At 35.3% G+C, this 72,089-nt stretch overlaps 3 protein-coding genes across 3 annotated transcripts; 2 read left to right on the top strand and 1 right to left on the bottom strand.

The window, feature by feature from the left end:
- The first annotated feature begins 43,722 nt into the window (after nucleotides 1-43,722).
- On the top strand, nucleotides 43,723-48,651 carry LOC112765380 (protein NUCLEOLAR COMPLEX ASSOCIATED 4). The gene is made up of 14 exons (XM_025811280.2): nucleotides 43,723-44,293; nucleotides 44,503-44,576; nucleotides 44,726-44,787; nucleotides 44,924-44,975; nucleotides 45,249-45,349; nucleotides 45,550-45,626; nucleotides 45,847-45,948; nucleotides 46,094-46,152; nucleotides 46,232-46,406; nucleotides 46,942-47,115; nucleotides 47,346-47,496; nucleotides 47,732-47,789; nucleotides 47,926-48,031; nucleotides 48,144-48,651. The coding sequence occupies exons 1-14, from the start codon at nucleotides 43,823-43,825 to the stop codon at nucleotides 48,327-48,329; spliced, it is 1,848 nt and encodes a 615-aa protein (XP_025667065.1). The 5' UTR covers nucleotides 43,723-43,822; the 3' UTR covers nucleotides 48,330-48,651.
- A 16,289-nt stretch (nucleotides 48,652-64,940) lies between these two features.
- On the top strand, nucleotides 64,941-67,561 carry LOC112762874 (uncharacterized). The gene is made up of 3 exons (XM_025808694.1): nucleotides 64,941-65,295; nucleotides 65,850-66,145; nucleotides 66,953-67,561. Exons 1-3 carry the CDS (start codon nucleotides 64,941-64,943, stop codon nucleotides 67,559-67,561), a joined length of 1,260 nt encoding a protein of 419 aa, XP_025664479.1.
- A 794-nt stretch (nucleotides 67,562-68,355) lies between these two features.
- On the bottom strand, nucleotides 68,356-70,369 carry LOC112762873 (uncharacterized). Its single transcript, XM_029294391.2, has 2 exons — nucleotides 69,147-70,369; nucleotides 68,356-69,075 (listed from the first exon to the last, which is right to left on the bottom strand). The coding sequence occupies exons 1-2, from the start codon at nucleotides 69,234-69,236 to the stop codon at nucleotides 68,734-68,736; spliced, it is 432 nt and encodes a 143-aa protein (XP_029150224.1). The 5' UTR covers nucleotides 69,237-70,369; the 3' UTR covers nucleotides 68,356-68,733.
- Nucleotides 70,370-72,089: the final 1,720 nt, after the last annotated feature.

The raw sequence follows: 72,089 nt of genomic DNA, 5'->3' as shown, positions 1-72,089 counted from the left end.
TGAAAAATTCTTTATAAACCTCCTGTAGAATCCTGCATGTCCTAGAAAGCTTCTAATTGCTTTTACATTGGCATGTGGTGGTAATTTTTCAATTACCTCTACCTTAGCTTGATCCACCTCTATCCCTTTGTTCGAAATTTTATGCCCAAGGACGATTCCTTCAATCACCATAAAGTGACATTTTTCTCAGTTTAAAACCAGGTTAGTCTCTTGGCACCTTTTCAGAACAAGTGCTAGATGATCAAGACAGGAGCTGAATGAGTCTCCAAATACTGAGAAGTCATCCATGAAGACTTCCATAAATTTTTTCACCATATCAAAGCAAATAGAGAGCATGCATCTCTGAAAGGTTGCAGGTGCATTGCACAGACCAAAAGGCATCCTTCTGTATACAAATACTCCAGATGGACATGTGAATGCTGTTTTCTCTTGATCCTGAGGATCTACTGCAATTTGGTTGTAGCCTGAATAGCCATCCAAAAAGCAGTAATAGTCATGACCTGCTAGTCTCTCTAGCATTTGGTCTATGAATGGTAAAGGAAAATGATTCTTTCCGGTGGCTGTATTGAGCCTTCTGTAGTCAATACACATACGCCACCCTGTAACTGTTCTTGTAGGAACCAGTTCATTCTTTTCATTGTGAACCACTGTCATGCCTCCCTTTTTGGGTACAACTTGGACAGGGCTTACCCAGGAGCTATCATAAATAGGATAAATAATCCCAGCCTCTAGTAACTTAGTGACCTCTTTCTGCACCACCTCCTTCATGGCTGGATTTAGCCGCCTCTGTGGTTGAACCATTGGCTTAGCATCATCCTCCAATAGGATTTTGTGCATGCATCTTACTGGGCTAATGCCTTTAAGATCACTTATGAACCACCCAAGAGCTGTCTTATGTGTCTTTAGCACTTGAATTAGTGCTTTCTCTTCTTGTGGATTTAAAGCAGAGCTTATGATCACTGGAAAAGTGTCACCTTCTCCCAGAAATGTATATTTCAGGGATGGTGGTAGTGGTTTGAGCTCGGGTTTAGGAGGCTTATCCTCTTCCTGAGGAATTTTCAAAGGTTCTTTTATTTCATCTGATTCCTCCAGATCAGGCTGAACATCTTTAAAGATGTCCTCTAGCTCTGATTCAAGACTTTCAGTCATATTAATCTCTTCCACCAAAGAGTCAATAATATCAGCACTCATGCAGTCATTTGATGTGTCTGGATGCTGCATAGCTTTGACAGCATTTAACTTGAACTCATCCTCATTGACTCTCAAGGTCACTTCCCCTTTTTGTACATCAATGAGGGTTCGTCCAGTTGCTAGGAAGGGTCTTCCTAGGATGAGAGTTGCACTCTTGTGCTCCTCCATTTCCAACACTACAAAGTCAGTGGGAAAGGCAAATGGCCCAACCTTGACAATCATGTCCTCAATTATTCCTGATGGGTATTTAATGGAGCCATCAGCAAGTTGAAGACATATCTGGGTTGGTTTGACCTCTTCAGTCAAGCCAAGCTTTCTGATGGTGGATGCAGGTATTAGGTTGATACTTGCTCCAAGGTCACATAGAGCTGTCTTGGTACAAGTACACTCTAATATGCACGGTATCATAAAGCTTCCTGGATCTTGAAGCTTCTCTAGTAAGCTTTTCAGAATGACTGCACTGCATTCTTCAGTGAGAAACACCTTTTCAGTTTCTCTCCAATCCTTCTTATGACTTAAGATCTCTTTCATGAACTTAGCATAAGAGGGTATTTGCTCAAGTGCCTCTGCAAACAGGATCTTTATCTCAAGAGTCCTGAGATAGTCTGCAAAACGGGCAAATTGTTTATCCTGCTCCGCTTGGCGAAGTTTCTGAGGATAAGGCATCTTGGCTTTATATTCTTCAACCTTAGTTGCTGCAGGTTTATTCCCTACAGAGGTGGTTAGAGAAGCCTTCTTAGAGGGGTTACTATCAGCACTTGCAGGTGTCTGATCCCTCATTGGCGTTTGAACGCCAGGATTGGGTGCTGGATGGGCGTTTAACGCCAGCTTCCCACCCTTTTCTGGCGTTTGAACGCCAGAACTGGGCAAGGAATGGGCGTTCAACGCCAGCTTTCCTCCCTTTTCTGGCGTTTGAACGCCAGAATTATTCCTCTCTGAGCTCTTACTGTCCTCAGAGGGATTTTGGGCAGTGGTTTGGTCATCCTCTTTCATTTGTTCCTTTCTTGGCTTTTTGCTACTTTGAGCTGAATTATTCAATGTCTTCCCGCTCCTTAGTTGGACAGCTTGGCATTCTTCTGTTATCTGTTTAGATAGCTACTGTCTTGTCTGATTCAATTGTGCTTCCATATTCTTGTTAGCATTTTTAGTGTCTTGGAGCATCTCTTTAAATTCTGCTAATTGTTTTGTCATAAGGAGTAATTGCTGATTAAGTTCAACAATATGTTCTTGAGGATTAGGATCAGTAGTTACTGTCCTAGCCTCTTTTTTTTATAAAGGACTCACTGCTTGAGTACAGATGTTGATTTCTAGCAACCGTATCTATGAGTTCTTGAGATTCTTCAATCGTCTTTCTCATGTGTATAGATCAACCAGCTGAGTGGTCTAGAGACATTTGAGCTCTTTCTGTAAGCCCATAGTAGAAGATGTCTAACTGTACCCACTCTGAAAATATTTCAGAGGGGCATTTCCTTAGCATCCCTCTGTACCTCTCCCAGGCATTATAAAGGGATTCATAATCCTCTTGTTTAAAGCCTTGGATGTCCAGCTTCAGCCGTGTCATCCTTTTTGGAGGGTAGAATTGATTCAGGAATTTGTCTGATAACTGTCTCCATGTTTTTATGCTTGCTGTGGGTTGGTTATTTAACCACCTCTTAGCTTGATCTTTTACAGCAAATGGAAACAGTAATAATCTGTAGACATCCTGATCCACTTCTTTATCACGTACTGTGTCAGCAATTTGTAAGAACTGTGCCAGAAACTCAGTAGGTTCTTCTTGTGAAAGACCGGAATACTGGCAATTTTGTTGTACCATGATAATGAGCTGAGGATTTAGCTCAAAACTGCTTGCTTTGATGGGAGGTATACATATGCTACTCCCATATACAGCTGTAATGGGTTTAGCATATGACCCCAGAGTCCTTCTGGACTATTCATTTCCACTTATGTCCATGATGGAGAAAGGGAGATGATGTGGATTGCAAATAAATTATATTTAAAAAAAATTATTTTGATTTAATTAAAAGTAACCGAAAAAAAATAAAACAAAATAAATGGAAGATAAAATAGAACTTTCGAAAATTAGAAGAAAATAAAAGCAAATTGAAAACTAAATTAATTAATTGATTAAAAAGATTTTGGAATTAGCAATTAGAAAGATATGATTGAAAATTATTTTGAAAAAGATATGATTGAGAAGATATGATTGAAAAGATATGATTGAAGAAATTAAAAAGATTTGATTTTTGAAAAAGATTTGAAAGGATCAATTTTTGAAATTAGAATTTTGACTTGACTAAAAAAAAAAGATATGATTTTGAAAATCTTTGACTAATTTAATGCAAAATTTCGAAATTTATGAGTAAAATAAGGAAAAGATATTTTTTTATTTTTGAATTTTAATGAGGAAAGAGAAAAACAACAAAATGACACTGAACTTAGAAATTTTAGATCAAAACAAAGAGAACAAACAAGAAAACTTTGAATGTCAAGATGAACACCAAGAACACTTTGAAGATCAAGATGAACACCAAGAACAAATTTTTGAAAAATTCTTAAGTAAATAAAAGCACAAAATTCACCAAACTTAAAATTTTTAGAAAATCAAGCACACATTTTCGAAAATTTAAAGGAAAACACAAAGAAGACACCAAACTTAGAATTTTTAAAGATCAAGAAAGAACTAAGAACATGCAAATTCGAAAAATTAAAAGAAAATAAAAGCATGCAATTGAAAGATTTATATAGAACAAAAGTCATAGAGGACATCCTTGAATCATATATGAATCGTGAACCATTATAGTTAGCACTTAGTAGAAAGATTTTTTTTTTGTTCTGAAATTTTAGAAATGCCCAACCTTTCAGCTCTCTTGAAGATTATAGAACATGGAAACCAAAAAGAAGAAAATATTACCTACACTTTGATAAACTCTAATTTTGTGGTTTATCTTGTGCTTATTTTGGGGGGATTTTATCAACTTTTCTCACATTTATTCAATGAAATAGCATGGTTTTGTAATCCTCCCTAAATTTGTGTTTAAGTGTGAAAACGTGCTTTTTAGGCCTTAAAATAGCTAAATTTAATTCACTTTAATTCCATTTGATGCCTTGATATGTTTGTTAAGTGATTTCAGGTTTAGAGAGCAAATATTGGATTGAAGGAATAAAGGAAAATCATGCAAAGTGGGAGAACTCATGAAGAAATGAAGGAACTGCAAAGTTGTCAACCCGGACCTCTTCGCACTCAATCGATCATAACTTGAGCTACAGAGGTCCAAATGAGGCGGTTCTAGTTGTGTTGGAAAGATAACATCTGGGGCTTCAAAATGATATAAAATTTGCCATAGTTGCTTGGCGTTTAAGGATGCGTACGTGTGCATCACACGTATACGTGGGTTGCTGCACGTGACTCATTAAAAGCAACTCGTGGCCAGCGATTTCTAGAGCATTTTGGGCCTAATCCAACTCATTTCTGATGCTATTTCATGCAGAATTCAAGTTTGGGCAAGGGGAGAGCACTTAGTTAGTCATGATGAGCCTTTAGTTAGTTTTCTAGAGAGAGAAGCTCCCCCTTCTCTCTAGAATTAGGTTAGGATTAGGTTAATTTCTCTTGAATCTAAATTTGATTACTTGATTTCATCTTATTTCCTTTATAATTTCTTGTTTCTACACTCTAATCCTCTTAGTTTGTGATGTTAATTTTACTTTTATGCCTCTTTTATGTTCATGCACTCATGTTGGATTTGGATTTCTTTTAATGAAATTTGATATTTGATGTTCTTTTATTGTTAATTTGAGTTGTGATTTTACTTTCCTTGCAATTAGTAGTTGGTAGATTTATATTTCTTGCACTTTTACTATGCTTTCCTTTTATGCCTTCCAAGTGTTTGATAAAATGCTTGGTTGGATGTTAGAGTAGATTTTGAGCATTCTTGGTTTGGAAAGAAAAATTAGGTGAACTTGAGTCACTAAGACCCAACTCATGTTGATGATCTAGAGTTGTTAGTTAATATGATTTTCATTGACTCTAATCTCTTGCTAATTCCATTAGTGAGTTGATTGGGATTTTTAGATTGAGATTAACTAGTCTTGTTTGACTTTCTTTCATGGAAGATAACTTACACCTTCTTCCAACATTGGAGATGACGTAATGAGATAAATTCTTGTTAATTATTGTTATTAGTGACTAGGATGGAAAGTCTATGATCTCAATCCTTGCCATGAATGTCTCTCTTTATTAATTGTTTTCTTTAATTGCTCTCTTTACTTTTCTTGTCATTTATTTTTCTTGCCCTTTTTATCAATCAAACCCCCTTGCATCTTCATAGCCAATAATTGACCACTTCATTACAATTCCTTGTGAGACGACCCGAGGTTTAAATACTTCGGTTAATTCTTATTGGGATTTGTACTTGTGACAACCAATATTTTTTCATGTGAGGATTCTTTGTTGTTTTAGAACTATACTTGCAACGAGATTTCATTTGTGAAATTCTAAACTATACAAGAAACCGAGCATCTAACTTCCAATTTTTTTATTGACGATATACAGATCAAAGTTAAATATAAAGGAAATAAAGGAATAAGAGAAAATACAAGGAAAGAAAATTGTGGACAACATTGATATTGGAAGAATCAAGTACAAGAAGATAACTACAGTATATTTTTCCTTTTATTATTTGTTTGCAAATGAAGATTATACATTTTAAATTCCAATTAATATGTCATGAGAAAAAGAAAATCATATCAATGAATATCATAATCTAAGAACCAACCAAAGTTCAGCTCAACTGAGTACAGAAAAGAGAAAAAAAACTATCCCAAAAAACATAGGTTCCATTGATAATGATGTTAATGCAAGTTAAATGAGGCACCCTAACTGCCACCAATGAAAAATCACAAGATAGAGCCATTTCTATAATATGAGTTAGTATCACACCCTTCCCCTGTGGTGCATGAAATTACAATCACACTTTTACAATTCCGCACAACTAACCAGTAAGTGCACTGGGTCGTCCAAGTAATACCTTACATGAGTAAGGGTCGATCCCACAGAGATTGTCGGCTTGAAGCAAGCTATGGTTATCTTGTAACTCTTAGTCAGGATATCAATAATTCTCAGATTTAATTGTAAAAAGTAGAAGAACATGAAATAATTACTTGTTATGCAGTAATGGAGAATAGGTTGAGGTTTTGGAGATGCTCTGTCCCCTGAATCTCTGCTTTCCTACTATCTTCTTCTTCACACACGCAAGGCTCCTTCCATGGAAAGCTTTATGTTGGGCATCACCGTTGTCAATGGCTACTTCCCGTCCTCTCAGTAAAAATGTTCCAAATGTGCTGTCACCACACGACTAATCATCTGTCGGTTCTCGATCATGTTGGAATAGGATCCGTTGATCCTTTTGCGTCTATCACACGCCCAACACTCGCGAGTTTGAAACTCGTCACAGTTATCCCTTCCCAGATTCTACTCAGAATACCATAGACAAGGTTTAGACTTTCTGGACCTCAGAAATGGCCGCCAATAATTCTAGCCTATACCACGAAGGTTCTAATCTTAGATTAGAAACCCAAGAGATACACATTCAAGCTTGATTGCATGTAGAATGGAAGTGGTTGTCAGGCACGCGTTCATAGGTGAGAATGATGGTGAGTGTCACGGATCATCACATTCATCAGGTTGAAGTGCGAATGAATATCTTAGAATAGAAGCAAACGTGATAAAATGGAAAACAGTAGTAATTGCATTAATTCATCAAAACACAGCAGAGCTCCTCACCCCCAACAATGGGGTTCAGAGACTCATGCCATAGAAGATACAATATGAAATGTGTAGAGTGTCATGAGGTACAAGATGAATCACTAAAAGTAGTTTTATAGTAAACTAGTGACCTAGGGTTACAGAAAATGAGTAAGCTAGAATAGTTAGTGTAGAAATCCACTTCTGGGGCCCACTTGGTGTGTGCTTGGACTGAGCATTGAAGCTTTTACGTGTAGAGACCTTTCTTGGAGTTAAACGCCAACTTTTGTGCCAGTTTGGGCATTTAACTCCAGCTTTCATGCTAGTTCTGGCGTTTTGACGCCATAATTTCTATGCTGACTTGGAACACCGGTTTGGGCCATCAAATTTAGTGGAAAGTATGGACTATTATATATTGCTGGAAAGCCCAGGATGTCTACTTTCCAAGGCAATTAAGAGCGCTCCAATTGGGCTTCTGTAGCTCCAGAAAATCCACTTCGAGTGCAGGGAGGTCAGAATCCAATAGCATCTGCAGTCCTTTTTCAGCCTCTGAATCAGATTTTTGCTCAGGTCCCTCAATTTCAGCCAGAAAATATCTGAAATCACAGAAAAACATATAAACTCATAGTAAAGTCCAGAAATGTGATTTTTGAATAAAAACTAATAAAAATATAATAAAAACTAACTAAAACATACTAAAAACATACTAAAAACAATGCCAAAAAGCGTATAAATTATCCGCTCATCACTCTGCATGCAACCTCCTATCATAATTATGTGTGATTTGTTTAGTCGAGACTTACAATAATTTTAGTGAAAAATTAAGCAAAGATATAGATAATGAGGCACCATAGATTTGTTTAAAAATGTTAGTTTTATCTGAAATATTACCATTGTAATTTTTAAGAATGAACAATATATGAAATATTATTAAGTACATATAAGACTCTAGTTTAAATTCAATGAAAATATGACAACGTGCAATGGGAAAGGAATATACATTTTGTATAAAAAAAATAAAGTTTGTTGTATATACTAGCATTTGTAATTGGAAATTGATCTAATGGAACTAATTTTTCTTTAGCATTCTGACAAGTTTCCTTGTAAAATGGAGAAGCGACATCGCAGTTTTGTTGTCTGCTTCTAAAAGTGGAGAATCTATGACAACGGTTGTTACCCTGAATCAAGTGTGGCTTTCGGAAAAATCCCGGCATAGCAAGTAGGGGAGGGATTTGCACAGGTAACTGCATTGCATTTTGGGACTGGCATTGAAGTAGTGAATGGTGGATTGAAAGTCTCGCATATCGGGTAAAAATTCCGGTCATGGAATTCGACTTTGTTTTTGGTCAATCTGAGACAAAGGAAATTGAACATTTAAAATAAAGAATTTAAAAAATCAAATTATCACAAAATAAAGCTCTATGGCAAAGGTGTAGATGAAAAATGGGAGTCTTACATAAGTGTTTTGGTAGCAAGAGTTTCGCTTTTGTTCCGTTTATTTACAGAATGGTGAAAATTTATCTTGAGCCATTTCTAAAAATATATTTTTAAAATTGCTTTAAAATGAAAAAAATGGTTTTCCTTCTAAAATTCTTTTAATTGTACGTTTTCTTTAACCATTTTTGTCATTAATTCTTACAGGTCACATATTCTAGCATTTGCAACTTTTGAACTCCCACCAAAAGGGGTTATTGGAACAAAATATCTGGAATTATCTTTTTCATTCAAGACCAAATGTGGTCAAATTTTTTGTCTTAAAATTACATGTTTCATTCTTTTTTATATGGTGATCCTTCCCTATACAGGTCTTACGTGATAAGTTTCAGGGGTTAATATTTAACACTTTATTTCTATTATTATGAATTGATAATTGTAGGTGAATATTAGAAGTATTGATGAAGCTATGAGTTATGTTTATTGATAAATCACTATTTTATGGTTTATCTTATGCTCAATTGAGTGGATTTTATCAATCTTTCATACACTTATCCATACAAAATGCATGGCTTTACATTTTCCTTCCTAATTTTGTGCTACGATTGAAAACATGCTTCTTTGGTCTTAAATTTACTAATTATTAATCCTCTCGTATTACCATTCGATGCCATGATATGTGTGTTAAGTGTTTTCAGGGATTACAGGGCAAGAATGACTTAGAGGATGAAAAGGAAGCAAGCAAAAGTGGAAAGAATACAAGAAACTGAAGGAACTGCTAAAGCTGTCCAGCCTGACCTCTTGATACTAAATCAACCATAACTTGAGCTACAGAGATCCAAATGACGCAGTTCCAGTTGCGTTGAAAAGCTAACATCCGGGGCTTTGCAACGATATATAATTTTTTATAGCTGTCTCGAAGCCAGGTGATGCGAACGCGTGGATTACGTTGATGCGTGACCTGGCAAAAACGCAATCCACGCTAACGCGTGGATGACGCTTCCGCGTGACTCTGCAGCGACCTGTACGTACCAGAAATCACTAAGGACGATTTCTGGGCTGTTTTTGACCTAGTTTTCGGCCCAGAAAACACAGATTAGAGGCTATAAAGTGGGGAAATCAATCCATTCATTGAACAATAGATACAACATTCATAATACATAATTTTAGGTTTTAGATGTAGTTTTTAGAGAGAGAGGCTCTCTCCTCTCTCTTAGGTTTTAGAATTAGGATTTCTTTTATTTTATGGTTATTACTTCAATTACAGGTTCAATATTCCTTTAATTTATTTTCTAGTTTTATTTATTCTATTACTTTAATTGTTATTTATCTTTTCAATTTGGCTTATGAACTTTTTCATGTTAAGATTTGAATGTTCTATTTAATATATTTTGAGGTATTTCAGATTAATGATTGTTTTCTTCTATTTATGATATAAATAATTTAGATTTTTCTCCTTTGCTTTGGTTGAGTAATTGGTGACACTTGAGTTATCAAACTCAGCTGTTGATTAGAAATTGGGATTGCTGATTGATTTGAATCCCTCTAAAGCTAGTCTTTCCATAGGAGTTGACTAGGACTTGAGGATCAAATTAATTAGTCCACTTGAATTTCCTTTATTTAGTAAGGGTTAACTAAGTGGGAGCAATAACAATTCTCATCACACCTGATAAGGATAACTAGGATAGAATTTCCAATGCTCGTACCTTGCAAGAGATTTTTATAATTATTAATTTATCTTTCTTGCCATGTAAATTACTTGTTTCTTATTTCAAAAACCCAAAAATATATAATTTCCATAACCAACAATAAATCATACTTTCCTGTAATTCCTTGAGAGACGACCCGAGGTTTCAATACTTCGGTTATCAATTTTATTGGGTTTTGTTACTTGTGACAACCAAAGTTTTTGTACGAAAGGATTCTCTGTTGGTTTAGAAACTATACTTACACCGCGATTATTTTTATAAAAATTCTTAACCGACATAAAATCCGCCTCGTCAAAATGGCGCCGTTGCCGGGGACTTGCAAACGTGTGCCTTATTATTGGTTATTGTAAATATTTACTTTTAAATTGATTTTTTTGAAAAAAAAATTAGATTTTTATTTTAAAATTTTTTTTATCTTAGTTTTAAATTTCAAAATTCAAATCTTTTTCAAAATCTTATCTTATCTTATTTCAAATTTCAATTATATTCCAAAATTCAGAATTTAAATCTTTTTCAAATCTTTATCTTATATTGTTGACTTTTTCTAAATTCAAATTTCAAAATTTAAAATTCAAAATTTAATTTTCAAATTCAAAAATTTAAATTTCAAAACCTTTTAATTTAAAAACTTATCTTCTCTTACTTATCTTATCTTTTCTAATCTTAAAATCAAATCTTTTTCAAACCTTTTTTCTTATTTATTTTATTTTATTTTATTTTTCTTTTCTTGTTTATTTGTTTTTGTTTTTAATTTTTATTAATTACTATGAGTTCTCACCCCCGTCGCTTTGAGTTTGGTTCTAATGTTGTTGTAAGGAATAAAAACTATAATGAAAATAGGCATCAAGGTTGGAAGAATCAAAGATGGGAGGAGCCACAAGGATTTGATCAACCCTCTTGGCAACAACCCCCTCCAATGCGCTATAACCAACAACCATTCTACAATGCATGCCAAGACAATAGTTATGGTGGACCCCTTCATGACAAACCACCTCCACCAAATTACTATGGTCAAGAACCATTCTGAGGTGCGTACCAAGATGATAAATATGGTGGACTCCCTTGTAGTTACCAACAAGCTCCATCATATGCCAATGAACCACCTCCTCAACATAGTTTTGAACCACTATACTCACAAGCCCCTTTACACCATTCACCTCCATATGACCCCAACCCCTATCCACCCCAATTCCAACCCAATTACCCCCAAGGACCACCACTTTCATATACACCATGTCCATATCCATCAATCCAAGAGCACTATGATCCTACTTATGATAGCCAAGCGCAACAAGAATCAAAGGATCGTCTCAAGGAAACAGTGGAAAAATTTCATGCAACCCTTCACCAACTGGAGCAAGCGATCAATCGATTACCTTCCCGACGTTCGAACACTCAAGGAACCCCCATGGCTTCATGTGGAAAATCTAATGAAGAACGTAGCATGAAGGAGATACTAGAAACTCCACTGGACAGTAAGGAGCATGCTTTTGTATTGGAACAAGTGGAGGTAGCTGTAATTATCGAAGAAGAAGAATTGGTTGAAGACTTAGGAGATGCTGAACCTCCATGGGAAAGTCAAGTTATAGAGCCTCCTTCAAAGACGTTTGAAATTGATGTTGAGGAGGGTGTACAACCTCCGAGGCATATCATGGTTGAAGACTTTGAAGGGGATGATCAAGAGATGGATTCAATCATTGATGAATTCTTGTCTACAATTGAATCCTCTCCCATTGGACTTGACATGGAGATTAAAGAAGAAGAAGTACAACCTCACATGCCCTTGGTGGACAATGAAGAGGAGATCGAATTGGAAGAAAGCTACCAAGAGGAAGAGGTTGATATTGAAGAAGCTTATAAAGAGGTGGAAGTTGTCAAAGAAGAGCCCAAGGGAATGGAGCTGGAAATCACCTTGCCAAAGCTGTTGGAGACATCTCTCCCAAAGCCATCACCATCCATTCCTTCATTCAAATGGGTAAATCTCTCATCTCTAAGCTTAATTAGCTTACTTGAATATGCTTTGCTTGAGACGGATGGGCAACTTAGAGCTCTTTGTGGCTTTAAGAGTAAAAAAGAGATGGTTAGTGGTAAGAATTGTCATGTAAGGTTCAATATGGTTGCATGCTCCAAATTGAAGTACAAAGGTTAGTACAATTCTCAATTGAATGGGTCTAGGAAGCTGTTTGGATGTCTCAGTGAGAATTTAAATTGTGTGTCACCCGGATGGAATCATGATGATCAACAAGAAGACGGGTGCAAAAGCAAGGTTTGGGACCTCGGAATTCAGTCCAGCAATCAACACTCTTGGGGCCTTGTCACTTGCTTTAACATGCTTGAAGGCTTTATGCAACTATTGTGGGATCCCGGAGGCCATTGGAATCATAAACATTGGTGGGGATTCCTGTATGAGTTCAAGCACAAGCCACCATGACAAGGAGCTCACCAAATGTCCAACTTAAAGACTTTAACTAAAAGTGCTAGGTGGGAGACAACCAACCATGGTATAATCGTTCCTTTTCAATCTTAGTTTTATTTTATTTTATTTTACTTTATGTTTATTAGTGTCATTCATAACATCTGCATAGTCATCTGCATTCTGCATACTGCATAAAAAAAATGCACGCGACGCGTAAGCGTCGTAGGTGCGTTCTAAAGAAAAGAGAATTGAACAGAAAGTCACATGAAAGCGTGGCTGGAGGCGTGCCTTAGGCACAAATATGCCCACGCAACCGCGTCGCTGACGCGCTCGCGTCGCTGACGCGCTCGCGTCGTTTGCGAAATAGCCTCCCCACGCATCCGCGTCACCCACGCGAACGCGTGGCCCTGTAAAATCGATGTAAAAGAGGTGTATGGCAGAGAGTTATAATGGAGCTGGGCTGGAATAATGCTAGAAGCACAAGCCCTATCACGTGAACGCGTGCCCCACGCGTCCGCGTCATTTTCAAAATATGGCCATTCACGCGATCGCGTCAATCACGCGAACACATCACCCATATTTTTGGCAAAATGCATTATAAACAGAGAGTTGCGCGAACGCATGGCTGCCCTCGCGCCATTCGCATAAATCAAGTCATGCGACCGCGTGACCCATGCGTCCGTGTCACTTGACAAATATCACACACCACGCGATCGCGTGCCCCACGCGTCCGCGTTGCCTGCGCCGCACAGTTTACCAAGATCAGCGCCAGATATCTTATCTTTTCTTCCCCAATCCTAATTTTTCCTTTTCCTTCTTATTTCTTTCTTCCTTCTTTCTTACTTTCTTCTTTTTCATCTCTTTAACTTCTCATCCTTCTTTTCTTTCATTCTATTTTACTTAATTTATCTGCATACTTTCATTCATTGCATTTTAATTTTGTGCATATTTTTATTTTTTTTTTCTAAATTTATTATTTTTTCATTGGTTTTAAAATTTTCTTATTCAAACTATTGCATCTTTTCTTGAATTATTCTGGTGCTTCATGACTTGTTTTCCACTGTTGGGTACTATTATTTAAGTCAATGTTGATCTTTTCTGATACTTGTATTCCTTTTGCATTGACATGAGCTTATACTATCTTGCATTACCCACACTCTCTTCCCCTTTGTTGCAATTCTTGCACTATTGATATGCCGTATGCTTCTACTGTTTTCTCACTGTATGTTGTAGCTACCATGTAATTGAGACTCTTATTATTTGGCATTACCCACTCATATTTTATTTGTTTTCTATCATTATTTTGGGTTCCTGTTCTTCTTTTTCTCTTCTTTCAGGCTGGCCACCGAAGAAGGAAAAAGGGAGAAACTTCTATATGGGGCGACAAACAAGTTCCTACACATATTCCTTGGAGAGAAAAGCGTCAGTTAGAACAACCCGTCCACTTATACATCTCTGCATGCACCGAGAACGGTGCAATCTTTAAGTGTGGGGAGGTCGATACCGATCTCCATGGGTTAGTTATTTTCTTCTCAATACCAATGTTTTATTTTCCTTATTAGTTGTTGCATTTGCATGTTTAATTACATGTTTGTTTGATTTTGTGCATATTTTACCACTTGGTTAAAGTAATAATTTCTTTTTCAAGAAACTTTTTATAGCATTTCACTAATTTGAATTAAACTTTTTGAAAAACTTGTTTGAAGAAATTTTAATTTGGAACATGGTTTTAGAACTCGAACACACAAAACCAGTGAGATTTTGAGCCTACTTGATTGGTTGCATTTTATCAACCAATATTTTATTTTTTGGTGTGTGTTTTTCTCTCTAAAATTGTGATCTTTATCTTGATTAATTATATATTTCCATGGTTTGATGTATGCATGCACTTATATGGTTGAGGCCTTGTTTCACTAAGCTTACATACCCATATGGCCTTACCTTTCATTATCCTTTGCAAACCAATTTGAGCCTATTTTACCCCTTTTATTCTTTACTTTAGCACATCATTAACTCTAAGCAAAAAACAATAATGTCCTTAATTTGAATCCTTGGTTAGCGTAGACTAGTGAGAGTGCTTATGATTTAAGTGTGGGAAAAATGGGTTTGGAAACATTTGGTTTGAAAATTGAGTATGTTAGAATTTTCTGAAAATGTGAAAGAATGTTGAGAATATGTTCATGCATTCAATAATTTAATCATATGCATTGAAAAAGAAAAGAAAAAAAAAATTATTAAGAAAAGAAAAAAAAAGAGCAAATAATAAAAGGGGACAAAATTTCCCAAAGTAAATGGTGAAAGCAATGCATATGTACTATACTCGAAATTAGGATGCATGAATATGTGGAAAACATGGTTAATGGATAGTTAGGTTTTGTATTTTGATTACATGGATTGTCCTAAGTTAGGTGGGAAAAGTTTAAGTTAATTAAGGATTCAGATTTTAGTCCACTTGGCCAAATAAAATCCTACCTTGACCCTAACCCCATTACAACCCTTAAAAGACCTCTTGATATGTGTATCTGTGCATTAAATTTTTGTTGATTGGTAGAAGAAAAGCAAGCCTTAGAAAGCAAGGCTAGTAGAGAATTGAGAGAATCGAACCTTAAACACCTGAGCGATTAGAGTGCATACACTTCCAGTGAGGGTTCGATGCTCGATTCTTTGTTCCCGGCTTTCAGGAGCTATTTTCTTTTGCAAGTCTATTTATACTTCATTTTTATGATTTGAATTAGTGAAATCAAGTTCATATTTGTTCTTGAAAGATTTATTTACTTTTCACCAAGTAGGTAGAAACATTTTGCATGTAGTTGCATTCACATCGATAGGTTGCATTTCATACTCTCTACCATTCCTCTTCACTCCTTTATAGCTTCTCTTAAGCTTAGCATGAGGACATGCTAATGTTTAAGTGTGGGGAGGTTGATAAACCACTATTTTATGGTTTATCTTATGCTCAATTGAGTGAATTTTATCAATCTTTCATAAACTTATCCATACAAAATGCATGGCTTTACATTTTCCTTCCTGATTTTGTGCTACGATTGAAAATATGCTTCTTTGGTCTTAAATTTACTAATTATTAATCCTCTCTTATTACCATTAGATGCCATGATATGTGTGTTAAGTGTTTTCAGGGATTATAGGGCAGGAATGGCTTAGAGGATGGAAAGGAAGCATGCAAAAGTGGAAGGAATACAAGAAACTGAAGGAACTGCAAAGCTGTCCAGCCTGACCTCTTGGTACTAAATCGACCATAACTTGAGCTATAGAGGTCCAAATGATGCAATTCCAGTTGCATTGGAAATCTAACATCCGGGGCTTCACAACGATATATAATTTTCCATAGGTGTCCCAAAGCCAGGTGATGCAAACGCGTGGATTACGTGGACACGTGACCTGACAAAAACGCAATCCACACTAACGCGTGGACGGCGCTTCCGCGTGACTCTGCAGCGACCTATACGTACCAGAAATTGCTGGGGGCAATTTTTGGGCTGTTTTTGACCCAGTTTTTGGCCCAGAAAACAGATTAGAGGCTATAAAGTGGAGAAATCAATCTATTCATTGAACAATAGATACAACATTCATAATACATAATTTTAGGTTTTAGATGTAATTTTTAGAGAGAGAGGCTCTCTCCTCTCTCTTAGGTTTTAGAATTAGGATTTTTTTATTTTATGGTTATTACTTCAATTACAGGTTCAATATTCCTTTAATTTATTTTCTACTTTTATTTATTCTATTACTTTAATTGTTATTTATCTTTTCAATTTGGCTTATGAACTTTTTCATGTTAAGATTTGAATGTTCTATTTAATATATTTTGAGGTATTTCAGATTAATGATTGCTTTCTTCTATTTATGATATAAATAATTTAGATTTTTCCTCCTTTGCTTTGGTTGAGTAATTGGTGACACTTGAGTTATCAAACTCAGCTGTTGATTGGAAATTGGGATTGCTAATTGATTTGAATCCCTCTAAAGCTAGTCTTTCCATAGGAGTTGACTAGGACTTGAGGATCAAATTAATTAGTCCACTAGACTTTCCTTTATTTAGTAAGGGTTAACTAAGTGGGAGCAATAACAATTCTCATCACACCTGATAAGGATAAATAGGATAGAATTTCCAGTTCTCGTACCTTGCAAGAGATTTTTATAATTATTAATTTATCTTTCTTGCCATTTAAATTACTTGTTTCTTATTTTGAAAACCCAAAAATATATAATTTTCATAACCAATAATAAATCATACTTCCATGTAATTCCTTGAGAGACAACCCGAGGTTTCAATACTTCGGTTATCAATTTTATTGGGTTTTGTTACTTGTGACAACCAAAGTTTTTGTACGAAAAGATTCTCTGTTGGTTTAGAAACTATACTTACAACGCGGTTATTTTTATAAAAATTCTTAACCGACATAAAATCTGTCTCGTCATTTATCATATTTATGTGAGTTATGAAGGATTGAAAACATCATTTTTCTTTCTCTAATGTAATGTAGGCACATATAGGTCTTGTGTCAAAGTTGCATTTAGGCATTGGAAGGTTTAGGCCCAGGTAGTGTGACAAATGATGTGAATGCACATCCCAATATTTTTCAAGTGTGAACTATATTACAAGAAGTAGAGATTTGCATTAGCCAAAAGTGATGTCCCGAATTTTTTTAAAAAATTAATAGTATTTTTTTATGTGATATAATAATAAGTTTAATTGGCTAAAGTTTTAATTACAACTCAGTGATAATGGGCTAGGGATAGACCATCGACTCACAACCTTGGACTTTAGTTACTGCCTAATTGTATAGCAATTGTCTCCATTTAAGTTAATTTCGTAATTGATTATGTCTACGACATGCTTTGTTCCTCAATGGCTTCATTTTTGTTTAACCCAGGGATGTCTAGTAGTGAGCCGGATTTGGACGATGGCAGCACGCCAGAGTTGTTAGGCCGATGGACTGATGGTTGGAGCACTAATTCGAGTGACAAAGATGATTCGAACGGGTTAGAGGAACTGCCGACTGAGGAAGGGGATAGTGGCCCTGCCGACAATGAATACGAAGGCTGGCATGGTGGTGGAAGCAACATAGATGTCTCCACAGAGGATCATGAGAACTTAGAGAAGATCATGGGTGAACAATTCAACAGTCCAGACCCTGTGAATGCTTCTGTGTTATTATCTCAGAGTTTAGTAGGGTTGAAGATGCATGTGCAAGTTATGTGGCGTATGCAAAGGGTATTGGTTTTGCGGTGCGAAAGGGAGATTCTATTAAAAACGAGGAGGAAAATATTGTAAGGAAGTTTTTCTATTGCAATCAACAAGGGCTCCGTGAAAAGAAGCACTATGAGAGGGTTGATAGAAAAATGCCCCATAAATCGGAAATGAGAACAAATTGCAATGCCAAGCTTGTTGTCTTTCTGGACAAAATTTGTGGGAAGTGGCGAACAGAGACATTGGTTGAGAAGCATAATCACGACTTGGTGTCCCCAGAGTTCACTAATGTAATGGCACTGCATAGGAAGGTCACAGAAGGTCACAAAGCGCATATATATAACATGCATGAATCCGGGTTCCAGACAACTCAAATCATGGGCTTCTTTGCCCATATGTGTGGTGGATATCACAATCTTAACTTCATAAGTAAAGACTTATATAATTATATGGATGAAGTTAGGCAATCCAAGATCGTGGAGGGAGATGCAGTTGTAGCAATAAGCTACTTGAAGGGTAAGGCTGAGTTGGATCCTATGTCAGTTGTGCAGTACTCGTATTGCGCTGAGAAGCATCTTGGTCAAATGTTTTGTCATGTGGTTACATACAACATGACTACAAATGCTTCAGTGATGTGTTGGCATTCGACTCAACATACAGAAAAAATTTATATAATAGACCTCTTGTAATATTTTTCGGGCACTAACCACCACAAACAGACAATTATTTTTGGGTTTGGTTTGCTAGAGGATGAGAAGATTCTGTCCTATAAATGGTTGCTAAAGAGTTTCTTGGAGGTAATGAAGCACAAGGAGCCAAAAGTGGTTGTCACAGATGGCGATGAATCCATGCGAGATGCCATTAGAAGTGAATTTCCAAATGCGACACATAGAGTATGCACCTGGCATCTTGCTCGAAATACTGTTGTGAATATTAAGGACAAAGATTTTTGTGCTGCGTTTAAGACTACTGTGTATGGTCACTTTGATGTGGAAGAGTTTGACAATTATTGGGTGGACATGGTTACGTCATTCGGTCTAGAGGACAATGATGAGGTTGCAAAGACATACGAAAAGAGAGATATGTGGGAAAATGCTTGCTTGGGTGGGAAGTTTTGTGCCGGCATTCGAACTACTTCTCGATGCGAGGGTATTAATTCATCATTGAAGAAATTTATCAAGTCTGGGAATTGCTTACTTGAGTTGGTTGAGGACCTGGATTGAGTACTTAAGGATTACCGGAATAACGAATTCATTGCAGATTACAAGACTCTTTACTCAAATCCAGTGATGACTACGGGTCTCAAAACCTTGGAAAGATCTGCGAGCAAGTGGTACACGAGGGAGATATTCTACGAGGTGCAAAAACAGATCAACGGGGTTGTAGCATTGTTAATCTTGCACAGGGACAGTATTGGTAGCACCGAGAAGTTCATGTTCAGAAAGTTTCGAAGGTCCCATCATGTGTACTTGGTGTTCTTAGATAGAAGTTATGATAAGTATGCATGTCCTTGTAAGTTGTGGGAGAGATTAGGGATCCCTTGCTGCCATATATTTTGTGTCCTCAAAGAGCTAGAGAAAGAAGAGTTGTCGACCTGATTGGTGCTTTGTAGGTGGTGCAAAGGAGCCAAAGTAACTGGCAGCAATAATATGGATGCGACATTAAATCCCACGGAAGGGTTTCGCATTAGATACGGCGCATTGTGGGGTGCCTACCTGCCGATGTGTTTTCTAGTTGTACAAGCCACGGAAACATACGACACCACCATGGCAGAAGTTGCCAAAATGTCGAAGGAGTCTGAATCTCTTTGTGTCATAGGACAAAGGGGTTGTCGCATTCAAGCAGGGGCAGATCAAACCTACATTCTTGACCCAAAGGTTATCAGGCCAAAGAGTGCACCTCGCGGGGGCACGAATGACAATAACGAGAGGTGTTGTAGGCGGTGCCTCGGATTAGGCCACGACCAAAAAAATTGCACTGCCACAGATGACAATGAGATTTGTATATGTTGGTTAATTCCTAGGATTATCATTTACCGTATTCGCTACTTGCGGTAATACTTCACGTTGATACTTGTTACTTATTTGATTATATTTGTAGTGCATTAATATTCTGAACTTCATTACTTAATATAACGGACCAAATATCATTTTGTAGGATGGTGGACCCAGCCATAGGAAAGTTCATTATTCTGGAAAGAGGTCACAAAGAAGTTAGTTGGATGGCCATGACTTCATGTGAATGAAGTGTTCAGCTAATTAGGATAAGGTTACATATTTTTAGTTTGCTTATCCACTTTTATGATTCTAGTTGTGTTGTCATATTAGACCTTATTATGGTAGGTTATTGTGCGGTAAAAATGGTTCTTATGTGGTGTTTTACTTATGAGTGAGACTTGTTTGAACCAAGACTGTTGGTGCTAAGTGCAAGTAGTTTATTCTATTTATGTTGTGGCTTTATTGTGATGTTAGATGTTATTAAGGCAGGAGATTGTGGATAATATTAATGTTTGATTCATGTTCTACTTGGGCACAGGGAGTGTGGTGGAGAGGGGTAGGTATAGTTCACTCCCGCATGAGAGGATGCAGATGCCCAAGGGAGACTTATGCCTAGTTAATATCTTGTTGTGTGTTTCAAATAACATGGCGTGCATGTGACTAATTCAAAGTTGTGTTCATATCAAACTAGCACTGGAGTACCTAAGATTGTGCTAAGTAGCGTGATATTTTTAATTCCTGCTGTTTTTGTCATTGATACCACCAACTTTACAATTGGACTTTCTACAACGAGTAGTGCAATGTTAGTACAAACAAAGTTCATACATAATCTATCGGATATGAGCTAATTTATAAGGGTTTATGCAACGTAAGTCCAAATTATACATCAACATCGTAGTCATAGAACAAGTGGTATATGATCATCCACTATGCTACATACACGCCACAATCATTGTTGTACGGGTTCATGGCCCCGTTCCAGAAAAAAGTTATAACATGTAAAGTAATCAGCTTTCAAGTTTTCTTAACCAATTAAAATATGGTAATAGTTGCAAGTAGGGAATTACAGTTGTTTTAGGTTTAGCTTTAAATCAATCACCTTTGTTGAAGTTGTTGGACAATCTTAGGCTCCTTAATCTCAAACTCACTGCATTTAACTTTGTCTGTGTCTGCATTAGCATACCAAGCACGGTCATCCAGAAAGATTGTCTATGGCACAATAATAGTGTATTCTTGTTAACCATGTCCTTCATATCACTAGAATATATTGGAGAACTGATACTTACATAAAAAGACTAGCATGGCCCCGAATTAAAGTATTCAAACACACTTATTACATACACAACAATCATTGCTAGCTGAATAAATTTTGTTGCAAATACAGTTAAATGTTTCATATTTTATAATATTCATTGAAACAAATAACCAAAATGAATGTAGAGCACATTATACATAGCAGAACCCTTTCATCGTATACATTCCCAAGCATGGCAGGGCTAGGCCTACAATATAGCACTGCATAACTGGAAGCTATGCTGACACAAACAGACATTCATTTACAATCAAATAATAATGTTAAATACGTAGCAAAGCATACATATCTTTTTTAGAAACATGTTTGTCATAATAAATATGCAGCTAGGCTAATTGGACATTTTGGAATAAGAAAATTTCCAATTTCCTAATCTAGCGATGTCTCTTTGACCTAGCTGTCGGAAACTTTAACGAGTCAAGGTAAACCAACTGATTTTGTGCGAGGTCAATGACAACAAGAAACCAATGGTTATCGCACCACATGGGGCAGTAATTTGCCTCATATTAGAGAAAACAAAATGTGAATTCAGTTATCAACGAAGGTCATGTAAATACAGCGTGTAAAATTATAAGCATGTGTAAATGGTTGCCTGTGGTATAGGACCTCGCCCCATAGCTATTTGCTGTAGATTGAAAATGTTACAACACGGTCAATTTTAGGTAGTTATCAACCTCGTTGATTACAGGGATTCGACGATTTCAGGTTTAAGACCATCAAACGACTCCAATGAAAAATAAATAAAGGGTTCGATAACTAACCCTAAAGGTTGTCAGCAGGTACTATTACAGCCTTGTGGAGTCCAATGCAAGCATCCTTGCAAGCAGAATCAATACCTGTCTAAAACAGAACACCGACATTAAATGAAAGTGTCCAGTCATAAAAAGATAATCAGCATTCAATTTAGATAGTTAAAGATGTGTGACGTACGTCGTCAACTACTTGCTTCCCCGGCCCTAATGTCCTCAGGGCCTTGCGTGTCATGGCACAGTGCGAATTCGAAACAAGTATCTCCCTGAATTCCTTAATCATAACAATGTTATCTACTTATCTACTTATATGATGGAAATTTATTTTCAAGAAGAAAAGCATGTTGATAGAAAAAAATGGAAGGGGGATTAATATTTTGCCATAATTACAACATTTACAATAGTTAGGTAACTCCCAAAATATCAATTATAAGTATCAAAGTTTGGTTATATATAAGAGTATTATTTTATAAGTCATGTCTAAATGTCTCTAGCAAAAGAATTTTATGATAAATTGCTGTAAAATATTAGAGGCTGATAAAGCATATTTTTCTATAAGATGAGTAGGTTCTACAGAAGAACTTCTTAGTTAGACTAGATCCTATGAAGTATGTACAGTTATTCAACACTTTACAACTTTGATAGAAAAAAACAAAGGAGTAAAAATAGGATGAGTCATACAGACTTATTAAAGGTATATGAATATAGCAACAGGAGGAAAGAAAACAAAAAAAAAATAACAAATGAATAAGTTCTGAAAATACGTATTGGATTTTGGAAATCTAATACACACCATGCCACAAAATATAAATCATTATTTATCTTCTATAGTTATACTAATTAAATAAATAATTATTTTTGTTGATATATCAGTTATTTATAATAAACACTATTATTTTTATTTGTGATGAGCTAGTTTTCCCCCTTATTATCTTATATTTAATAGGAGGATTTTTTCATATATTTATTGTTTGTAAATTATTTTTATTTTCTATATCTGCACTCAATAATTAAATAAATGAAACTTTCACCTGTTGATATTCATAACACATTTGAATGCTTTATATATCTATTGAAATATCGTATATTCACATGCTATTATATTTTTTTGCTGTGATAAGCTAATTTTATCTTTTATTCTCTTACCTTTAACAAGTGAATTTCTTTATTTATTCTCTTCATTATACAAAACAGTATCATGTTATTACTTCTCTTTCCTACAACAAACAAAATTTGTCAATTGTTCTTTTTATTGTGGCAAATCAATACTCAATCAAATTTCAATTTTTTCAATGACTAACATCAACACAAGGCTTAATATTATTTTATGGAACTATCAATGGTTATAACTCATCTCACATACAATCCAACCACACCATCATCATATCAAATAAAGAAAGACTAGAAAATAATTTACGCAATAGTATTAATTCTACAGTACCATCTATATTATGAAAATAAAATTTAAGCAAGTACTTAAATTTCAACAAGTAGTAAGCAATAACAATAAGTTAGTTTTTCCAAAAAGAGAATTAATTTATAAAGATATTGCTATACAAAATATCTACTGATAGTAACAACAAATTAGTCAAGCTATTTTTCAATATATACAATATTTAACCTTATAGAAACCGGCATATATGTAAACATACTGGGGCTCTTTCTCCCATGTACATTTCAATTTTAGGCCGGAACTAATTTTATTTTATATTATGATAAAATTGAGAAATTAACTTTTGATTAGTTAATATTACTTAGTTTTTTATTCTAAAATTTTTTAAATCTTAATTTTTAGAAGATTTCATATTTAAAGTTAAGATTTAGAATTTAAAATTTAAGATATAAGAATTTAAAATTTAAAATCACGAAAAAAATGTTAGAAAATTAGGAGGATCCACACCTCCTAAATTGTGTCCCCATTCACAGCCACATCACAGTGACTCCAAATGACAACCTAAAGTTATCCACATAGTCTCTCTCACAATTTAAGCATAAGTATGTTGTTGACTAATTAATTGTTATGGATAAATGTAGTTTTAATAAGCATAGCTAATCTTTTAAGAAGGATAAAGACATCTATATTAGCATTTTCTTTTAAGAAAGCAATATTAACTACTAAGATTGACTCGACATAAGTTATCCATTTGAATTCAATAATGTATAACAGTTTCAAATTTTTTTCTTGGGGTTCAACTCCTCTCATTAGCCTCACAAAATCTATCCCTATTTATATAACTGTAGCGAGCAGAACCATCATGAAAACAAGTGTCTATACGGTAAACTCACTCTTGGTCTAGTGCGATATTAAAGATGTAGAATGTGATAGCTAAGTGTAATCCATTTATCTCCATGTCCGAAGTAGGGTAAAATGAGACTAGCATACCCTGATCAATGACATCAGGAGTTAAAGTCATTCTCAAACAACAATGGTTCACATTAAATAGAACCAACGCTGATAGCACATCCAAGTTTAAGGAACAAACCTTGGGGATTTTACTACCGACGTCTTTTGCCATAAAATTGCTATCTAAGTGCTGGTGTTGCATGAACTTCTATTGAAGGGATCGAGAACGAGCAATTTTCACGGTTGTATTCATGACATATACGCTGTGGTGTTCATCACATCCAGTTGAACATAGTGAGATGCTTCTCAATCCATTAACATGCCCAAACAAAAAGAAAATCCAGCTAACACTCACAATCAGAAAATTACTTATTATAGATGGATTTACAGACAGATTTGGTCTCTTTTACTGACGGATTTTTTGTTACCGACGGATTTTGTCCCTCTGTAAAAGTCTCGTCGGAAATTGCTTACCGACAAATTTTTTCTGTCGGTAATTTACCGACAGATTTTTATCCGTTACCGACAGAATTTTCCTCGGTAATAATCCCCCCTTTTCGCCAAAAACCGTTAGTTTTTCTGACAGATTTTTTGTCGGTAAATTACCGACGGATTTTTTTCCATTACCGATAGATTTTCTCTTGGTAATTGTCACTTCAATTTTGGTTTAACAATCCAATTTTCCGACAAATTTTCTGTCGGTAATTGGATCCTGGGAAAGCATTTCCAACTCCAAATATAGACGGAAAATCCGTCTATAAATCCGTAAGTAAGGTAAAATAGCTTTTTTTTAGATGTTTTTTATTGCAAAATAAACCTAATTTCATACAAAATAAATATAAATTGAATGAATACAAATTTTCATCTAATTTTTATCTAACTTGTATCCAAACATTCATAGTATTTCAAAATAACTAATATTTGATATTAGCAATAGAACCAAACATGATGTTTGGTTTTGACAATGTATCAAGAACAAAGACATTTAGTAATCTCCTTTAAATAGTCCAATATCATTGGTATATATTTCTAACATACAAGAGATAATCATTTATAAATTTATTTTGATTTGAATTGATTTTGTGACAAGGGCTTCACTTAATTTAATTTTCCTTGCATCCATCTTGTGAGCATGTCAAGTGCGGCTTCTAGTTAGTCCATAGGAACCAAGTGTCTAGCTTTATTTACCTGTTTAATATAACATAAACAAATTAAAACATTAATTTTAAGAATCTTGAAAATTAGATATCTAAAATCTATTGGGATATTATTATTAGAAAGACATATATACCTTCAAGAAAGTGACAGTATTTGTTGCTCTGAAAAGCCATGCAGCTCTCCATAGTAGCTCATCCTGAACAACCAACACAACAAAATGCTTATTAATGAATTAATTAATGAATTATTCAAAGGAATAATAACTGGTGTGTTACTATGAAACCAGAATAGGAGCAATAAAAAGGGCAAACTGCTGATCCAAGTGAACTACTATAAGAACCCTAATGCTGATATGCAAACTGGAAAACTGAGAGAGCACGAGCAAATTCTTCAAAACCAAGCATCCTATTGTGCTTTGCGTCAAACAAATCAAATATCTAAGAGAGAATACATTGAGAAGCTCATATGAGATACTAACCATAATCAGATCAAGGAAACAGATCTTCATGGTTTAAGAAGTTAGAAACAAATGAAAAAAAGTAAGCGATACTCAATCAGCAAATAAACTCTCTTTTTTATTCGTCCTGAATAATGCCAATTGGAACTCTCCTTGGTTGATTAATTCTAACATAGAAAATACAGACATGAGACATCATCAATAATTAAAGAAAATAAGGATAGTCAAATTAAGATGCAAATGTCACTCCTAACCATAACAATAACTTGCAGTGCTCCAATTGGATACATGATTGGACAATATGGTGAAATGAATTAGTCCAAAGGAATATGAAAAACTTCACACCTCACTACACGTGTTAATCATATTATTATTATTTTTTGAATAGATTGAATTTTAACATCAAATACTCTATATATTTTGTATGTGTATATTTGACTAAATCATTACTCTTTTTTTTTCTGAAAGAAAGAAAAGCAATGGGTTATGATGGCTTGTGTGGAGAGAGAGAGAACAGGTCCATATTTTTCTCACCTTTTAAGTGTGCTAAACATGCATCAGTAATGTCATTGAATCCCAAGTTGAGTACTTTCAAATTTTCCAGCCCTACAAAAATTAAACTAAAGAGTTTTCTACAGCTGACTTGTCCACAATAATTCTTATGGTACAAGAAATTTAGAACAAATGAACATATTTTAAAATAGATAATTATCAAACAAAAATAGCAGATAGACAAGTCCCAACAGCTTACGTGAAAATTTTTCACAGCCGTCATTGATAATATTGTATCTATTAAGATTCAAGTTTGACAAGAGAGGAAGATCTGGCAAGAAATAACAAGGACAAATTAATCTATAATATATACTAATAAACATGATGGAAAATATTTTACAGCAGTAGTACACTGACAAATCTACATCTCTGAAGTTTTAATATAGAGTTGAGCTAACTGGAGGGTTTATTCTTTGCTTGGACTATAGGATGCAGAAGTATCATTTTGGAGGGTGATGCAGAGTTTTCTAGAGAGACAAGATCAAGAATTCACCCATTCTCACAATGGCATCACTGCAGGATATCCTTAAATATGCTGGCTGGTTTATAGTAGGTTTAGTAGTTGTATAGTTGTATTGTTTCTAGGGAATATAATAAAGTGGCCAATTTTCTAGATCAGCAACATAATAAGCATAAAAGTATATCAAGCAATTAAACCTGCAAGCGAATCCAAGCATGCAGCTGTTACAAGGCACCCTTCAAAGTTTAGTAAGCAAAGCTTTCACAATCCTGAAATGAACCAGGACATCATCGAAAATTAATGAAGCATAGATAATTATAAGTCAGTGTTTTGTGATTAAAAGGATTACTGTAGAAGAAAAATGTCAGTAAAGAGACACATGGAGGAAGTTGTAAGTCTCTATTTTTGACTTTGTAGAAGAATATCTTGTTATATCATACTTTATTGTACTAAATTTGCTTAGAATAAATTAAATAATAATGTGTATAGTTTGGCCTAAAGTATGGCAGCAAGCATTTTATATTCTCATTGCCCCCACATCATAAATAATATAAATTAAAATGTAGGAGTTATATTTATATATAATATAATATTTCTTGTAGGAATTGTTGACTTTGATTTCAGTTGTAAATTTTAATCAACCATGCATGATAAATAATTAAGACCGGCATTCAGATATTGGTGCTCACCTTCAAGACCAAGTCTTAAACCATTTAGCAAACTTGGATCTAATGGGGTTATAACTTGAAAGGGTACCTACAGTTACATATACCCTGTCATTTAGATAGTCATTGACAAATGAAAAATCGCATAAAGATGAAAGCACAACATGATCAAAGGAAGAATGTATATGATAAGATATGCATAACTCCTTTCCAAAACAATGCAAATATTGATAATGATGATCTTTATATAGCCTCAACAAAGTAAATTAATGAACTTGCACATGTTCAATTGCTGCTGAACTCGTCACATTGACACAAGATATTTCACTCTTAATACAGAACGAACACATGGAACGTTATCATGTTACTTGATTTTTGATGTGCCAATGTTGTTATATGATTATGCCTACTGATGAGTTATTTAGATTCTTTTCAGGAAGCTAAGAATAAAACAGCCTCATGAAAGAACACAATTACATTCAATTGAGAAGCCTTCTCCTCAAGCACACGCATTGCTTCGTCAGACTAAGGCCCGTAAAAGCTGGGATTTAATCCTACAGTGAGAAAAATAGAAAATATAGATTATAATTGATGGATTTAGAAAGAAAAGACAGACAGAGAATTTAAAAGGCATTCATATTCAAAACTAAGAGAAAATATTTTAATTTAAACATACCTTAAATATAACAGCATTCTCACCAGCAATTTCTCCAAGAGTATTCCCTGTTAACAGAATCCAATAGAAATAAACTGAATGAAAAGTATCATTGGCGTTGCAACATCATGTTAGATATATTCTAACAATTCATGAATTTTATAAGGTATTATCAAGAATACAAAGATTGAAAACTAACCAAGAATATCCATGTGGTCATATCCTAAGGAAGCTATACCACAAACAACAGGTTCTCGAATATGAATAAAATCAAACACCTCATCTGCACGAACACAACATTGAGCACATATATCTACCTAATTATCCCCTGAGACTAATTAACAAACATTTGATGTGCATGTTAGCTCAAACCAACAAATAAGCAAACCATCGAACACTTGGTGTGCACATCGAAATTCATAGAGGGGAGGGAAGAAGAAAAAGAAAAATGCACGAGTGTTTCTCTGAATTCTTGTTGTGCAATCTTGCGCTCACAGCTTCGGCCTTGAGCTTCTTGCGCTCCTCATTGGCAACTCTAAGGGCTTCTCTGCGAGCTTCGTCTTTGCGCTACTTCTCGATCTGATTCAGCTCCATTTCGTGGATGTACTACTTGCGAACCTCCTTCACCGGCTTTCGAGGAAGGTATTGGAATCTAGGAACTTGTGGTTCTAGCGGTGGTTGTTGTGGTGCGAGGTAGTGGAGAACGACTGACAATGGCAGCGAAGGCGACGGCGGAGGAGGAGGAACGGAAGAGAGCGTGGCGGAGAACTTTGGAGGGGATGAGTGTGGAGGCGTAGTATCGTGATTGAAATGAGGAGATCATGGCGGTGACAATACTTATTTAATATTTTCTGATAGAATATTTTAGATTACAGATAGGTTTTCTGTTTGTAATAATTTAATAAAATACAGTGTTTTGTTCATTTAAATACAGATAGATTTTTCGTCGGTAACCATTTCCCATGAAAAAAATTGATTTTTCCAACAGAATTATCGATGGATTCGCTTTTCCATCTATAATTTGTGCTAATTCATTTTTTTTGTTTCCTACAAAAAATTCCTCGCAAATTCTATCTGTATTTCTATGGGATAAAATCTGTCAAAAATATCCGTCTTTAATAACTAATTTTCTAGTAGTGACTTCGATCGAAAAATAAAGCGATCAGGCATTCACCAATTAAATCATAACAATGAGAAGATAATTGCGGGTTCAACAAAATAAGGCAAAACTTATGAAAATTTGAACGACAATATTATATCAACATTGAAAGGGTCCAGAATGATTTCATCTTTTGCAATATTTCCCATCCAAATATAAGCTGACTCTTGCCACACTTTATTCTTCTATGTTGGTTTGATAATGGTATTTTTCTGAAGTATGGATTATTGGGGTGTTAATTTCAAATGTGGTATTGTTTAATTTAGAGTACAGAAATCGAACCATCTGATTTTTATAACACAAAAATCAGAGCCTTTGATTTTTGAAATCGAACAGTCCGATTTCTGTTTCAAAAATATTAAAAGATTTGAGGTATAGAAATTGGACCTTCTGATTTTTGTACTTTCTACAATTTTAAAAACACTAAAAAAAATACAATGTTTGAGTACATCATTCATCTAACTTCCATAGAGAAAAAAATTAGCCGATGCCTGCATAAGAAAATATAAGCCAAAGAGGAAAATAATTACAATAAATTGTTTGGTTTTATAACGGTTTCAACATCCGTGTGGGAAAAAACATGATTAAATTATTTAGGTTCCTATTGAGGATTAACAAGTTGAAAATTTATCCTTTGTGGTTTGTATGGGAAAATTTGTCATGTAGTTGCTACATGATACAATAGTCTTATGACATATACCCCACTTGACTTAGTAGGATACAATGGCTTATGACATATACCCTTAATGGTTCTTCACTGTTAATAGTCTCTCTGAAGCATAAAGGATGCATAAAGTTTGATAGCATCGGTGGACACATGCTTTGTCATGTAATGGATTAAAGTTTTCTAGTTCATGCAAACGACACATGGCCACGCCTATGTTCAACCGTCTCAATGATAAATAAACATGAGATTCAAAGACGACAATAAAGTGGTCACAGACTCAAAGGAATACATGTTAATGGTCAGCTACTTATGGTGGCTAAGAATATATTCTTTGACGATAGCTTCCTTGGCCCAAGAAATATATACTCATAGTGCTATTATATATAGCGATGCACGTGCAATTTATGTGCAATACACGTTCGATATATGTAATAATTTAATATTGGTTATTAGGATTTATTATTTTTATTATTACATATGGTTTATCACAAATGCGATACTCTCCTTCAATGAATTAGAAGCTAAGTCAGATGTCATCTGATCCTCCCATCTAGGTATTTCCTCAGAAGGGTCTTTCTTCTCTGAAGAAGTCACCAGAAAGCAGTTAGCCACGGTTGGAGCAAGCGTCTCTCTGAGTGGTCCAAACTGCTCCACCAACGGGTCCACCGGCTGAGGCTCCTGTGGCATAGCTAGCTGAGGCTCCAAATCCAACCACGAGGGGAATAAGGATGAAATCATTGCAGGGACTCAGGGACAAGATCCACCTGAATAGAGGCTGAGGCAGAAACAGATAATGTGCACCTCCAAGTTGTAACTAAAAAAGAAGGAAGTCGTAAGGCATATCGGGATCAAACTCTTGGTTAAGTAACAGGTGCGAAAATGAACGACCATGCAATATTGACATACGAGTGTGAAGCTCTCTCCATATGACGGTACTTCCCTATACAGGGTTCTCGTAGCTAAACATATCCGGAATCCTAAACAAGATGACTCTTGATCCCACTTGTAAGAGCGGCAAATAGAAGGGAATGAGAACCTAAGATTCCAAATAGGGTATAACGAAGGAAGATCGAGAAAGTCTAGTACTTTAACTTAACGGTTATATAATTACGGTCTTAACTTTAAGTAGTTATGTACATTATACAGGTATAGCAATCACAAACACACACATTCACAAGTAAAAGAAAATACAAAATACAATCATGATGCATGTCTATCCCTATTGCAGGCCATGAACTCATGCGTCGGTTTACTACCCGTAACCCGATTTTACCTGGGACTAATCCCGAATATGGTTGCTTAACTGCATAAACCCAACATAAGTACTTCATGTGCAGAATAATGTACATTAAGGATAGTCAGGATAGTCGGGAATCGTCACAAAGTTTGATGCCATGATATTTTATAAAATATTTCTTCCAAGAATGTTAAAATGAAACAAAAGGTTAATACAAGTAGGGTACTACTGATTGTTATTCCACTACTATGTATGTATGTATGTATGTATGTATATATAACGATGCACGTACGATGCACGTTGAATTCACGTGCAATAATTCAAAATTGGTTATTGGGTTTTTTAATTTTTAATTTTTAACATGATCTAATTGGTCGTCGCATTCGAGATCTTTAGTGCATTTATCCGTTTGTCTGCAAGATCCTCCGCGGACTTCTTCCTGCATTTATCCGTCTTCAATTTTGCAGTTGTTGATTGCATCATTTTTGAGTTAGCAACAACTAACGGTGCATTCAATTGCATCGTCTTCTGGCTCTTCTCCATCGATTTTAAATATAAGGTTTTTAATTTTGAAATTTTAAACTGATTATATTTTTTTAGTCTTTACAACACAACACACCCACCTAACACAGTCACACACATTATACTACACTAGACTACATGAGTTCTTTTATGTTAACCAATTTCAAATTTCAAGAAATTTTTATTAATGAACTTCTTTCTTGATAGTGACAGGTCTGATCCAAGCTCTGATATGGAATCTAGGCCTCCAAAAGCTTCAGCCAAATCCACTCGTGTCAAGAAGAAGCCCACATGGATGAGTGAATATGTGCTGTAAGGGAAAAGTGACAAGAAATTGAGAGCTACCATGATGAGACTATGAACATCTCGTAGATGACGACAATGAAAAAAAACGAAGAGGGTTTTTAATTTTCTTTTTTAGTATTCTTAAAATATTGCATATTAAATAGTGGTATGTTACATATTATTTGTTTGTTTCATTAATAATATGACATGAATTATTGTGTTAAGCCTCTTACACATATAGCTTCTTCTGAAACAAAAGGTTAATACGAGTAAAACACTACAATTTTTTTTTTGTTGCGAAGTTCTCTAGTGCTGATAATGAAAGTAAGCATGTGATGCTTACGCTACGTGTTTAGGTGTTAGTGCGACGTGTGTACAGAGACTAGTGACTCATAGGACGCTATTTTCAGGTTGGCTGTGGAGTTACGTTAATATTCACATTTTCGTTTAGGAGAAGCGCGATTAATTAGTATTAAACACATTGTTAAGAGTCTGAATAGTGTTGGCTGGTGAGTGAGACAAAATGGTGGAGTTTGGGTCATACATTACTTTCTCTTGTTGGTATAATATGAGTTTTCATATTAAATCCAGAAGAGAAGGGTAAGAGAACTTTAAAAAAATAGAGCAATATATGTACGTGATATTGGCCATTGGGAAAAAATAACATGTTAAATTTTCAAATATTTTTCATAAATTATTGATGTGTTTAAATATGTGGTCTTTATTTTTTTTTCTTACTAACATATTATGTGGATAAATATAGTGTTATTAAAAAACTCATTCTTACTGTTTTAAATTATCACAAATTAAAATTATTTTTACTATTTATCATACCTAATTATAATTATGTTAAAATTACTGTTGTACAATATAAATTAATACATATTACAGAAAGAAAAAAAATTAAAAGAGAATTATTAGTAATAATTCCAAAGGTAATATTATTATTTAAGTTATTGATCTAAGTTAAGTTAACTGTATGAAACTAATGGTAAAATATCAAGAAATTAGAGTAAGAACAAATAAATAAGCATTGACATCAAATCAGATATGAGTAAAATAAGAATAAAGAATTAATTATAAGAAGAAACAAATACATATAGTGACATAAAAAAATGACAAATATCAATTTTATAGGATTAAAAAGATAAAGTTTACTATTTACTCTTTCCAATTATTTTTCAAACTTAAAATTCTTATATTCATTTTTCCCCTCTTTTGTTCATCTTCTTTATATTTTTGTTCTTACCATAGTTTATACAATAGAAAATTATGTTGCCTAGCCAAAATAAATTTTATTTTTTGACTATTTTTTTCTATTTTATTCCAAATATTGATTGCTACTAAAGTCCATATACTTGCAAAAAATAATACAATCTAAAAAAACCATCCCTCCCCCTTTAGCCCACCTGATACGCCCACTATCTAGGCCCCTCTAATTGGCCCAAATATGCCATATACATCAGCACCTAATCATGAATTAATATCATTAATTTTACTGGCCAGAAACAGAAACCGGAACTCATAACTACCCCACAATCAATGCATCTTACACGTGTTACAATCCAAACTTGGCACGTAATGTCCGTATCATATGCTTATTTTCGGCATCCTCACCAGAGAATTTTTTTTTTGCTATTATATATAGCAATGCACGTGCAATTTACGTGCGATGCACGTTCGATTATATGCAATAATTTAATATTGGTTATTAGGATTTGTTATTTTTATTATCACAGATGGTCGTATCACAGATGCCATACTATCCTTCGATGAACTAGAAACGGATAATGTGCACCTCCAAGATGTAACTTAGAAAGAAGGAAGTCGTAGAGCATATCGGGATCAAACTCTGGACTAAGTAACAGATGCGAAAATGGACGATTATGCAATATGTACGTACGAGTGCGAGGCTCTCTCCATATGACAGTACTCCCCTATATAGGGTCCTCATAGCTGAACATATCCAAAATCTCAAAGAAGATGACCCTCAATTCTATCTATAAGAGTGGAAAATAAAAGGGAGTAAGAACCTAAGATTCCAAATAGGGTATAATGAAGGAGGGTCGAGAAAGTCTAGTATTTTAACTTAGCTGTTATATCATTATGGTCTCAACTTTAAGTAGTTATGTACAATATACAGGTATAACATAATAGCATAAAAGAAAATAGCAATCACAAACACATACAATCACAAGTCACAGAGAAAATGCAAAACACAATCATGATGCATGTCTATCCCTATTGCAAGCCATGAGCTCATGCATTGGTTTACTACCCGTAACCCATTGTTACCTTGGACTAATCCCGAATATGCCTGCTCAACTGCATTCTGCATACACCCAGCACACGTGGCTCATGGGGAGAATCATGTAGATTAAGGATAGTCGGCAATCATCACAAAACTTGACGCTATAATATTTTATCAAATTTTCTTCCCAAGAGTGTTAAAATGAAACAAAAGGTTAATACGAGTAGGGTACTATTGATTGTTGTTCCACTACTATATATATAACGATGCACATGCGATGCATATTCGATTCACGTGCAATTAGTCAAGATTGGTTATTAAGTTTTTTAATTTTTATTTTTTAACATGATCTAATTGGTCATTACATTCGAGATCTTGAGTGCATTTATCCGTTTGTCCGCAAGATCCTCTGCGGACTTGTTGCTCTGTCTCTGACTCAGTCTTCAACTTCGCAGTCATCAACTGCACCATTTTGAGTCAGCAACAACTAACGGTGCATTCAATTGTATTGTCTTCTGGCTCTTCTCCATCAATTTTAAATACAGGTTTTTTTAATTTTGAGTTTTAAAATCGTTTATGTTTTTTTAGTCTTTTATAGCACAACACACCCACCCAACACAGTCACACACATTATACTACACTAGATTACATGTTTTTTTTATGTTAACCAGTTTCAAATTTCAAGAAATTTTCATTAATGAACTTCTTTTTTTATAGTGATGGATCTGATCCAATCCCTGATATGGAATCTGGGCCTCCAAAAGCTTCATTTAGACCCACTCGAGTCAGAAAGAAGCCCACATGGATGACTGACTATGTGCTGTAAGGGAAGAGTGACAAAGAACAGAGAGCTCCATGATGAAGTTATGAACATCTCGTAGATGATGACATAGAAGAAAAAGGAAGAGGGTTTTTAATTTCCTTTTCTACTGTTCTTAAAAGATTGAACATTAAATAGCGGTATGTTACATAGTGTTTGTTTGTTTCATTAATAGTATGACATGAAATATTATGTTAGGCCTCTTACATATATCGCTTCTACTGAAACAAAAGGTTAATACGCGTAAAGCACTACTATTTTTTTCTTGCTATTATATATAGCGATGCATGTTCGATTATATGCAATAATTTAAGATTGGTTATTAGGATTTGTTATTTTTATTATCACTGATGGTCATATCACAAATGCCATACTCTTTATTTGATTTTCCCATCTAGGTATCTCCTTGGAAGAGTCCTTCTCCACTGAAGAAGTCGTCAGAAAGCCGCTAGCCATGGTTGGAGCAAGCGCCTCTCTGCATGGTCCAACCTGCTCTGCCAACGAGTTCACCGGCTGATGGTCTAATCGAGGCTCCTATGGTACATCCGGCTGAGGCATCTGTGACATAGCTAGTTGAGGGTTCGAATCCAACCACTGAGGAAAATCAGGATGAAATAGTGGCAGGGACTCAGGCACAGGATCTACCTTAAATAGAGGCAATCACAGAAAGTGCGATGATGTAAGCTAGGTATTTTTATCAGTGAAAGAGATGAGTTGGTATTACGTTTTGTTTTGGTGCGTGAATGGTTTATTAGTGGCTGATATGTATTGTATTGTATTTCACTCCCCTCCCTAGGGGTGTACATGGGCCGGGCCACATTGGGTTTGGCCTAACCCAGATCCGGCCCAAAATATATACCGGGTCTAATTTTTAGACCCTAATCCGGCCCTAGACCCGATGAAACCTACACACCTTCGGGCCAGGTGAAAACCGGATAAAAATCGGGTTTTTATCATGTAAAAATCACCTAATTTCCAGCCATTATTTCACAATTCACATAATAAAATTCACTTAAAAAATTATAACAAGAACCAACTATTATCTAAAATTAAACCATAACCACAATGCATAATCAATACTAATATTGTCTCATAACACCAAATAATTAAGTCACATACAAATAACACAAAATATTATGCTAAAGTCTTGTTCTTCCTAAACATAGAACTTTAACTCATAATCTTTATAAAATAACATTAACCACAGAAGAATAGTCATCATCCATCAATTGCTATTAATGTTGTCAACTTGTTCCTTGTGATATGGATGCATTAGTAAAACCTACAAATTACAAAACATATAAAATTACTCATTTTAATATAAGAGATTATTACTTCAAATAATTAAGTCACAATAATAAAAATATTATAAATGTACCTTCAACAATCTTCTGACTACTATCAAATTGATCAAACTCTTGATCTCTAACTTCTTGTTTTGAAGGGCACAACCAACTTTGAGTGTATATCAAAGCTTCAACCATTAATGGTGACAAAGAGCTGCGGAAGACATCAAGCACACGTCCACCAATGCTAAAGCATGATTCAGAAGCAACGGTTGAGACTAGAATACCTAAGACGTCACAGGCTATGAGAGAAAGAATCCTATATTTTGAAGCATTCACTTTCCACCAAGCCAATATATCAAAATTCTCATCTTCTATAGTATCCTCAGCTAGATATCTCTCCACATCTGACTTGCTATCTGCATTAGCATTGTCTCTTTTTTGTTTTTTCCACATATTCACTCTATTTTCAGAAACTCCCTTGGCACTAATTGAGACTTTAGTATTATCATCCAAGATATCTATAGATGAACCTCCACCATCTTCCCTTCCTTTATCATCTACAACCTCCTTTTCATAAAACTTATATAAATTCTCCAATGTTAGTTTAACAAAACCAGTCATACTAGTAGACACTTCTTTGTCATAAACATCCTACAAACACCAACAGAGATAATCTAGTTTATAACGAGGATCCAATACAACAGCAACAAATAACAACGGGTTAAATTTGTCAACAGGTCCCTAATATTTATTATATTTATTCTTTATAGAACATGTCATAGACCCTAACAGATCATAATGATTTTGCCTCTAAGATGTTAATTGAGAAGCAATAGATGCAATTTCATAAAAATATTTGTTTAATGTAACATGTAAGGAAGAAGAGAAACTCAAAGTTATTTCGTAAAAGATTCTCATTTTCCCCCACTATCCTCTCCAAACCATCTAAAAAAATCAGGTTCTTGATCATAAAGTCTATCAAAAGCTTTTTCAAATTTCTCAGCATGTTCCAACATTAGATAGGTAGAATTCCACTTAGTTGGAACATCCAAGCACACAAGACTTTTAGATTCAATCAACTCAGCCTCAATGCAGTCTTTAAATTTTTTAGTCCATTGAGGAGAGGACCTAACATACCTGACAGAATTTCTAATGCTTTCAATTGAAGTTTGTTGCTCTTTAATTCCTTCATTCACTATCAAATTTAAAACATGAGCGCAACATCTCACATGCATATACTTTCTTCCACACACCAACCCACCTCTTGCACCTAATTTCCTTTGAAGATAAGTAATAGCTCCATCATTCGAAGTTGCATTATCTAATGTGATTGTGAAGACTTTTTCAATCCTCTACTCTCTCAAGCATTTCTCAATTTCTCTTTCTACTGTATCACCCTTGTGGTTCTCAATCTGGCAGAAATTTATAATTCTCTGTTGTAACTTCCATTCTTCATCAATGAAATGTGCAGTCAAGCTCATATAACTATAATTCTGATTTGATGTCCAAAAATCAGTTGTCAAGCAAATCCAAGCACATGACTTTGCCAACTATTCTTTTAGTTTTTTCTTCTCATCTAAAGAAAGTTGAAAGCAATCTCTTGAGAACGTCACCCTAGATGGGACTGTAAATCTTGGCTCAAATCAATTTAACATTTTGCGAAACCCAATCCCCTCAACAACTTTAAACGGCATTTTATCAAGTACAATGAACTCAGCTACAGACTTCTTACAATCTTCCAAGTTATAAGCCTTAAAAGCCTTGCATAGTTCCCCTTCTTCATCAATTTTAGACATATAACCATGAAGTGTCCCCTGCTTCCCCACTTTAGTAAATATCCACTTATGAGCACTCTTCAAGTGCTTATTTAGAGAATTCGTGCCATGTTTAATAGGGTGACAACTATATTTTTTCTAGCAATGATTACATTTAGCTTGATGCTGTCCCTTTGTCTCAGTCAACGAAATTTCAGTAAAATGCTGCCAAACATATGATTTTTTTCCCTTATGAACAACTTCTGGATCTTCATTGTTTCCATCTTTTTTTTTCTTCATCTACTTGTGGTGTATTAATAGCAGGAGTAGGAGCAGCAAAATTTTCAGCTTCAATAGCAGGAGTAGGAGCAGCAAGATTTTCAGCTTCAATTTCTATTATTTTGTCCTCTTCGGTGGTTGGTGAAGGAACACAATTATCCCCTCTTCCTATTGTTCGTATCCTAAACAAACAAAATCAAGACTTAATTAGAAATTCCACCTAATTTTAAGGTAAACAATCAGATGCATCTTCATTAGAGGTTAATAGTAAAAAATCTATAAGTAATTTGACATATTCAATTAAATTGATATACAAAAGTTTTTTACTATCAACTTATGAATTCTCCACCACTTCTATACACATTACATCAGATGCATCTTCATTAATCATTAGTATTCTTCCACTCCAAAATCCAAACACTTCTATGCACATTACAAGACACAAATCTATTTTAAAAACAAGACAAATACACACAATAAACACATAATTTTTCATCTCAATGTTTCTAATCCAAATACACACAATAAACAGTTAAACACTAACAGGAATTATATTAACCAAATCCCTAATCCAAATCAATACCCTAAATCAGAACAAAACACTAACAGGAATTATATTACCCAAATCCCTAATCCAAATCAATACCCTAAATCAGAACAAAACACTAACAGGAATTATATTAACCAAATTCCTAATCCAAATCAATACCCTAAATCAGAACAAAACACTAACAGAAATTATATTAACCAAAACACTCATCAGAAATTCCAATAATCAATACCCTAAATCCCTAATCATAACTTTCAATAGTCAAATCCCTAATAAGAAATTATATTAACCAAATCCCTAATTAGAAATTCAAAACGAAAATTATTTACCTGAACTGAACTTGAGCAGGGGCTAGAGAAGAGAAGAAGAAGACCAGCGGCAGAAGCAGTGCACTGAGTCAGAGATGCTCCGTCGCTTTGCAGTGGTCGCTGACGTCGTTCAGGCCTTGAGGGTCAGATATGCTCCGTCGCCATTTGCAGTTATCGCCGTCGTCACTGGGAGCCGAGGATGGGGATCGGTTACTGGCGCCGTGATTGTGGCTGTTGAGAGACAAAGAGAGGACTGAGAGGGAAAGAGTGTGACAGTTGGTGAGAGGCACAGAGAGGGCTACGACAGAAAGGCTAGCAGCGGAGGGGAAAGGCCTAAGGGGAATGGCTAAGGGGACTGAGCTCTGAGGGTGGCACTGTGGTAGGGTCAGGGTGCGTGGAAGAGGGGGAGTGAGGCATGCAGGCAGTGAAGCTTGCGTGAAGAGTGAAGACGTGAACAGTGAATGCAAGCGTGACTGCGTGCCCTAAACCCCTTCCCCCAGTTAGAAAATTAGAAATTTATCCCTCCACCGGGCTGGGCCGGGTGACCCGAGCTATGGCCCGGTCCCGGTTTAATACCTTCCTTTGACTTCATTTTTTTTTCTTGGGTCAACCCCGGGCCACTTCGGGTCCGGGCCAACATTCCCCAAAATCCTTCTAATCCAATCCTGATATTGAATCTGGGCCTCCAAAAGCTGCATTTAGACCCACCTGAGTCAGAAAGAAGCCCACATGGATGACTGACTATGTGCTGTAAGGGAAGAGTGACAAGGAACGGAGAGCTCCATGTGGAAGCTATGAACATCTCGCAGATGACGACATAGAAGAAAAAGGAAGAGGGTTTTTAATTTCCTTTTCTAGTGTTCTTAAAAGATTGAACATTAAATAGCGATATGTTACATAATATTTGTTTGTTTCATTAATAGTATGACATAAAATATTGTGTTAGGCATCTTACATATATCGTTTCTACTGAAACAAAAGGTTAATACGCGTAAACCACTACTATTTTTTTTTTTGCTATTATATATAGCCATGCACGTTCGATTATATGCAATAATTTAAGATTGGTTATTAGGATTTGTTATTTTTATTATCACTGATGGTCATATCACAAATGCCATACTCTTTATTTGATCCTCCCATCTAGGTATCTCCTTGGAAGAGTCCTTCTCCATTGAAGAAGTCGTCAGAAAGCCGCTAGCCATGGTTGGAGCAAGCGCCTCTCTGTGTGGTCCAAGCTGCTCCACCAACGAGTTCACCGGCTGATGGCCTAATCGAGGCTCCTATGGTACATCCGGCTAAGGCTCCTGTGGCATAGCCAGTTGAGGGTTCGAATCCAACCACTGAGGGAAACCAGGATGAAATAATGGTAGGGACTTGGGCACAGAATCCACCTTAAATAGAGGCAATCACAGAAAATACGATGATGTAAGCTAGGTTTTTTTATCAGTGAAAGAGATGAGTTGGTATTACGTTTTGTTTTGGCGCGTGAATGGTTTATTAGGTGGCTGATATGTATTGTATTGTATTTCACTTCCCTTCTCTAAGAGATGCTAAAATAAGACTTTTCTTTCTATTTATAAAATGTACATTGTCCTCCCTTATAACTTTTAGAAAACTCCTCTTTAACCCATTTAAAATTTTTTGTGTTAATTATCGTTAACTTTATCTATATTTTAAGAAAAAATAATTTTTTTTTACAAAATATCCTTAAGCAAAAAATTAATATTTTGCAATTAATTTTTTTTACCAAAATCTTCTTTAACAAATTATTTTTCTAATGACTAAATTATATTTTTACTAAAATATCCTTTAAAATATTTTTTAATAATTAAATTATTTTTTACTAAGATACCCTTCGATAATTTTTTGGTTATTAAATTATAATTTTACTAAAATTTTCTTTAACAACAGTTTTTTTTTGTATGTTTTACTGTTAATCTCATTATATCAATTCATATTATTAAACATGATTTTACAAGTTTGATTTAATATTTTTTATATTTTTTTATTAGTCTCATAGAAATGAATTTTTTTTTTTGAAAAGACAGAGCTCAACACTCAAGTGGAGCAAGTACAGATAGATAAAGGACATAAATTACAACTACTCCTATGTCATCTCCGGCATAGCCATCGATAACATGAGTTATTTATCACACCACTTTTTTAATTTAATTATACATTGGTATCACAATTTAATCACTAGAAAAATTGAAGGTATCTTAGTAAAGAAATAATTTAATCATTACAAAATATTTTGAAAGATATTTTGGTAAAAATATAATTTAAACACTAAAAAAATAATTTGTTAAAAGATATTTTAGTATACAAAATTTAATCACAAAAAATAAAATTTTTGTTAAAAAATATTTTTGTAAATTTTACAAAAATGATTAAAGTTAAAATTAATTAACAAAAATTTTAAAATGAGTTAAAAAAGAGATTTTTATAAAAATGATAACAGAAAAAAATATAAATTTTAAAAATAAAAAAGAAAAAAAATGTCATTTTAACGTCTTTTATAAGAAGAGTAGAATTTTTTCAACAACTTATAATATTCATTAAAAATCATTTAAGTAGCATTGTGTCTACATGCTACTCACTGTCCTCCTCTTTGTCCGCTATTGCTCAATTACCGCGGCTTCCCCTTGCCATTTGTTTCAATTCTGGTTTTTTTGAATGGACTGATGTTCAAGTTCAACTGTGCCTAGGATTTAGGAAGATGAGTACTTTTGTATTCTACTTAACCAAGTCCCTCTCATGGTGACCATAATTTCCTTTCAAGTTTCACCAAATCTTAATTATTAATAAAGATATTTCTGTTTGAACTAGAGAGAATTACCCTAAACTAACTTCTCCTCTATACTTCGTTTTATTATAAAATTTTCAAATCATAATTAAAAAAAGTAAATATCAACTATATTTTTAATAACTTTAAGAAATATCATGCGATTCCTAACTAAAAATAATTGACACATCAGATCCTAGCTAATTATTTATTTTTGGGACAAACTTGCTCTTTTTCACCCAAAACATTGTTTCGAGAGGTTAGGTAATCTTGTTTTTCATTTAAAAAAAAGGGTGTCATTTTGGGTTACAAGTTTTTTTTATCCTCAACACTAATGTTTAGTTTCAAACTTATCTTTAACGTAGAATTATCACATAAATGTCTATGTTAACAACAAGTATAATTAAAAAATATTCAAAATGTTAATAAAATTAAACAAATTAAAAAACTGGAAGCATTTTTACTTCGGATTAAAAATATTCTGTTTTTGGTTTGACTAAAAAATTCTTTGCCAAGAATATTTTATCAACATATGGCCCAATTACCAAAGTTGGGCTGTGTTATCATTTTACAAGCCCACACCAAAAAGCAAATCCTTAGGAAAAAAAAAAGTAAAAGAAAAGTTGCAAGCTCGTTGATTGTAAAACCCGGTGAATGATTCGATGGTCGGCATATTTTTTTCACTAACGTTGGTGAAAGATAACTATTCTCTTATACCGCTAGGTTTTCGGGTTCAGTTCTCTTTTAAAAATTATTGGGCCTTATAATAGCCCATTTATTAAAGTCCAATTAGCCTAATAATTTTTTCCACCCAAAAAAAAAACTAATAATTTTAGAATAGCATTATATTTTTTTTGGGTAAAAAAATTAAATTAAAATATTGAATTAGTGACCATATAATATAAAATATTAAAATTAAATTAATATTTTGACCCAAAAAATGAACAACAAAAATTTTATTTTTTAAAATTAATTTTAATTTGATAAAAATACACATTTTAAAATAAATGATAAATAATTTATGTATTTAATTCAGTCTTTTGTTGAGTTATCTAAAAATTTATTTAAAAAATCATATAAAAAATAATAAAAAATAATCTTTAGACTATTTTTAATTTATTTTTAATATTTTGTCAATTGCATAAGAGATACAGAAAAAATCATTTAAAATAAAATTACTAAATTAAAAAGATAATTTTTTTACTCTTTTAAATAGACTTACAAAAAATTATATTAATATTTATAACATTTTAAAATATATTTTCAAATATTTAATATATTCTTTTAAATTAAAATATTCTTAAATATAAAGTATCATTTCTTTTTTAAAAATTAATTTTTTTCATAGAAAAAATAATAATTTTTTCTTAAAAAAAAAAGTATAGCAAGGATATCAAAAATTTATTCTACAATATTATTATTCAATAAAAATAATAAACAAAGAAATAACAAAGGTTCAACATGAACTTTTATACAATAGTTATTTTGACATTATAATTTCTTATTGTAAAAATATTTTTGACAAAATTCAGAACATGTCAAGTATCTCATAATTATCTTTAAAATATAATTTTAATTTGACAAAATTTTAAAACATGCCATATATTTCATAATTTATAAATATCAATATAATTTTTTGTAAATCTGTTTAAAGATTAAAAAAATTATCTTTTTAATTAGGTCATTTTATTTTAAATATTTTTTATATCATTTACATGACTGAAAAAATATTAAAAAAAAATAAAAAATAGTGAGAGGCAATAGGGTGAAAAAAGATGCAAGGACCATTGAATAATTCACCGTAAAACCCTTAACAAACCTTTAACTGCCGCGAGAGGCGAGAGCTCCCATCGTGAGCAACCATGGCACCAAACAAAACGAAGAAGAACAAGAACAAGAAGGGTCGATACGGCGTCGCAGAGATAAAAACCCTAGGCAATGATCTCCTCTCTTCAGCTTCAAACATCAACAACCTTCCTCTTCTCCTCAATTTTGTTACCCCTTCTTCCCCACCCCACCATCTCCTTGAATCCCTTCTCTCTCTCCACTCCTTCTTCCTCCCTCTCCTCCCCACTCTCCCTTCCTTCTCCTCACGCGCCGCCGATGCAAAAGGATCGGAGCACCACTCACACTTCATCTACAATGCCTGGCTAAGGTCAAAGTTCGATGAGCTCGTCAAATCTCTCCTGGAGGTTCTTGTTTCGCCGCGGCAACAGCAGGAGGAGCAGGAGGCTGTCAAGGAGGTCGTGCTTGACACGCTAATGGAGTTCGTTAAGGTTGCTAATGGCGGCAGGTTCCATTCTGCTATATACCATAGGTTCCTCCATAGCATTGTAAGTTAATGAGCAAAAGCTCAAATTTGATTTGTAAGCATTGAGATCGATATAACATTGTAGTTTTATGAATTAGTCCTTTTGATTTTTTTATTTGAGCCGAATTAGTCCATAATTGATAGTTGCATTATGTAGTACTTTGATTTATGCTTGTACTTTCATAACCAATTTGAAGTTTTATTTATATATCTTTTGATTAATTCTATCAGGTCTATTCTGAGAGTTCGGTTGAATTTTTGGTGGATTTACTAACAGCGAAGTATTTCAAGTATATTGATGTGCGGTATGAGTTATTGTTGTGATTCAAAGCTATTCACTTGTTTTACATTGTTCTTGAGTCACTGGAACAGTTCTTTCTGGGGATGAGTGCATGGCCCATGTGAATTGTGAGATTTGGCTATTCTGCTGAAGTTGTCATTTTACTTGGTGCAGTTATTTTACACTCATTAGCCTGAAAAAGCTGGCAACAACTTTGGAGGGAAAAGATCAATCAGGTGCTTTTCTTCCCATTCATTTGCAAAATTGCATAACAAGAGATTTGCATGTTAATTTTTCTTCTTTTAAAAACAATAATTTTGATCTATTTGTGTGCTCTCCATTTGATAACTCAATTCTCTCATCCTTGTTTAGAGGATAAAAGTGAAAATGCAGATGTTGCGGATGCAAGTCAGTTGAGTTCAAGGTCAGTAAGACCTATATAACTGCCACTGTTAAAAACAGTTTCTGTTCATTTCATTTCCATGCTTTATTAAGGAACACTATCATACTGGATTTTTACTTAATTAGTTTAAATTATGATATGATGTCCTTTGGTCATAAATTGTGCCTTTACTTGGTGGTTATCTTTCTTCCTCCCCTAAGTATTTGCTATCTGTGACCATGTCTACCAAATTCTATTTGCTATTTGTTTAGTGCAAGTTAGTTCTTTTGATAATTTGAATGTATTGTATTGCAGTACGGAGCGTGTCATCCACAATATCTATTACACCATATCACGTGTTCCTCCTTTTGAAAACTCAGATAATACATCTGATCTTGAAATGTGGAGCAGATCAGGTTGTCTACTTATAGCCTTTTTTTTTTCACCCCATGGTTATATTATCAATCATGACTTTGTGATCATTTTAGGACTGCATTTGATACACAGAATACTGTGCAGTCCTTTCTTCATTTTTGTTTTTGCTTTAGGAGTTTATGTAAAATGCTATTAAATTTATATAATAATTGAAATTCATAAATATAATTTTTGTCTGTAGAAAATGAACATAAGCAGCCTTGTGGAGATGTGAATGCAGATGATAAGCAGGTGAAGCCTGAAAAGCATGACAATAGTGTAAGCTATTTTTCCATTTTCATTGCTTAGTTTAAAAGTACTTCCCCTGTTTTTGTTGTTGAGGATCAAATATATTTTCTTTGCTTAGTTTAGAACTACTTTCCCTGTTTTTACTTTTTTAGTTATTGAGTATCACATATCTTCTTGCCATATCAATGAATTTATTCCTTTGTGAAGTTTATTTAGAATATTATGATTGTCTACTTTGTATTGAATGTAGGTACTCTTTGCAGCCAAAATTGCTAAGAAAATGAAGTTAAAATTTACCCAAGCATGGCTTTCATTTCTCAGATTGCCACTTCCACTTGATGTGTACAAGGAGGTAATATGCATGGTTATGGCTTTTGACAAAAGAATGAGATCAATAAAATTCACTTTCTTGTTTTCATTGCACCATATATTAATTTATTTATACAAGAAGTCCATACTCTTTTTTAACTTAATGAGCCATGTCTTTTCATTGGCAGGTTCTTGTTAATCTCCACCAAGTCGTTATTCCACATCTTTCAAATCCTGTCATGTTGTGGTAAATGTCAATGCTATATAAAATTGACTTTTTATTCTGATGACTACATATCAAATCTGACTCTATTTGTTGTATGCAGTGATTTCTTAACAAGATCATATGACATTGGTGGCGTTGTCAGTGTGATGGCTCTTAGCAGCCTGTTTATACTCATGACCCAGTATGGATTGGAATACCCAAATTTTTACGAAAAACTCTATGTTCTCTTAGTTCCATCTATCTTCATGGCGAAACATCGAGCAAGATTTTTCCAGGTGAAACTTAGCTAAATACTTTTATCATTCACAAGAAAAAATGGGATCGGGAGAAGAAGAGAGCGAAAAGGAGAGGAGGAGGGGGGGGGGGCTTTTGAAACAAAAGTAATGTTTTCAGTAACATGAAGACATACTAGGGGTCTGTTAAATTATAAAATATAAGTTATATTCTTTTGTGCTTCCCAAATTGAATTGAATAGTAGTGATTTGAGCAAGTTCCCATGCCAGTTGATTGGAATTGAATAAAGTAAAATAACTTCCTTTTCCCAAACTTTGGTGAATAAAAATTAAATGGATTGAGAGAAAATTATACCTTCTGAGTTTATGACTGATAAGAACTATTTATTTTACATAATGTATTCATTATGGAATATTATGGAAAGTATTGTATCCCTGCTTATCTCATGCACAAAACCAAATTACTAAAAATGAAGCAGGCCTTGTTGAAAAAGATATCCTGCTGAGTATGTATTGAACCGAATCAAATGTAAATTCTATTCTTGCTGTTGTGACAACATTGAATTTCATTTTGCAGCTTCTTGATTCTTGCCTCAAGTCACCACTTCTTCCAGCTTACCTGGCTGCATCATTTGCTAAGAAAATGAGTAGGTTATTGCTTTCAATTCCTCCCTCAGGAGCATTGGTCATTACAGCTCTTATCCACAATATTTTGCGTAGACATCCATCAATTAATTGTTTGGTGCACCGGGTAAATATACCGTCTACTATATCTTCTGTTTTAATATCTACTTCTTTTGTGGCTTGTTTTTTAAATTTCACCATCATCATTGATGTTATCGAAGATCACATGAAAATAGGGGAGGTGGGGGAAGTGAGCAGTGATAACAAAATTAGTATGTTGAAATCATAGACTTTTGGCCTCATTTTGATTCAGGTGCAGTTTGTAATTCTCTCATGGAATTTCTTATGCATGAGCAGGAAGATCAAGTTGATGAAGGAAAATGCGATAAGGCAACAGATGAAGCAACTGCTGCAAACTCGGATGATGCAAAGGTCAGTGCCAGCCAAAAGTTAGGCATTGACCATTTCAACTACGGAGAACCTAACCCTAAGAAGTCAAATGCTATGAGTAAACTTGCTTTTTCATTCATCTTATTGTCCAATCTCTATATTTGGTCCATGGATAATGATCCTATTAGCTATATTTTCTGAGTTTGATTTACACATACTGTTCTAAATTTGGACACATATTCTGGAAGCATGCATATATACATGGACAAATATATTGTGGTGGCAGAGCTACTCCGTTTTTTCTTGTAGTCTTCTAGGATTGTTTTATTTGATGAAGCTATCTCTTGGAGCAGGAAGTTCTCTTTGGGAAGTTGATACTATTCTTCAGCACTACTGTCCTCCTGTCTCACGGCAAGTTTTTTTTATCTCAACTCTTTACTAGTAGTTTTACATGTTGCCCTTCACTCTATTTTTCATTATTATACTACTTCCTTTATTAATTTTGACTTGCTACTATAAACTTATATGCTTTTGTTTCTGCATTCAGGTTTGCTTTGTCTCTTGAGAATGATTTGACAGTCAGGGCCAAAACAAGTGAGGTTAACGTTGGTGATTTTAGTTCTGGTTCATATGCAACAATAATTGGAGCAGAGGTGTAATTAATACCTTCCGTCTTGTTCCTTTTCAATGATGCCATAAGCGAGGAAGTAACAAAATGTGTACATATTCATTGCCTTCTTCAGCTGACAACTTTGTTCATTGCAGATGTCGCGGAGGGTAAAGCAGGTTCCTCTTGCATTCTACAAATCAACTCCTTCCACTTTGTTTTCAGACGCGGATTTTGCTGGTTGGACTTTTGATTTCAAAGACACCTCCGAAATAATGCACGGCAGTGATGAGAATGCTGATAAAGATGATCAAAACTCTGGGAAACGGCAACGAGTAGTGTGACCAGGATTCATGTTTATCAACCACCAAGAGTGTCTACTGCTTGTGTTCTGTGAAGATGTGCTACCATACCTTCCTATATTTCCTATATTTTGTTAAGCAAAGGAGGAAAAATGGACCCTTAAGGAGTTTGGAGGGAGTGTTCCATGATTATTCATACTAACCAAAAAAGCGTGACTAAATATGTGATACTCTCCATTAATTTTTGTAGCTTAAGGTTGGGGGATTCGCTTAGCGTGTTCTTTATATATTTCTAGTAAATTGAAATTCAGTGTGAAAATTTTCATGTATCTACAAAGCAGCATAAGCACCATCAGTTTAGCAATTAGCATTGTTTCTGTTTTATTGTATTTGCCTTGGTTTTACATCAAGTTGAATCACTCGGAATCGTAAACATTAAGGGTTGCAGCTAATTAATTTTAGTTGCATAATAGAAACAAATCCCATAATGTTTCGCTCAACTTCCCTTACAGAATGTATCTGTCGTGGAAGCGGGAGCTTAATTAGTTATGTAATGTTTAGGTTTTGGATGTGCGGTATTGGTTGTTGACTCCTAGTAGGTACGGGTGAGTACGGGTAAGGTTGGTTTGGGTTTAAGGTGAAATTAGAATCGAACAAATTAGGGGTGAGTACGGGTAAGGTTGGTTTGGGTTTAAGGTGAAATTAGAATCGAACAAATTGAATTGTAATTGGTTCAGTTTGGTTTGGATTTATATTTTTTTGTATTCGAACTAAACCAAACCGATTAAACCGAAACAGAAATTTATAAAAAAAAATGAAATTTTTATCTTAAAAATTGTGTAAGTACAATAAACATGTAATATTAAAAGAAATAATTCAAACATGTTAAATACCAAATATATTAAAAATTAAACACATTAAAATTCAAACATATTAAACACTAAAGATATTAAAATTCAAACATATTAAGAGATATATATATATATTTTAAATTTTTATTTAATTAATATATGATCGGGTCTACAGATTGGTTCGGGTTTTATACTCCCAAAACCGTCATTCAAACCAATTATTAGAGAGAGTCATTGATTTGATTCGAGTTAAACTTAATTACCAATTAATTCCAGAACTAATTTAATTAGTTCGATTCGAATTCAGACGGATAATCGGGTACTCGCGACTCGTGCTCATCCATACTAGTAGGATGTAATTTATGTAGAGCACAAGTTAACGGCCAAGCAAAGCAAGGAAAAGGCACAACAATAAGACGGTGTCAAATATATTTTTGGGTAAAACTATACTTTAGCCAATAGCCATTAAGATATGTATTCTAGCATATTATTCTCCACAAATAAGGACACCAAAAAAATAGTCTTCGAGAAATAAAATAATAATGTTTTAGTCCTAAAAATAGTTAATCAAACTCTAATAGTTAAACATTATGCTGCATTTTTTTTTCACCAAACTTATTTGCTATAACAGTTTTCTCCAAACGTATCATTCTCACATGTACTGTTAGACGTCAAGAAGAAGCAAGACTTCAGTTTATTTTGAGTAAAAGTTGTTGCTTTATATTATGAAAATATGATCATGTATATCATCACTTCTAATCCTTTTTAAATAAAAATTAGAGTAAACATTTAAAATAGTACTCAATAAATTTTAGATCGGACATTCCATTTCTAATAAATTTTTATGTTAGTTAGATTAATCACTTTATTATTTTAAAAAGAGATTAATTTATCTTATAATAATATTTTTTGAGACTTAATTATCTCATAATAAATTTATTAAAAATTTGATTGAAAGACATAGACCAATCTATTCGACGAGAATATTCCACTGAAATTAATTTGAGTGTTTATGAATTACGATTAGTCAATTATAACTTTTGAATAGTCATTTTTCTCTCAAAGAGAATCCAAATTAAATTCAAAGTGAAATCATCCTTATATCTCTTTGGTATATCAGATTTATCATCTTTACAAGGGTATATAAGGGGAAGAGCAAAATTATAGATCCATTTTTTTTTTGTGTTGCATCAAAACGCAATCCTCGATGGGTTCAAGTTCTGTTCTTACAACGATGAACCATACAGAAATATAAATTAAGTTGGGTTAGTTTAGTGGTTAACTCACTAGTCCACTTAAGCAAGTGTCAAATGTTCGAATCCTATCTTGTGCATGCTGCAATCCATTGGTCAGCGACAAATCCTTAAATAGAGCTCAAATCCGTGGCGGATTAACCTTTGACCTGCCGAACTAGAAAATACCATGAAAAAAAATGCAAAAATATAGGCCTTAAGTTTGCATGGGAAATTGATTGTAGAAACATTATTCTTTATTCTTGATGTATGCTCAAGCAATGTATTGATGCATGAAACAACGATTGCTTCATGGTTTAAGCATCTAGTTTGTTTTCATTCCTTGCCCCCCTTAGCTGACATAAATATATGCTCTAGCTTTTCATTCCTTACCCTCTTAGCTGACATAAATATATTACTCTTCCTACTTGCGGTTGCAATAAGCTGACATAAATATATGCTCTAGCTTTCTTTGTTAGACATAAACATATAGTACAAACGAAGCTCCATTTTATTAACATGTGTTTTAAGAAAATGTTTTAAAACTATCATTAAAAGAAATAAAGTATATATACTTTTAAAATGTGCCGTTACATAAATTCTGTTATAGTTATATGAGAAACATACACATACATAATTAGGAGAATAGTGATATTTACACATAGTTATATAGTTATGATCTATTTGATGGTGGTTGATTATTTGTTTCTTTTATGGAATGGAAAAGTTTCTAATTTAACTTCTAGAGACAAAAAATTAATTATCTACCATAGTCATCTTTACACACAGGTAGTAGTGTTGGTGTAACACCCTACCATACTTAATCTTATGCTTAAATCATAAGACTGAGATAGTAAAGTATTACAATCTCTAATAATAATAATAATAATAATAATAATAATAATAATAATAATAATAGAGAAAAGGATACTTAACTAGGAGCCTTGAAAAATGGGTAAAACAAAATCGCAAAATAAAAAGCGCAACGCTCAGGAAAGGATTACTTGCGTGCTAAGAAACCTAATCGGAAAAAGATAAGGGTAAACCGAGATGTAAAGGAAAGTCAAGGAAACAGTATAACTAGCCCCTGACTCAGCCTACGAAGCTAAGGCTGGCCGGAGGATATATATATATATATATATATATATATATATATATATATATATATATATATATATATATATATATATATATATATCCCCAAAATACAACAAAATACCAAAGTAAACTCCTATCTCTCCCTCAACCTCTAAGAGGAGCAGCATACATAAGTTACTTGGAGAGTAAACTAAATACATATATACATATATACAAACAAAAAACCAAAATACACCCAAGGACTACTTTGCTTCCCAGGATCCAGACGCCTAGTGAGGAGCCTCTCGACCTGCATCTGAAAAACAATAATACAGTATGGAATGAGAACCGGAGGTTCTCAGCATGGTAAAAGTGTCACGCGTATAATAAATAAGGTCCTGAGAATGCCATAGGCAATCCTAGAACTCCGTTATTCAATTATCCAACTTAATCACTAAACAGAAGCTATAAACAGGGGTAGATATTCTAAATCTACCTAACTTACTCAATTTCAATCCTAATCTAACACCAAACCATTTCTCCTTTTCCTCCATCCCTCCATCATCCACAATGCAACAGAAACAAGCAACCAAACAAGTTCACGCACAAGTAATGAGCAGATAGTACAAATAGCAAGTATAACAGGTAGCAGGTGATGTATATCAATTAGGCAAACCCAGGAAATGCATAGCAGTCAAAACAAACAAATGCATATGATGCATGCCTGCCCTATGGCTGATGGGACCCATCTGTCGGTTATCAAGCCAACCCGACAAGTCCGAAAACCTTAGACTGTCCCCTGTCGCGCATCCCCAAGAGTCTATGCATAGAGTTCACATTCAATCATCATATAAATCACTTAATGGGGGCTATCCATACCCGGAAATTTATACGTGCCCGGTCACCCTTACGATATAGGGTCAACAGAGTATCGAGATTCAACCTAGAACACGTGGTGGCGAGCCATGGTTTTTACCCAGGAAAATTCGTATCTCAGATATCATTCTTCATAAGCCATTTAATATTCATAATCATTGTTCAGTCATTTATCAAGCCATGGCATCATTAATTCAATAACCACTTCCCTTTCACATAACTCATCACATTTACCTCTTTCTTCATTCCTAAGTTACCTTAAAATCCACTTCTGCTATTTACTAAGCTTACTAGTAGATTCTAGGATTAACCGGGCAAAAATAAGGGTTTTAGAGTTTAAAATTATGTTTAAAACTGAAAAACAAAGGTGCTGGAAAATAGGGCGTGTGCGTACGCACACACCTGTGCGTGCACACAGCTTAACAAGAAAGCAGAACGTGTGCGTACGCACGAATACGTGCGTGCGCACACATCCTTTAGTGTGCATGCGCGTCAGCTGTGCTAGCGCCACCAACAGAAGGCTCATCCTAGTGTGTGCGTGCGCACAAAAGCGTTCGTACGCACACTTTATGAAAAATGCTAGGTGTGCGTGCGCACAGAGGCGTGCGTACGCACAAGTTGAATTTTACCTTTGTTGGGTGCGTGCGCACAGACCTGTGCGTGGGCACACACCAGAAAATCTGGTTCTGCTGCAACATTTAAAATTTTAGTTTTTCGCACCAATTTCCAGCATCCATAACTTCCTCTACAATATTTGGTTTTCTGCAAACTTTATATCATTTTCAAGGTTTTCAAACCTTCTTTAATTGAAAATAAACTTCACCTTCATCCAAAATCTGTAGAGCAAGTTATGGGCGACTAAATTTCATAAAAATTCACTTTTTACCAAAATATATTAAACTCCATTTTTACCAAAACTCACGTTCCCTTTTTAAAAGTCCAGTCATATTCATGCTCAATATACCAATTTAAATGCCATTAGCAAAATCAACCCTTCATACACATTAATCCATCAACTTAACATAATAACTTGTCATTAACAATTACCAATCATAATTCATCAATATCAATATCAATATCAACACAACCCATTATAAGCAAGTCCAACAACATGGAGTTAATAACCTTATCATCCTAATTTATGTTCATCAACATTTATACCAACAATAACACAAAGCTACTCATTAAATGCCATTAACAAATTCAACCTATACTATGGTTCTTCTAACCTAAGTTTTCGCAACACCGTAAATATTAAACGTGTGAAACTTAAATCATACCTTGACCGATCACTTAATTCACCCAAGGCAGCCTCACAACGCATAATTACAGCCCCTTCAAGCTCAATCAAACAGCCCCAAAATAAGCCTTAGTCACCAACAAACCTTCAAATAATCCCAATTTAATTCCAATGCTTAAACACCCACTTAACCTACACCTAATACACATATATATGTTCCAATTCAGTTTTCTATTACCAAAAACAAGATTGAGCTAGGGTTGGGGTGTTCTTACCATACCCATATGCTCAATAGCTTGAGCCCACAAGTTTCGGAAGCTAACTTGAACCTAGAACACAAAAATTGGACAAGATTCACCATAGGTTTTTAAGTTTACCAAAGAAAGAGGGATAGAGATTTTGAACTTAATAGGAGACTTACCAGTAAAATTGTTTGGATAGAAAGGTAGAGCTCGATGCAATGAGCGCGTGGCCGTGAACGATGCGATGATCGGAACCCGGACAGAGGAGTTATGGTGGATCAAAAGGTTAGGGTTTGAGAGCTTCTCTCCCTTTCCTCCAATTCTGTTTTGGCGTTGCAGCAACTAATGAGGAAGAAGAAGGCTGCTGTTTCCTTTATATTATGGGTCCGATTGGACCCACGGGCCCGGTTTGGATCCCGATTCAACTGGTTCACTTTTTTTAGTCCGGTTTTGAGCCAAATTTTCGAAATTGATATCAAAATTTTCGTTTTGACGAGCTCTATCCTATTTTAATATTATTTTTTTATTTTTAGCTTTCCTAATTAAAATAGAATTTATTAACTAATTAATTACCAATTTTAGCGGGGTTTACAGTTGGAATAAAGAATGAATTTTTCTCGACGAGAGGACGTTTTGACTGCTAATGATTTTAACTACAGAAAAAATATTTTAACTATGAAAGCAGAGATGGATAAACCGAAGTTGAAAGAAAGATGGTACAAAGAGCGTCGAAAACGAAAAATAGTTATCTCCTTTCCTTGAGCATCAAGTCTTTCTACTCGACCATCAAGACTGAGTGGAGAACATGGGTGCGAAATTTGAGAAGCTAAAGAAGAAACGTGGAACTTGAAGACTAAGAAAGACATGGGTGTCAAAATCTGGAGATTAGAATTCTTCATAGTCAAGGCTAGGTCATGGCTAAAAAAAATGAGGAGGTGAGATAGCAGACAACATGCTTCATGGCAAGTCTATCTCCATGATCTATAAATAGTAGAAACTCAAACAAGTTGGGAGACTTCAACTGAGAACACTAGATCATCACATAAACTCATAAAATTTCCAATCTCTGCGACGCAACGGAAGAACAGGGAGTGCAAGTGTATGTGTGTTAAAAGTCAATTTTTAATTTGTTTTCTTTTGCTTATTTGATTAATTGTCATTTATTTTCTTTGAATTTTATTATTGTTTTGCTTTAGTCAATATTTTATACTCTCATTGTGTTCTTTATTTAAATTGTTTATTCTTTTGTTGTTATATCACTAGTAATTCTGACATAAAATTGCTTTGACACCATAATTAAGTAATTTTTGGGTCGAGTCCACTCTTTTTCAAAGGAGTCGTATCTGCTCCCCGGCACTTGAGATCTTGATACAAACTCGATTTCGATACCTTGTTGAGACATCCTGTCAAGATTGCGAAAATCGAGTGAAACAAATTGGCATGCCCGGTGGGATCCTAGGTTAAATTTGTGTAAAGTTGCGTATGCAATTACGCAGTGGCAAATTAATCATGACAGATAGAGCTTCAACTTCAAAAAATACGTCAAATAATGATAGTGAAAATTGTACTAGAAACCCTAAAATAATGGCAATTTCTTCGATCAGTCTTTCAAGCCAACGATCGACAGAAAGTATTTCCATTGCCATACCTGTCATATGGGCTCAATATGGATTACCTCCAAATTATTCATCACTTCTGGAGAATCCTAATGCCATATATGCTGGAAGTATCAATATTATAAGAAATAATCCTTTATATAGTCCGACACCTCCGTCAGATTATCCTCCAATGATTACACACAACCAATATTACCCTTACATGGCAAATGATAATACTTATGAACCCTTAATAAACAACTCTCTTGGGACTGTTCGCATACCACAATCAATTCCTACATTTTTGAATGTCATTTTGACATAGGGTGTAGGAACCCCTAAGGTGTCAATAGGAGGGATCCGTACTTCAATATTCCCGAAGATATCGAGGCGAATACTTGTAGGGACGTCTTCACCTTATACAGTCGAGTCTGGCTGTATTTAGACAATAAATCGGGGATAGTCATCATGATCTAGTAAATATGTTGGCACAACAGATGGCTACAGTATTAAATCCAATATTAAAAAATAACAATTCTAGAATACAACAAGTTACTTGACGAGTCGATGATATTACGGGAGCAATTAATCGACCAATTACTCAACCTTTTGGGGGAAATCCTCCTCTCATTTTAAATAGAGGAGATAATCCAAATAGGATATTGAACGAAACTAGAGCAAACAATGCTGCTCAAGCTTATGATCAAAATATAACTCAAGTCATTGAACAAATCTTGAATAGAGCAGGATTAAATATTGGGATAACAAATCAACCTTACTTTATATTCTCTTTTTCAGATTATGTCTTACAAGCTGAACTCCCAAGAGGAGTCAAAATTCCTAAATCCCTCACAAAATTTGCATAAGAAAGTGGAAAATCGACTATAGAGCACATTGTTCGTTACTCAGTCGAAATAGGGAATTGGCCAATAATGAATATTTGAAAATGAGGTATTTTTTCTCTTCATTAACAAAGAATACTTTTACTTGGTTTTTAAATTTACAACCTAAATTCAATCCTTAGTTGGGTTCAATTAGAGAGAAGTTTTCATGATCAATTCTTCAGAGGAAAAATGAAAGTAACATTGTCAGATTTATTGACAGTGAAGAGAGAAAAAACCGAGTCAATCGATGACTATCTTATTCAGTTCAAAAATATGAGAAATAAATATTTCATACCTATTCCTGAACCTAAAATAGTCAAGATGGCTATCAATGGACTTGGTTTCAACATTCGAAAGAAATTGGTGAATCAACAGTTTCTTGACTTAGTCCAGTTGGCTGATAAAGTTCAGCAAATTAAAAAATTAAATAAAAAAAGAATAAGAATTGAACAAAAAAATCCTTTTTCAATAAAAAGGCTAATTATGTTGACCGCATGAGTGAGGAAGAGTCAAACAATGAAACTGCCTTTGCTGCATAATTAAAACATGAACCTCCTTATATGTATCGACCCTTAATCTGGCAAAGGATAAGACTCCTTTATCAGGAGGAAAGACTTATTCTTTTAACCTAACAAAAGCTAAGCAAATTTTTGATATGTTGTTATAAGATAAGCAACTTGTACTCCATGAAGTGAAAAAAAAGTCATAGATTTTTGAAATTAGAGATAAGAAGTTTTGTAAATTCCATCAAACTTCTGAATATTTTACTAACAATTGTGTTCATTTTAGGGATTTGATACAGAAGGCTATTGACGAAGGTCGATAAACCTGAAATGAAAGTAGATTCCGATTCCTTCCAAGTTACATCGAATTTTGCTGAAATAGAAGAAGTCGCGTTTACAGTCAATATGGCTTTTGTCGAAACTATAAAAAAAGATGAAAAATTCAAATTAGACATGTTTGAAGTTGAAAGGTCCATTTACCCAAAAGTGGGAAAAGATCTATTAGACTTCTTGTTGAGACAAAGGGAGGAAGAAGAAAATGTAGCTATATGTCCACGATGTAGTGCTTTGTTCGACAATTTAGCTGCCAAAATTTTTTAATCATACAAAAAGAGTAGAGAGCGTGTCCATCACAAAGAATTAAGAAAAGTTCGACCGAAGAAATGGACCAAAGGTCGAGAGTCTGCAACCGCTCTGTCAAACAACACATGCGCACGGTGGTGACAGTCAACCAGAAACTCTAAGGGGTGTTAAGTCAAATTAGAGTTCCTCCATCTTATGTATCGAACAACAAAATGGGTTCAAAACAATGCCCCAAATTACCCTAAAAATTATAGTTTTAATGTTACTAGGGGAGGTTTTGAAAATTGGACTGGAACCAAAAAAAGAGGAAACTCTAGACAAGGAACAGGAAGAAGGGGCAATGGTCGAGGAAGGTATCAACGCAATTTTTCAAAAAGAGCTCCCTTCATTCTAAGAGCTGTGGCCCAAACACAAAATACTTATGCCAATACACAGGGCCATATCCAGAATTGATCAGAGAAAGTAAGTCACCTTAGAAGCAGGAATAGAAAAGAGACAAGGTATCCTCGAGCAAAGACCCAGAGAATGAGGAGTTGAAAGAGATATCAACTATTAAGTCGATGAAGAACGGATTATTGACGGTTTAGAATTCAGAATAAATTCCCGTTGCAAGTATAGCTTCTAAACCAAGCAATCATCCTCTCTTACAAACATTTTGGTTGTCACAAGTAACAAACCCCTTTAAAATTGATAACCGAAGTATTCAAACCTCGGGTCGTCTTCTCAAGGAATTGCAGGGAGGTATGACTTATTATTGGCTATGAGTTTTGTAAATTGGGGGTTTTGAAAGTAAGGAACAAGTAATTTAAATGACAAGTAAAATAAATAAATAACTATAAAATAAACTCTTGGCAAGGTATGAAAATTCGGAAGTCCTATCCTCGTTATCCTTATGAGAATTGAGTTTAATCCCACTTAGTTAACCTTTACTAAAGCAAGGGAAAGTCAAGTGGACTAATTAGTTAGATCCCCAAGTCCTAGCCAACTCCTAAGGAAAGACTAGAGTTAGTAGAATTCAATTCAATTAGCAGACATAACAATCAATCACGATAAGTTTGATAACTCAAGAGCCTCCAGTTAATCAATTAAAGCTAAGAATATAAAAAAGCTAAATATGGATCATAAACTGAGATACCTCAAATTATATTAAATAGAATATTCAAATTTAACATGGAAAAATTCATAAATTAAATTGGAAAAGTAAATAAAAGGAACATTGAACCTGGAAACTCAGAAGAAATTGTAAGTTGAAATAATAAAGTTGAAATCCTAATTCCTTTAAGAGGAATCCTAATCTTAAAACCTAAGAGAGAGGAGAGAACCTCTCTCTCTAAAAACTACATCTAAAACTAAAAATTATGAATTATGAGCTGGTGATTATGAATGAATGGATTCTCCTACTTTATAGCCTCTAATCTGTGTTTTCTGGGCCAAAAACTGGGTCGAAAACAGCCCAGAAATCGCTGGAGAAGAAATCTGCTACGCTGATTTTCGTCACTGCGACGCGTCCGCGTGGAGCACGCATTCGCGTCGCCTAGTGTCAGGTCAACTATAGCATATTATATATCAAATCGAAGCCCCGGATGTTAGCTTTCCAACGCAACTAGAACCGCATCGTTTGGACCTCTGTAGCTCAAGTTATGACCGTTTTAGTGCGAGAGGGTCAGACTGACAGCTTTACAATTCCTTCAACTTCTTGCATTCCTTCCACTTTTGCATGCTTCCTTTCCATCCTCCAAGCTATTCCTGCCCTGTAATCTCTGAAATCACTTAACGCACATATCAAGGCATCGAATGGTAATAAGAGAGGGTTAAACATATCAAAATTAAGACCAAAGAAGCATGTTTTCAATCATAGCACAAAATCAGGAAGAAAAACGTAAAACATGCGATTAGTATGAATAAGTGGGTAAAGAGTTGATAAAAACCACTCAATTGAGCACAAGATAAACCATAAAATAGTGGTTTATCAACCGATCAATTCAACTCCAGAAGGAAAAGAAGAAGAGGCACTGATAGAAAATTTCGACGCTAATTTCGAGAATGATCTAGATGTGATGTTTGGTGAAACTGGTTTTGGGTATGTTGCCACTGTTTTTGTTCTCCCTTTCAAATTTCAGGGTAATCCTGAAGGGCCTTGGAATTGTCTAGAAGGAAATTGTGATGATATGATCCCACGTGACGAATGTCGATTTATCAAAAATGACATGATTAAGGAGGGGTTGTTTGAAAGGCCTGATGAGATTACCAAAGGTCATCTTCGATAACTACATATTAAAGCGAAATTTGAAAGATTGATGATTAATCACATTTTGGTCGATGGAGGAGCAGCAATTAATTTGTTACCTGAAAGTATGCTCTCATTATTCCAGAAAATCGTCAAGGATTTGATTAAGATAAATTTGGCTGTCATTGAATTCAATGGTAAGTTGACAACTGCCTTGGGAATGATCCCATTTTAGGTTAAAGTCGGAAGCGTCGAACGACCAACAGTGTTTATAGTGGTACCTACTACGAAAACTTTTAACATGCTTTTGGGAAGAGATTGAATCCACTATGAATGATTTTTTCTCGACGAGAGAGCGTTTTGACTGCTAATGGTTTCGACTATAGAAAAAGTGTTTCAACTACAGAAACAGAGATGGGTAAACCAAAGTCAAAAGAAAGATGGTACAAAGAGCATCGAAGTCAAAAGGTAGTTATTTCCTTTTCTTGAGCATCAAAGCTTGCTATTCAACTATCAAGACTGAGTGGAGAACATGGGTGCAAAATTTGAGGAGTAAGCTGAAGAAGAAACGTGGAACTTGAAGACCAAGGAAAAGGTGAGTGTCAAAACCTGGAGATTAGGATTCTTCATGGTCAATGCTAGGTTATGGCTGGAAAAAAACAAAAGGAGGAGGTGAGATAGTGGACAACATACTCCATGACAAGTCTATCTCCATGGCTTATAAATGGTTGAAACTCAAATATGTTAGGAGACTTTAATTGAAACACTAGATCATCACAAAAACTCATAAAATTTTCAGTCTCCGCAACACAACGGAAGAACATAGAGTGCAAGTGCATGTGAGTGTTAAAAGTCAATTTTTTAATTTGTTTCCTTTTACTTATTTGATTAATTGTCATTTTTTTTTTGAATTTTGTTATTGTTTTGTTTTAGTCAATATTTTACACTCGTGGTCTTCTTTATTTAACTTGTTATTTTTTTGTTATTTTTTTGTTGTTCTATCACTAGTAATTTTCACATAAAATTGCTTTGACACTATAATTAAGTAATTTCAGTCTACTCTTTTTTCAAAGAAATTGCATCTACTTTTCGAGATTTGAGATCTTGATACAAGTTCGATTTCGACACCTTATCGAGATTACAAAAATCGAATAAAGCAAGTAGATAGATAGATATCAAGTGAAAAAGAAAAAGTAGATATGTAAATATCAAGTAGTATAAAAAGAAAAGCAGATAGATAGATATCATTGCATATTTCGACTTTTACTCAGCTTTTGGGGCTGGTGCCATTGTTCTTTAAGAACTAGGGGTGAACACGGATCGAATCGGATATGGCCAAAATTTCGATCCGATCCGCACTAAAATCATCAGATCAGATCTAATATCCGCAGTTTTTAAACTTGGATTCGATCCACACATTTTGCGAATCGGATATCGGATATATCCGCAAAACACAAAATATTTTTAAAACTTATTTTTATTAAAAAAATATCAATAAAATTTATTTTTTCTATTTTTTTAAATATGTTTACTCTTAAAATAATATTAAACATACTTTTCTTAAATAATAAATTAAAATAATACAACATATATGATAATTATTAGTTAAAATAAAATATAAAAAAATATTTACTTATTTATTTTTTTTAATTTTACAGATACGCAAGATACCTACATAAAATCTGTAATTTAATTCTATTAGTGTACGAATAGAATAGAATCTAATCCAATAAATCAAATCTATATCTACAATATTTAAATTAGATTCGAATAAATGTAAATATACAAATCGAATCAAATTCATGAATACCGTTATTAAGAACGGAAACGATCCTACTCATGCTTCACCTATAATTGATACTGATAAATTTTGATTGATATGCTTAGCGCCTTACATCACCATCCGACTATTATTATATATTTATATATGTTGAAGGTTTCATAAACATTAAAAAACAAAGACTTACGTCAACGTCTGTAAAATTTCTCTTGATTTTTTTCCTTTTTTTTTCAATTTAAAAAAGATAATGTCAATCTTCTTTCAAATTTAGATAATATATACTAATAAACTTCCACATAACAAAAAACACTCATAAATCTAATACTAAAATTTTTTTTAAAGGGATATTTATAGAAAAAATAAAGATAAGTGAAACAAATAAAAATGAGTAGTTGAGATAAATGTATTTTTGTTAAAAAAAAATTATATATTATAAGTTTGAGATTGCAGTCGTTTCCAGTTATTCACCACCAAACATTATTGCAGCTTTCAATTGTGAGTGTTACTTTCAAATATGCTCGAATTTACTATGTGATCCGGCCGTTACAAATCCAACATCATAAATCGGCATTATCATTCATTACTCGGCATTATTCATATTATTACTTAGAAACATGACGTTATAGTTCGGTATTACAGTCATTAATCGGCAATCAACATCATTAATCGGCCATTTACGTTACAACTCAGCTTAACGGACTGTTTCCAATTGTGAAACGTTCAACCTGACATTCCACCCTCATCATTGCTCTTTAATCCAGGCAATAAAGTAGAAGCGTAACTGACTTACACATTTCCACCCATAAAAGGTATGATCTTCCATCCCAAAAAGGACACATTGAATTCTCAATACTGACTTAAGTTTCGGAGTGCCTTTGCAAGTACACTCCCTCTGTTTCATGCTCAAAGCTCTACGCGATTGGACACCCTCTTGGAGTAAAGCTCGGATTATCACAAAGCTCAAAGGTTGGCACCGAAGATAACAACTCGGCGTCGATTCCCAGAGACCGAGTTCTCCCTCCAGGTATCCATACAAGAACAATTGGCGCCCACCGTAGGGTCGAGAATATAATCCCTTCCATATATCATCGGCCTCAAGGTTCTTGCCTGAGTCATGGCTTAACAATTTCCACCCACACCATCCGAACTCCTTCAGATGGTGACCGAGTTACAACAAGCCAACTAGCGCATAACTGAGGAGAACCAAAGAATGGCACAGCAAATTGCCAACTTGAATAACACCCGAATCGAAAACAACAATGATCGGCAAGAATAAACAGAAGATGCCGAGCAGCAGTCACGGCCAACACACGTCTCAGACACTGCTCGGCATGAAGAGGAGCAACCCGAGCATAATGAAGAAGCTCAGTAAGACAACGAGAATGACGATCAGGAAAGCTCCCCTGGACCATTCACGGCCGAGGTGATGAACTTCGTGCTACCCCGGAGGTTTACTCTGCCGACCACCCTAACTCCCTATGATGGGTTAGGTGATCCGAAGAAATACATCAAGAAGTTCACCTCCATAATGATAGTAAACGGTGCATCTGATAAAGTTTTGTGTCATTGTTTTCCATCTTATTTAGACAGCCCTACACTTGATTGGTTTTGTTCTTTGCCTACAGGTTCTATTTCTCGATTTTGAGACATATCAAAGCCCTTTGAGGAGTATTTTGCTGGATCGGCCATCTACCTACATGACTCCGATTACCTGAACACAATCAAGCAAGGCCAGTACGAAAGCCTCAAGGACTACATGACGCGCTTCACAAAGATAGCCATAAGTATACCCGACCTCCATCCCGAGGTGGAACTACATGCCATAAAAAGCGGATTACGACCAGAAAAATTCTAGGAAACTATTGCTGTGGCCAAACCTAAGACTATGGCCGAGTTCCACGAAAAGACAAAAGGACAGATCGACATCGAGGAACTCCGGCAAGTTTGGAAAATAGAAAAGCCTCATTACAGAGACGACGACAGACCTCGAGACAAAAAAAAAGAACTTCAAACCGACTCCGCGATATGAGTCCTACACTCAATTCAACACTAAGCGCGACGATATCATCAAGGAAATCTTGAATTCAAAATTAATCAAGCCACCAAGAAGAGTCGGCAGTTACCCAGATTCAAAAGGCGCGGACCGATCAAAATACTGCTCTTTCCACCAGAAGCACGGACACACTACCGACGACTGTGTTATCGCCAAAGACCTACTGGAACGACTAGCTCAGCAAGGTCACCTGGACAAATACATCGGCAGCCACATACATCGGCGAGCACCCACCTCTGGAGACCAAAGCTCGGCCACACAACATGGCCGAGATAAAGACTGACCGAACAACAACCATCCCGAACAACCAACACGTATAATTAACTGTATTTTCGGAGGTTTTGCAGGTGGAGGAGCCACAAGCTCGGCAAGAAAGAGATCTTACCGAGCTATGCTTTCCATCAATGCCGATCAAATTCAACAGCAGACACTACCACACTTCCCGCAGATAACATTCCAGGCAGCCGATCATAATAACAGTACAGCAAATCTCGATGACCCGGTCGTAATCTCCCTGCAACTCGGAGATCTCCTAGTAAAAAAGGTGTTGCTGGACCCTGGGAGCAGTGCCAATGTCCTATTTTACTCCACATTCCAGAAGATGAAATTGAGCAGCAATATCCTCCAACCTTCTACTGGAGATTTGGTAGGTTTTTCAGGTGAGCGAGTCCCGGTTATGGGCTTTGTGTGGTTACAAACCACACTCGGTGAGTTTCCTTCGTCAAAAACATCAGATATTCAATACCTAGTTGTTGATTGCTTCAGTCCTTACAATTTAATACTTGGCCGACCTTTCTTAAATAGGTTCGGCGCTATAGTATCTACAATTCATCTTTGTGTTAAGTTTTCTTTGCAGGATAACACAATTGCAACCATTCACAGTGATGCCCGAGAAGCCAGGCAGTGCTACAACAATAGTCTCAAAAGACCTAATAGAAACACAAAAGCCCATGTTCACAACATCAGCAACATGAACGACCTGCCAATCCTAGCCGACCTTGATCCCAGAGCGGGAACACTTGAAAGACCAACCCCAATAGAAGACCTGCATAAAATCTATCTCACAGAAGGCACAGACAAATTCACATACGTCGGCTCAACATTATCCTCAGAAGAAAAATCATCATTCCGAGCATTCTTACAGCAAAATGCCGACCTGTTTGCTTGGACCCCAGCTGATATGCCAGGCATCAATCCATCTATCATATCACACAAGTTAGCGTTAGATCCATCTGTCCGACCTGTAGCACAGAAAAAGAGAAATCTTGGCCACGACTGAAAACAAGCTTCCTTAGAAGAAACCAAGAAGCTCACCAATGCGGGCTTCATCCGAGAAATCAGATTCACAACATGGCTGGTGAACGTTGTCATGGTTAAAAAATATAATGGTAAATGGCGCATGTGTGTTGATTTCACCGATCTCAACAAAGCATGCCCCCAAAGATTCCTACCCTTTGCCCTCTATTGATTGCTTAGTTGATAATGCCTCTGGTTTTGAAAAACTTAGCTTTATGGATGCATATTCTGGTTATAACCAGATCCAAATGCATCAATCCGATCAAAATAAGACAGCCTTTATTACTGAATATGAAAACTATTGTTATAAAGTCGTGCCATTTGGCCTTAAGAATGCCGATGCGACATATCAACGTCTAATGGACAAAGTCTTCGCCAAACAAATCGGCAGGAGCATTGAGGTCTACGTCGATGATATGGTCGCCAAGACCAAGATCGGCAATAATCACCTTGATGACCTCACCAAAATCTTCGGACAGCTAAGAAAATACAACATGCGGTTAAATCCTGAAACGTGCGCATTTGGGGTTCAGAGCGGTAAATTCCTCGGCTTCATGCTCACTAGCCGAGGTATTGAGGAAAATCCAGAAAAATGCCGAGCTATTTTAGACATGACAAGCCCACACACCATCAAGGAAGTCCAGTGGTTAACAGGGAGACTTGCTGCACTTTCTAGATTCTTACCTTGCCTAGCTTCTAAATCTTTATGTTTTTTCCAAACTTTAAAAAAGAAAAAAGCTTTCCAATGGATTGATGAATGTGAACAAGCATTTACAACTATCAAAGAAACTCTTTCAAAACCACCAATTTTACAAACCCCCTACAAGGGGAGCCATTATTCTTATATTTATCTGTCACTAACTGGGCTATAAGCTCCGCTCTTGTTGCAGAAAGGGAAAAGAAACAGTTCCCGATCTATTTTACCAGCAAAACATTACAGAATGCCGAGCTTCGATATCCGAGCATTGAGAAACTTGCCCTAGCCCTTGTCTTCTCAGCCAGAAGACTCCGACCATATTTTCAGAGCCATGAAATCCATGTTCGGACAGATCATCCTTTGCGGCAAGTCCTTCAAAAACCTGAGCTGGCTGGCCGACTAGTCAAATGATCGGTGGAGCTGTCAGAATTCGACATCAAGTACGAAGGCCGAGCATCCATCAAATCCCAGTTTTTGGCCGACTTTATCGCCGAATTCTCGGTACCAAGTACAGCTGAAGACTACATTGAATGGTCTTTATACGTTGATGGATCCTCGAACCCACAAGGGTGTGGAGCAGGTATCATTCTTGATGATAGCCACGGCAACATCATCGAACATTCCCTCAATTTTTCCTTTAAAGCAAGCAACAATCAAAGTGAGTATGAAGCGCTAATTGCTGGCCTTAGACTCGCTGTCGACCTAAACATCACCGAGCTTAAGGTATATTGCGACTCCTTACTTATCGTTCAGCAGCACATACCAAGGGAGAGTAATGGCCGAGCTGACATTCTGTCTAAACTCGCCAGCACTCAACCAAATGGATCATCACTTTATCAGTCAACACTGCCCAAGCCAAGCATCGAACTAACACAAATCTTAAGTGTAACACAGGAAGCAGATTAGAGATCTCCATACATACAATATCTCCAGACAGGGATCTTGCCAGGCGACATCGAAAATGCTCGACACTTTCGCCGACAAGCCTCCTTTTTTACAATTTATAATAATTGCCTATATAGACGAGGATTCTCTCGTCCATTACTTAAATGTCTTTGCAGAACAGAAGCTGACCTTGCACTTGCTGAGGCGCATGAAGGGATTTGTGGTACACACCTCCGAGCCCGAAGTCTATCTTCAAAAATCTTCAGAGCTGGATTATATTGGCCGACAATACGCCAGGATTGTCAAGCAAAAGTTAAAAGCTGTAACAACTGCCAGAAACATAGTCCGATCACACATTTCCTGGCCGAACTCCTACACTGTTCGGAGATAAGTTGGCCGTTCAACCAATGGGGCATAGATATCCTCGGCCCTTTCCCCACAGCAGCAGGTCAGGTAAAATTCCTGGTTGTAGCAATTGACTACTTTTCCAAATGGATAGAGGCACAACCCCTAGCCAAAATCACATCACAACAAATGATTTCTTTTGTCTGGAAATATATTATTTGTCGATTCGGCATTCCTCGGCACATTATCACAGATAATGGTCGCCAGTTTGCCGATAAAAAATTTACATCCTTTTTGCAGGAACTAAAAATCAAACAACATTTCTCCTCAGTCGAACACCCACAAACAAACGGCTTAGCAGAAGCCGCAAATAAAGTAATACTACATGCTCTAAGAAAGAAACTGGATGATGCAAAAGGCCTCTGGGCCGAGCTTATCCTAGAGATCATATGGGGATACAACACAACAATTCATTCAACCACAAATGAGACACCCTTCCGTTTAGTCTACGGCTCAGACGTAATGATACTAGTGGAGATCTTCCAATCCTCACTACGAACTGCATTAGCCGACCAAACTACACAAGACACAGCTCGGCAATCCAAACTTGACCTCATTGAAGAACTCAGATCATCCACAGCAGTCAAACACTTAGCCATGCAACAACACATAGCCCGAATATATAACCAAAGACTTCATCCAAGGTCCTTCCATGTAAATGACCTTGTGCTCAGGAAAACAGAACAAGCTAGGAAACCATCAGCACATGGCAAACTAGCAGCTAATTGGGAGGGCCCTTACCGAGTAACAGAAGTAATCGGCAATGGAGCCTACCGACTACAAACCTTACAGGGTAAAGATCTCCCTAACACTTGGAATGTATCTTCCTTAAAGTTATATTACAGTTAATACCAGGGACAGGCCAGTACTCTTTTTCCTACTACCAAGATTTTTCCCACAAGGGTTTTGCTTGGAGAGGTTTTAACGAGGCTAGCCTACCTGGGCCTTCAAATTCAAAAGTTTTACATTAATAAAATTCCTTATCCAGTCAATATTATGTGCATTTTATACTCTTCATTTGTCAAAATTCAAACAACCGATCTTAATCGGAATCCGATCATTCAGATACAATCAATCAATCCGAAAGCCGACCTAATAACGGAAATTCAATCAGACAAATATCCGATTTAACTTGGACTCCGATCATTCAATCAGACAAATATCCGATTTAACTCGGAATCTAATCAGACAAATATCCGATTTAACTCGGAATTCGATCATTCAATCAGACAAATATCCGATCTAACTCGGATTCCGATCATACAATCAGACAAACATCCGACCTAACTCGGAATCCTATCATTCAACATATCCGATCTAAATCGAAAACCGATCAAACATACAAAAATCCGATCTAAATCGGAATCCGATCATTCAATCAAACAAATCATCAATCTTAAGCTGATCAATCACACAAACATCCGATCCAAAAATCGGAAGCCGATCATTCAGAACCCCACCATAATCTGAACCCGACTATTCGGAAAACATTATTCAAAACAAATAGCCGATCTAATTCAAAATCATTACCGATCACTGATACAGTTATTATCACGCCTATAAACCGGCATCAAAACTCGGGCCACTCAGCCTACCTATAACATTTCTCAATCAAATTAATGACATTTCACCATTGCAACAAATTTTACCTAAAAAATTTGGCTCCAACCCAAACTCACATTCCAGATAAAAACCAACTTATCATACAGCAATAATATTATATTATAACATGCAAACAGAAACAACCAAGTTTGTCCTCTCCCAAAAAACAGTAGTAAAATATCAGTTACAATAACAAAAGCCAACTAAACTGTCTACACATAAACAGTCATAAGCCTATCACAAGAGCAAAATAGTTTACGAAACAAAATTAAACTACCAACAAAAAACAAGTTAAAACCCTATTGAATATTCTCATCCCCCTCCTCAGCAGTACCATCTTCTTCGACCATTACACCATCCTGAATTACCTTCCCTGGATCCATCGCTGAAAAGTCCACCTCGGGAGCTAAGAATCTTGCCTAGACAGACGCCCTCTCAAATCCTTCAAGGAAGGAATCAAGAATTTCTCCTTGCTTGTTCTTCTCCAACTCCTTCAATTGAGTGGTAACCTCAATCATACGGGCACTCAGAGCAGATAAGTCAGCTTCCTTCTTTTTTAAATCTTCAACATCCTTGGCATAGCTATCCTTCACATCTTTCAAATATTTTTCAACCTCAGCTAACTTCACCTCTAGTTCCGAGATCTTAGCAGTCTTTAAAGCCAACTCCTCCCTAAAGCTTGGATCCTCCTTCTTCTCAACAAACTTCCGATGTATTTTTTCACGGCTACGCCCCAAACTCGCCAGCCGCAATCCCACCACCTGAAATTCACAAATTAGTATCCCACAAAAACAGAAAAATTTCAAAACCTTCACTCTAAAATCAAAATTACCTGCATGTACTGATCAATAGCCACATCACCAACCTCGTCGGCCAGAGTTATATCTGCCGACGATTGACAACACTCATCGGCAATAACCATGTATGGGTAATCCCTCCCCCATAAGGACGAGGAATCAGTCTGTTCAGCAACCCCATGCAACCTCTTTTGATTATCAAAAAACTTACGAACTTCTTCAATCGGCACTTCATCTTTCTCATCATCAGAAACGTCGGACAAGTCGACCACGTCACCTTTCCTCTTCTTAGCAATAACCTTCTTCCTTCTCGGCTTTGGCTGATCAACCTCGCCAGTACCGATCTTTTCTGCCTTCGACGTAGACCCTTCCTTATCAAAACCCTTGCTCTTCACCCGAGCTCTCAGACTCGCAGCAGAAACACCTGGATACTTACCCCCTGGAAAACAAAACAAACACACATTTCAAAAAACCTCAAACATGATACAAAAAACAACTTTCCAATCCTTACCCAAGTAAGCAATAACAGTATCTTTATTCTCCTCCCACTGCAACAGGTCATAAACTGAAATCAATTCCTTCCGATCAACAACTTCAGTCAAATACTCAATTATGTACTCATCCCTTGGAGTTATAACTTCAAGCCCCAGAATATTCTGCGGCTCCGAACACCACTAAAGAGGGAACTTTTTCCCTAGATTTTCGTCCAAATAAAAGGAAAAATCGGCCTCAGAATTGCTCACCTTAATATACATTTCCTTGAAATTCTTAAAAGAAGACTTGTATAACTTAAATATGCCAAACCTCAGCGAGCTATTCAGATTTACCCATCCGCCTTTTCACATGCCTTTCGCCTGAAATAAGGAGAAAAACAGCTCCACTGATGGGATCTCTTCCAGAAATTCCATAAGAATCTCAAACGCACGTAGGAACGCCCATCCATTGGGATGCAATTGGGAAGGAGCGCAGTTCAACTGCTTTAACACTTGACACTCAAAATCACTAAACGGAACCCTCACCCTCAGCTCCTCCAACACACAGCTATACATAAAGAAATATTCAAAACCTTCACCTTTCTGGTAAACCCTATCATCCTCTGAACATGGCAATAACTCCAAACGAACTCCAGACCCAGCCCTCACTACTCTAGCCTTGTCTATGCCACTCACAGCATCAACATCCAGAAATAACGAAACACGACCCTTCACGTCCTCGTTTACCCAGTCATCAGACCAATCTATCTCCCTTTCAGTCTCCCTCTCATACCCCATTCGAACTCAGAAATGAAGAAGATGAGGAACAGACAACGAGCCAAGAATTGAATTTTAAGAAGACAAAAGAAAGAAACTTCACATACCTCTTTTACTCATTTTTCCTCTGTTTCGAAACCTTCAAACCCAATTTTACTTTCAAACCGCAAAACTGACCCACAAAGCCCCAACTCTTGGTTTTTCAAATACACCTAACTAAGAGTTACATAATCCTTTCAACTCCACTACACCCACTACTAATCACATCAAACCGCCCCTTCAGACATTGAAAATGACAAAACACTTATTGCCATCATTACTTTATTCTCTCTCCTCATTAAAAACAGTCACTTCTACCATCATTTAATCTTTTCCAAAAAATATTTTAATTAAGCATCTTGAACTGGGGGCTCCTAGCCTAACTCACCTGCCGACGTTATACACCTATTCAAAATGGCTGATTTATGCTTCATTAAAAGCTCAACCTCCTTCATTAAAACTCTTTCCCAGGCCAAGCTTAGAGGATGTGATCCGGCCGTTACAAATCCAACATCATAAATCAGCATTATCATTCATAACTCGGCATTATTCACATTATTACTTAGAAACCTGATGTTATAGTTCGGTATTATAGTCATTAATCGGCAATCAACATCATTAATCGGCCATTTACGTTACAACTCAGCTCAACGGACTGTTTCCAATTGTGAAATATTCAACCTGACATTCCACCATCATCATTGCTCTTTAATCCAGGCAATAAAGTAGAAGCGTAACCGACTTACACATTTCCACCCATAAAAGGTATGATCTTCCATCCCAAAAAGAACACATTGAATTCTCAATACTGACTTAAGTTTCGGAGTGCCTTTGCAGGTACACTCCCCCCCTCCCCGCGGTTTCTTGCTCAAAGCTCTACGCGATTGGACATCCTCTTGGAGTAAAGTTCGAATTATCACAAAACTCAAAGGTCGACACCGAAGATAACAATTCGACGTCGATTTTCAGAGACCGAATTTTTCCTCCAAATATCCATACAAGAACACTATGAATTTAGTAATTTACTATGAACGAGCTATAATAATCCTATTGCAGCTCTTTGGCACATATTCTAGAGTACTCATACTGTAAACTAAAGTTAGGGGCATTCGCGAATAGTAAATATTGGACAATGCTGTTTTGTACCAACCAATTCCTTCCACCGTGATACAAAAACTATGTTTCTCAAATTATAATTGAACCATATTATTCGTACTACATGTTCTCAAACACTTTTTCTTTTCTTTTTTTTTTCTTCTCAATCCTTATTCTTCTGATAGTCCTTTTCTTATTATAGGTATTATTTTGAAATATTTCTATAAGTCTAATACTAAAAATTAGATTTAGAAATATACAAAACTTTGAAAAATTAGTCTGATAATTAAATATTTTCTTAAATTCTAAAAAATATATTATAAAAAAGACACTAACTCTTCATAACTCATTTTAATGTTTAATAATTCAATTTTATAAAGATAATTATTACATTATAATTTAATCATCATTCTACTATTAAAGAAAAATATTATAATATTAATTATATATAGACCTAAGAGTATCTTATAAAAAGATATCTGAATAAGACATCAAACATCTTATGATGAGAATAACTCATAAAAAGAGCAACCTACATAAAAAAAAGCTTGTAACATCACAACCTAAAGCTTGTAACACAAAGCAAGCTTGTAA

Source organism: Arachis hypogaea, chromosome 17 (genome assembly GCF_003086295.3).
Source record: "Arachis hypogaea cultivar Tifrunner chromosome 17, arahy.Tifrunner.gnm2.J5K5, whole genome shotgun sequence".
NCBI classification, from domain to species: Eukaryota; Viridiplantae; Streptophyta; class Magnoliopsida; order Fabales; family Fabaceae; genus Arachis; species Arachis hypogaea.
Note: the sequence above shows the minus strand (reverse complement) of the source record. Positions and strands in the feature narration are given on the sequence as shown.

What these genes read in the sequence shown, in the direction of transcription:
- LOC112765380 (XM_025811280.2), top strand. Translation starts at nt 43,823, where the DNA reads ATGGCACCAAACAAAACGAAGAAGAACAAGAACAAGAAGGGTCGATAC. An exon ending in ATAGGTTCCTCCATAGCATT is followed by an intron (nt 44,294 to 44,502) that starts GTAAGTTAATGA and finishes TAATTCTATCAG; the next exon opens with GTCTATTCTGAGAGTTCGGT. An exon ending in CTGAAAAGCATGACAATAGT is followed by an intron (nt 45,627 to 45,846) that starts GTAAGCTATTTT and finishes TATTGAATGTAG; the next exon opens with GTACTCTTTGCAGCCAAAAT.
- LOC112762874 (XM_025808694.1), top strand. Translation starts at nt 64,941, where the DNA reads ATGGATGCATATTCTGGTTATAACCAGATCCAAATGCATCAATCCGAT. An exon ending in CTTCATGCTCACTAGCCGAG is followed by an intron (nt 65,296 to 65,849) that starts GTATTGAGGAAA and finishes TGGAGCTGTCAG; the next exon opens with AATTCGACATCAAGTACGAA. An exon ending in TAAACATCACCGAGCTTAAG is followed by an intron (nt 66,146 to 66,952) that starts GTATATTGCGAC and finishes TCCTTTTTGCAG; the next exon opens with GAACTAAAAATCAAACAACA.
- LOC112762873 (XM_029294391.2), bottom strand. Translation starts at nt 69,236, where the DNA reads ATGGTTATTGCCGATGAGTGTTGTCAATCGTCGGCAGATATAACTCTG. An exon ending in CTATTGATCAGTACATGCAG is followed by an intron (nt 69,076 to 69,146) that starts GTAATTTTGATT and finishes TGTGAATTTCAG; the next exon opens with GTGGTGGGATTGCGGCTGGC.